We start from the raw sequence: 71,757 nt of genomic DNA, 5'->3' as shown, positions 1-71,757 counted from the left end.
TGCACGCATAAATTTCCCGAGAAACAGAGTTTTTGTCACGGGGCCTTTAAAACAGTTTCAAGCAGACCTTTGTGATATGCAAGCTCTGGTAAAGGAAAATGACGGTTATAATTACTTATTGACAGTCATCGACATATTTTCTAAAAGATCATACGTACGAGTTTTAAAGAGGAAGACTGCTGACCAGGTGGTAAAAGCCTTTGAATCAATTTTCAAAGACAGTCAGATTCCTAAAAAATTGCAAACAGATGCGGGTAAAGAATTTTTTAACAAAAAATTTAAAGCTTTAATGAAGAAGCATGGTATTGAGCATTTTTCCACCGCGAGCAAATCAAAAGCATCTGTCATTGAGAGGTTTAATCGTACGTTAAAAACGAGAATGTAGCGATATTTCACAGCTAATAACACCCGTCGTTACATTGATGTTGTGCAAGACTTGGTGAAAAGCTACAACTATGGGTATCATACAAGTATCAAAACTAGCCCTATGGAAGTGAATTCAAAAAATGCCTTCCAAATCTTTCAGAACCTGTACGGTACATCCTCAAGCACACATCGCAAAAATTCCAAACCTAAACTTAAGACCGGGGATCTGGTTCGAATATCTAAATTACGCTGCGTTTTTGATAAAAAATATGAACAGAGTTTTACGGATGAAGTGTTTACCGTGGTTGAAACCATACTTCGATCTCCTCCTGTATACAGACTCAAAGACTTGGATGATGAACCTATACAAGGCTCTTTCTATGAAGAGGAGCTTCAGAAAGTGAAATTGTGTAAAGATAAAATGTACCAAGTGGAAAAAATATTAGGTCGTTGCAGCGTTAGAGGGGTAAAACAGGTCTTTGTGCACTGGAAAAATTGGCCTGAGAAATTTAACAGCTGGGTTAGAGAGGATGACCTTCGAGATATATAAAGGGAGCCAGCAATACATCTTACACAAAACAGCACCATGGAGCGCACGGTAGAGGATGAAGGGTTCTACATTACCTTACCATCAAATGCTGGTCTAAGCGTTTTCAAAGATAATACGATTTCGAGTTTCCGGGTTAATTTAGCACAGCATATTAATTCAGAAGGAGCATGGCAGGTTGCTTTAACAGAGATTTCTTATCCACACACTTGGCATAATGTTCCAAAAGATTCCGCGTTCTTTGAATGGAGGAAGATGGGGAAAGAAAAAAATTCAGTGACGGAATATCACATCCGGATACTACGAGACAATAATACAGCTAAAAAACGAGATTGAGTCTCATCTTAGTGCTTTAGGAATCGGTATTTCTTTTCATATGCATCTTATCAAAAATAGATTATTCTTTACAGAAGCAGATTCTGAGTATCAATTGCGTTTTCACGCTCCGATTGCTTACATTTTTGGCATGGAACCAGGGGAATGGACTACTTTTTATAAACATGACAGCCCTCCTTATCCGATGGACAGGAAAGCAGGATTCTACAACTTTTATTGTTACAGCGATGTGGTTGAGCAGCAAATAGTGGGAGATGCTTATGCCCCCCTGCTACGTACGGTTGAAGTCGAAGGTACATTCGGAGATATAATCACTCAAACCTTTAATCCTCCTGACTATCTTCCTGTGGGTCAGAAACATATCGAATCTATTCAAATCGAACTGAAATCAGACCAGAATGTTCCAATAAAATGTACCTACGGAAAGACAATTGTGAAATTACATTTTCGACCTGTGAGGTCACAACGAAGCCTGAGATGATAGCTGAATGAACTCTGGACAGAAACATTTGTATAAAAACGGCTGATGACAAGGTTATCATTCATATGAGCCCATCGTAGCAGTGTGAAAGAGACTATTGTACCTCAGAAGGAGTGTATAAATCTGAGGTAACATGACTCAGATAAATTTGAGGGATGATCCTCACCGGTTCGTCCATTATTATCATAACCAAGTAGGCGGAGCCTTACCAGGTTTTTATGGATCTCCCACCATGTATGGTCGAGGAATCGGATCGATATTTTCAAGATTATTCCGGTTTGTCTCGCCTCTAGTTAAATTAGGTTTTGCCCTGGTTAAACCTCACTTAAAAAAAGCAGCCACCAACATCGCCACGGATGTCATTGGTAGAGCAATTAATAAAATATCTGGTTCCAACCAAGGATCAGGAATTATGGTTCTGTCAAGAAGGGCAAGGAAGCGCCCACCAGGGGAGCGGGTGCGGAACTCACAAATATGTAGAGCACATAAGCTAAAGAAATCAAACGGGAGAAGCAAGGCTAAGGGGAGGAAGTCTGCTCCTAACAAGGATATATTTCACTAAATGCTAATTCAGTGAAAAACATGGCTTTTCTGCACCACAAATCATCCGAATGCACCCTAGCAGAGTTGGATTTGTTATCAGCCCCTATGACTCAGCTATCTATAGAGGATAAGGTTTACACAGAAATTTTACCAGTATCGGCTCTTACGAGAGGCGGGCCTATTGAGTTTGTGATCCCCGGAGGTGAGAAATATCTAGACTTAAATGACACCCTGCTTCATCTACGCATCAAGATCACTAACGCAGATGGCAGTAACCTGGATGATGATGCGGCTGTGGGATTAATTAATTATCCTCTTAACACAATATTTTCACAATGTGATGTCACCCTGGGAGACCGATTGATATCTCAGTCAAGCTCCACCCACCCTTACAGAGCAATGATTGAAACTCTACTCAACTATTCCGAAGATACGCTAAAGAGTCAATTTAGCGCAGGTCTTTTTTACAAAGACACAGCGGGTGCCATAGACTCTATCATCGTAGCCGATGGTGCGAATGCTGGATTAAATAAAAGGGCCTTATTCACCTCAGAATCCAAAGAAGTCCACCTGTTAGGGGCGCTTCATGCCGATTTATTTTTCTGCGAGAGGGCGCTGCTTAATTCAGTGGATTTGAGAATTAAATTAACACGAGCCAGCGATGCATTCTGCCTGATGGGAACCCGAGACTCAACCTTTCAACTGAACATTTTAGGCACTTCTCTTTTTATTAAAAAAGTCTCAGTTTCTCCCGCGGTGCGTTTAGGTCATGCTTCTGCTTTAATGCGAGGAAATGCCTTGTACCCCCTTTCCAGAGTTAACGTTAAAACATATTCTATGCCAGAAAACTCAAGGGTATATACTCAGGAGAACCTCTTTTTGGGTGCTATGCCAAAGTATATAGTTTTAGGGATGGTTCATCATGAAGCCTTCACAGGAAGAAGGGACTTGTCACCTTTCAATTTTAAACACATGAACACGGTATACCTAGCATTGTGTCAGGAGGGTAGACAAATTCCTGGCAAAGCTTTCCAGCCCCAATTCAACCAAGACATATGAGTCAGAGAATTTTACAACATATTCTCTGCAACAGGCCGCCATTTAAAAGACCTTCCTCTAAGCTTCGACCGTAGTGACTTTAATAACGGATATTCATTGTTTGTGTTTAACCTGAATCCGAGTGAAGACACAGACGCTTTATCACCCATTTCTAACGGTAATTTGAGGTTGGAGATTCGCTTCAGAGTACCATTACTGCACACGACTACGCTCATTATTTATGCGTGCTATGACTCCATTCTGGAGATCAATTCAAAAAAGCAGGTCTTGGTGGATTATTATTAATTATGAATAATCATCAACTGGAGAGTCTGCTACATCATCTAATGGGAAAACTATTTTGCGGAGTCTGGGCATGCGATGAACTGTCTTCGCTCTCACATAAGTACACAGGACCCGCATATTTTATTGTGAACACGCATCCCGCTCACATGCCCGGTGAACACTGGCTGGCTCTGACTTTGGAGGAAAACGTTGCCACATTTTTCGACTCGTACGGATTAGCCCCTGATTTTGACTTCTACCCAACGAGCATCGTAAAGTTTTTGAAAGACAGATCTTCAAAAATAATGTACCATAATAATCAACTTCAAGACACTCTGTCTGTTGTTTGCGGTCATCATTGTGTTTATTACCTGTGTAAAAAAGCTTGCGGTTTATCAATGCAACAAGTACTTGATTCTTACCCCGGTGATGTGATAAAAAAATGATGCGATGTTGTGTAAAAAAACAAAAGTATTGTTCTTTTAACCACGGAACATGTTCAATGCAAATGTTTAAAGACTGCTATAAATTGTGATTTTCTATTGTTATTTCTGTATTTAAAAAAACAAGACTGTACACCTGAAAAATTCTTAAATAAAACATTTTATTAAACAAAAAAATGATTTGATGTCAAAGTTTATGGAGTATAAGTAATCCAGCGTGATGGTATTATTCTTTTACGCGTACTTTGTCTCTTTTTGATCTCATCTTAGAAATCAAATTTAGGGGACAACTCAATATGTCTTTTTACTTTTCTTGAAGGGATTTTCACACCCTCTGTCTTGATACGCAGATACTGCTCACGGGCTTGCGGGTTGTTCACAGAAGATACTGGAATATTTAGTTCATGTAGAGTAGTGAGGAAATCAGCCCATCCTGCAGGCTGGAGGCTTTGAGCATTTCTTTTAAATGGAACCAGAAGGTTTTTGAGTAAATCAGTCAAATGGGATCCCTTGGTGACATTTCCTTTATAAACAAATTCTGCTCTGGGTGTCCACCCGCTGTTACTCTTGGACAACTTTTTCAAAATGTATTCAGCATTTTTTCGATCTCTTTCAGAAAATGCTTTCACAACTTCATTCGCAGTTTCATCCAATTCAGTCGGTTTATGAACAGAATCATCTTCACAATTTTCAAGTTCGGGCACCAGCACAGGATCATCCTTAGCATGTTGCACAGTTACAGATAACTGAGGCTCTTCTAATTGACCTTGCTTGATTAAAGATAGATACTTTCTCTGATGTTAGTCTCTGAGGGGTTCAGACGCTTAAACTGATGAGGTGAGATGAGAAACATCTTCTGAGATGTTCTAAGAGACATTGCTTTGATGCTGATATTGCGTGAACAATTTGGCTACTTCAGGGTGGTTAGAAGCCTGGAAAATGACATCGTCCAAAATGACCAAGTGACTTTGATTCGATGGAAACAAATCTTCATCCTCGAAAGAATCAGGGAGTCCTTCCACAAATTTAATATTTGTATTCAGTTTTTGCAATTCACCATACAATGGTTGAAAAGAAGTAAAAATCCAGATAATATTGTCAGGTACAGCATTCATGACATGATCAATATTTTGCAACATTTTTCCTACAAAGTATGATTTTCCACATCCACTCGCTCCTACAATCATACATGAGAAAAGTGATTTGAATCTAGGATCAAAATAAATCTCCTGAACATCACCTGAATAAGACATTTTTTATCTTAAACTCTAATAACCAAAAGGTAGAGTTGAACCATCTGAAAAAAGCCTTCTTTTGTCATACACAACCTGAAACCTTTTCAGAAATGTCGCATTTTATAAGAAGAACCCCTTTTTTTCACGTTTGATGGTGCGCTGAGGTACCTCAATAACACAGTCTCGGGAACCATTTAAGTACCCTCCCACCAGCTCTCTGATGTTGTCAAAATTGACTCTCTCACTGCACTCGTGCGTCTGAGTAATCCCTTTCACTCGGATCACTACTTTCTTTAGTTGCTTTGTTTGATACGCATAGCTTTTGGGTCCTGCTGCCACAAATTCCTGAATTGTGTCTCCCCCCAGCTCATCAGTTAAATCTCCGAGGTAATTCCGGAGTTCTAGAGGATTCTCACCATCTTTCACCACATAGATCAAACTGTCCATGTCTATGTAGAGAATTTTATCCTGCACTCGCTCCAGACAGCTGAAAAGTTTTAAACGAGCGTAAGCTGTCGTAAACGAAGCTATGAAAACATTATTTACCTTGTTGGGAGGAGTGATGCAGCGTTTGCTGTAAATCCACTGCACCAGACAGGTTTCAGGACTGAGAAAGTGGAAGTACTTCACTTCGTATTTACCTGAGAATAAGAACTTAAAGAACTCATCAGGATCACTCACAAATGTGGTCTGAGAGAGATCATTTCTTTGTGCGAATTTGCCCCAGAAGCTGTTAAGACATAATTTAGCTACTTGTCTTTTAGCAGGATTCACCTCAATTTTGTTTGCATCCAGCCGGATACCTTGATTGAGTTCATAATCTCTCACATATTTCAACTTGCTCTCCTGATCCACCGCTTCAGACGGATACCCGCTGGCTTCCTGTTTCCCCTTCAGAAAGGTGTGAATGTAACCTTTGAAGATTGTGTTACTGCTTCTCTCAAAATGCCAGACCTCAGTGATTTTTCCAACACGATACCCACACTGCAATGCCTTTTGAAACTCCACACTCACCCAAACACCTGTCAGAGCCCGCTCCTCGTCCTCATGGGTGCAGGAACCTGTTTGGTTGTTAGTTTCTGCACATGTGTGACAAAGAGTGAAAACTAGCTTACTCCGAGATGTCTTGTAGGGCAGAACAGGAAAAAACAGACCCCGCGGGGGATAAACGGTGGCTCTGATGAACCCAAAGTAGTTGTTGGGATCATCAAAATCTTTGTAAATGATGGTCGGATGGCCTAGCGGATATGCAAATGCTGAATTTACGTATGGGTAGAGAGATGTGAAATCCACATAATGCACAGACTCACCCGGCCCTGCTGTGTACCTCAGCTTGAGACCACAAGTCCGGCCAACATACAGAGCTTTTCGAGGGGACAAAGGTTCTGGGGCAGCAAATTTTTTCAGGAATCTGATTACCCCAGGATGAGACTTCTTCATCTCATTCCAATCATGTTCCCACAGAACCTCGACTCGGAACACCACAAACGGTTTGCAGAATCTTAGATCTTCCAATCGTGGCTGCATGAATTTGTTCGAATGGTACTTTTCTCAAAGGACATGTTTCTGAGGGTTGGAAACACTGTGGACATCCATGATAGATACAGCCATTGAAGGACATCACTGTGTGTAAACCATCAATTACCGCAAAACCGTCAACGAAATAGGGTCCGATTTTTCGCTCACCCGAGTTCAATGCATGTTCAATGTGTATGTTCCTACTGCTCATGTTCCACTCCAGCCACTGAATGGATGCATTAGAGAAAGTTTTGGACCCTCGCCTGTAATCTACAACTGATGGGATGGCCAAACTTTTTTCTGGAAGAAAATTGGTGACAACAACTTGCATACATGCAGAAGCAATTGTCACGCTTTTGGTCCACATTTGTTTCTTTGAAGAACTCCTCTCTGAATGTAACACAACCCCGGAAAAGAATGTCCACATCCGTTTTACAATATCTGAGAGATTCTTTCTGAAAGTCAAAAATACCTTTTGAAGCTCTCTGTACCAATCAGTAATTTTCTGTCGCTCACTAGGAGTCATAAGTTTGACACCGTAACAATCTAAAGGAGGAAACTCCCCGATGTACTTGAGACGCTGTTCTGAGGAAAACAGATGGGGGAAGTAACCCTTGGAATGATCGGTGAAACCTAATGCTTTGGCATGGCACTCAGTTTCATGGTCAGAAATGACAGGCTGTCAATAAATTTTAACTTGTAGTAAGGGTCTGTAAAACACTGCACTTTTCCTCCCTGCATGATCAGATATGGTTTTATGCCCAACTGTACCATAGCATTCAATAGTAAATAACTATGGTACCCCCGTGAGTTGTGTGCAAGAGAGGTGTAACCCTTGTACATCGGTCTTCTGAAATGCAGAAGAAATTGTTGCGCGCAACCCAAGCCGTAAGCATGCCATTCAACACCTTTCACTGTTTTGGAACAGACTAGAAATGGAATATGTGCACCGCTCTGATCAAAATAGCTTTCAAAATCGTAGAACACGAGTTTGTCGTGAAGTTTGTCATCGGCAGTACAGGTCTGAATGTAGCCCAGATGATCGTTTAGAATTACGTCTGTACCAGGTGGTAGATTTTTTTCACCGCAGATCCCACATTTTGATTCACATACGTGTAATGTTTTCTCTCTGGTCTTGGGGATGCGATATAAGCTTTTACATGTAGAACAAAATTTGATCATCTCGCATTCACTCACAAGCATTTCAATGTGAGGTCTGTTGTGGGGTTCTTTGTGTCTATCATAACATGTTGAGTTTCGGCAGATTCTATTACAATCTTTACAAGGTACTGGATTGTACTGCAAATGTGTACAGCTGTAGCTGCAGCAGACACCACAGTAACCCTGACAGTGATGAGTGTTAGCATTATTGTGACCGCCGAAACAAAATTTGCAAATATACCTCGAGCCGGTAAAACCTGCGAGATTCTTAATTCCAAAGTAATGTTCCCGATGGAGTAGGAGAAAGCAAGGATTTGTTCGGTTTTGAAAATCTGTCTCAAATTTAGACAAAGCACCATTCTTTGAGGTTCGATGAAACACTACAATTTTTCTTTGTACAATGTTTTCAAACTTTGCAATGTCGCTGAATGTAACCGGTGTCTGTTCAGATAAACCTGCCTGTTGCTGCCACAGTCTAGCCTGTACAAACGATTGTTTATCTGTAAATTCTGGATGAGTGAGATTTGCGAGACATATTGCAAAACACAACTGATTACCGGTATTTTGTACAATGTACAGGTGGCGCCTTTTCTTATGAATCAATTCACACTCCAATGTTTTTTTAGCCTTGCGTTTTGTACCTCCTGTGGGATTCTTGACTATTTGAAGAACCAGCTCTAAGTTACTTTCTGAAGGCAGCTCTGCATTAGATTGAACCAGGTCACCTAAAAATTGCTCAAATGCTGGTAGGATTGCATCATCATCAGCAACAGAAACAGTTATGTGTTGAGAAATATTATCCCCCACTAACTCCAACTGTACCAGATCATTACGGGCAGCCAATGATCCTGCAGTGTCAGCCAGATCGATTAAAACATTCATAACTGCGGTGTAGAATTGAGCAATGTCAGGTACAGCATGAGTTGGAGGCGGGATTGATAACGGTCTCCTTATTTCAATGTTATTGAAACGTTGATGTTCAACCCTCTGAATTTGGTTTAGACCACCTCCTTGCTGCTGTGCTTGATCAACTGCTGCAGTTGATAACCCGGAGTGTGATTCTGTATTTTGAAAAGCTTCATTGAGTACAAATGAACCAGCGGGTGAGGCAGCGGGTGAGTTTTGTGGAGAAAGACAATTATTTAAACTGTAAAGTGCATCGTTAATTTGTCTGAAATATTCCGAGACTTCAGATTGGTTTAAAATAGGTGATCGCGGAGGGCTTAAAGCAGGGCTAAAAGCAGGGTTCTGTGAAATGTTATTATTTTCCGCAGTATTCAGTGTTGAAGCAAATGATTGCAAATTCTGAATTACATTAACAATTTGTTGTGAATAATCTGTCTGAGATTTAGGATTTTGAAAAGCTTCATTTAATTCAACTCTACCTTCTTGGTTATCCATACTTCACAGAGTTATAAGAGACAGATCAAACATGAATCATTTCTCAAACAATTTTGCATCAGAGTAAACATTGTCGACCAGAATTTTGGTTGCTTGTAGTAGTAACTTAGCTCTCGCACTCATAGAGCGGTAGAATGATGATCTTCGTTTTCTGGACGCAGCACGTTTCTCCAGAAGCCACACAGATTCTGTAATAAATAAATAATCAGGAATACATTTCTAGCAGGGGTGATATGGCATTTTAGTTGATAAAATCAAATAATATACCTGTAATCAATCCATCGGCTCTGGCTTGCAGATTGTGTGCTCTCCTCTTGCGTAGTATTGTTCGAACTTTGGAAGCTGTGAAATATAATGAATGTGTGTTGAGATTTCATACACATCCCTACAGGCTTTGGTGTAATTGAGAAAAATGTCCTTCTAGTGCTGTATTCTGACAATGTCCTGCTAAATCACTTTTACCAACACACACAAAAACACACAGAATGACTCTGCAGGGCCCCCTCCTCTCTGCTTCCTCTGTCAGTCTGTGTCTCTTTGTTTAAACATAGCATATACATTTCATTCATTCAAGTAAAGTTTAAAGTTTAGTATGTATGCTAATAAAATAATAATTTAAAACAATAAAACTTACCGGTGTGAGGAGAATCGGAAGGCCTCTCTGGTTCCGGTTCTGACTCTGCTTCTGGTCCTGGTTCTTGTTCTGGTTCTGCTTCTGGTCCCGGTTCTTGTTCTGGTTTTGGTTCCGGGTCCGCTGTAGTTTCTCTACGCGGCGAGGGAGGAGCCGTGATGCCAACGGCATCAACTCTCTGTCTAGGAGGTAAGTCGGATACTTCTTGTGGCACAAAGCTGTCTTCTGAGCCAGATGAGATGTAAATTACACAATCTTCATTAGAAGTTAAAGCTATGGATGATAAAAGAAATACGTTGATAGAAAACTAGTTTCCTGATTAGTTCAAATACACTATTTAAAAAAAAAAAAAACTTACTCTGAACTCTCGTATGTATGTAGGTTGATTTTTGATCAGGAACTGTTCTGAAATCAGTTGCATTCATCAGCTGTGAAGAACATATAGCTTCAGAGACAGGTCTTCTTTTTTTAGTCAGCGATAATCGATTCCTCCTATAGTTTTCCTGGTTATCTATAATAAATTAGAAACATAGTAAATGTTTATATATATATATATATATATATATATATATATATGACCGAAAGAACGAGATCACGGGTACAAGCGGCCGAAATGAGTTTCCTCCGCAGGGTGGCTGGGCTCTCCCTTAGAGATAGGGTGAGAAGCTCGGTCATCCGGGAGGGACTCAGAGTAGAGCCGCTGCTCCTCCACGTCGAGAGGAGCCAGTTGAGGTGGCTCGGGCATCTGGTAAGGATGCCTCCTGGACGCCTCCCTGGTGAGGTGTTCCGGGCACGTCCCACGGGGAGGAGGCCTCGGGGAAGACCCAGGACACGCTGGAGGGATTACGTCTCTCGGCTGGCCTGGGAACGCCTTGGGATTCCACCGGAGGAGCTGGAAGAAGTGGCTGGGGAGAGGGAAGTCTGGGCCTCCCTTCTGAAGCTGCTGCCCCCGCGACCCGACCCCGGATAAGCGGAAGAAAATGGATGGATGGATGGATGGATGGATATATATATATATATATATATATATATATATATATATATATCCGTTTTAGAACTCTGATTACATAAGTGTAAAACAGGTACTAAAATTACCGTGGAAGAACTATGGTTCTGTTTGGGACTGCTGTGTCTTCTGATTTTTAGTAAGATCTGGAGGAATAATAGGCATATATTTAAGTTTTTTCATTTTTATAGGATTAAATTATTTTAGAATTAGGGTTACAGAGAAAAGATATGACACAAAAAAAGACATACCAATTATAATGTCTGATTCTGTATCCTGAGAGAATGCACCTAAACAAACAGACATTGTTATTAAACACAGTGCATATTTATACATATATATAAACTGAGAAAGAGATTTTTAGTATTTTTCTTTACTGACGGTCAAAAAACGTGTAGAGGTCTTGAGACCCAAAAGTTGTAGACCCGTCAGAATTAACCTGCTTGCATGGAAAACCGGACATATTTCAGAATAATGCCGGTTTAAAGATAAAGCAAAATGTAAAAGCTTACAACTCCTGTTGTACCGCAGAGCAGATGAGAGAAGATCTGTGCTGTTGTGGTCTTGCCGAGATGATGCATCCTTTTATAGGACCGTACGGCAGCAAAACTGTTGATTTTTTCCTTCAGAAGGATTGCCTGAGGCAGGCATCGGCGGCTGCGGGGTCAGAGGTCACCTTCTCCTAACTAACTATAAGATATATCATTCTGCGGAAGAGTACAAGGTAGGTTTTCACCATATGCTGGCTGGGACATATGATACAATCTTTTTAAAGAGGACCATGTGGCATGAATCTGCAAATTTTTCCTTCAGAAGGATTGCCTAATGTATCCTGAGGTGGGCATCACCGGCTGCGGGGTCAGAGGTCACCCTCTCTTACCTAGCTATAAGATATATCATATTCTGCGGAAGAGTATGAGGTAGATTTCACCGTATGCTGGTTCAGAGATATGATACAATCCTTTTAAAGAGGACCATGTGGCATGAATTCTTACCTAGCTACAGGATATATCATATTCTGCAGAAGAGTATGAGGTAGATTTCACCGTATGCTGGTTCAGAGATCAGATACACATGCACACACCCACACACACACACACACACAGCAAGACTCTCCCCCCTCCTCTCTGCTTCCTCTGTCAGCCTCCGTCTCTTATGGGACAAGAGTTAGAGGCAATTAATTCCAGCACTGTGTATCATGAATATAATCTGTTTAAAACCATTAGTTACAATATTCCTAATCTATTTCAACATGGTTTAGAATATAGTATATTTATTTATTCATTTATATTTATTTATTCACATCAAACTCCGATTAAAATTTGACAGAAGGGTGCCAGGGAGGTCAGGAGGTCACAAAGTTCCCATCATATGATATATACGACATATGTTTGGGGGGGGGAGTATCAGGTTACCGGATGTGGGGGAGTTGATATCAATTAATATCAATTAATCCATCAAACTCCGATTAAAATTTGACAGAAGGGTGCCTATATATCTCTCTGGTACCCCTTTTTTAAACTCTGAGCCCCTCCAAAAGTCTCTGCACGGCCTTGAACAGATCTGTCAACATGCAGCAGCACAGTGGCCCAAACACAAAAGTAAAGAATTGAATCTTCTGCAGAGATCAGGTTTTATGTTTTTTATTTAGTTGCTTTTTATTTGAGCCATGCTTTTACTTTCAGTTTTGTTTCTCTTTATTGTTGTTATTATTCATGTTTAGATTCCTTGTGTGTTAGAGAGACAGAAACTCAGTCTAGAGGTATGTTGATAGATCTATGAAGATATTGTCAGGTATTGTTAGTTTATCTAATTTTAAACACATGTAGAGTAATAATAGTGCCGTGTTAAAGTAAAGACCATCACAGTGAGTTTATTTAAAAAGCAGTTGCTGCTTTGCTCTGATGAAAATCAGAAAGACGTGACAACAAAATAAGCAAGAACATCATAAAAATAGAAAATGCTACATGCAAAAGTCTGAAAGAGAAAGATAATAAGTCCTAAAAACATTTTTTAAATTTCCATAAAATACAAACATAGATAACGTTTTTAAGGTCTCATGTTTATTATTGGTTTGTTGCATTTGTCCATTTTAAAATAAGAAAGAAATGTCAGCAACTCTTCTATCATTAACTAAAAAAAGAACAAACAGTCTGAACTGAGATTAGCTCCATAAAATAGCTAATTTACATTTTAAGGGCGACTGAAGAGTAAACTGACTGCTGGTCTGATGAACTTTCTTTGGTGGCAGCTGAGGAAACCTTTGACCCTGATGAAGAAAAAACAGAAAACTCATTAGAAAATTGCAAGTAAGTTGAAGATTTTAGTGAAGCTTTCTTTTGGAAAGTTTACCAGCTTTTGGCATCAATTATTTCTGATAAAGTTGAAGCTGTTTGTGTTTTTATTGTCAGTATTTGTGAAGAAATGGAAGCAGGAGTTAGAGACGGTTCATTGAGTGAAACAGCAGCTTTGTTTTTCTGTTTAATGTCAGGTTGATTTCTATTGTTGTCTATCTGAGCTCAGTGTGGAGCCTCGTGTTGCAGCCTGTGGTTTGATGGTGTTGTTTTTAACTGCTGAGGTAAAATTACTCTCGGTGGGATCGATACATCTGTCTGAAAATAATTCTTGTCAAAGTTAGCATGTGAAACTGAGCTAATGTCACGGTGTCTGAACCGCAGATCTGCTTAGGCAATAAAAATACCTTTATTCTTTATCTCAATGGCAGCATATGTGATATTGTCTGGTTCGTACGCAGCGTCTCCACCTGCACAAAAAAACAAAGACATGCAGGAACTGCACGTCATGTCTTTAATAAAACTACAGAAAAAACACAAACTCTCACCTTTCCTCTTGGGTTTATTAACAAAGGCATAAATTGTGTCCTTTGGATCTGAGACAATTTCATTTTTCAAGTCTGAAATTAAAAGACGGGAGAAAAAAACTTTATAATTTAGAAAAATGAATATATTGTGAATTTTAAGAAAGGTTAATTGTGAAACTGATACTCTGTCCGTGTTGTAATTAAAATGCTAAAAATACAGAGAATCTCAAGAGGTGAGTTAGCCGTACCATTGCGTTTCTTACAGAGAATCAGTCCAACCATCCAGCACAACAGAGTGCAAATGGTGGACAACAAAATGATGATTATAATCAGGAGATTCGTCATGATGTTCGTCTCTTCATTAGATACTGGAAAGAAGATTTAAGGTATCAGGTCAGTGAAGAATCTCTGGGTGAATTCAGAAATTATAGCACATATACTGAAGATGTGTTGGATGCCTGTGATTTTCGTAACTTGATTCATTTAGTGAACTAAAATACAGTTCGTTTAGGTATCATATATAGACCTTCTTCTGTTGATGTGACAGCCAGCCAGCTTTCAGGAGACTCTCCGGCTCGGGAAATGGTGCATTTATAGAGTCCTTCGTCCGACTTGGTGACGTTTCCAAAGGTCATATCGGTTTTATAGTTAGTGCTGAGATGGACGCCATCTTTGTAAAAATCACTTATGTGTGTCTTCTTTGTGTTCTTGTTAAAACAACAAAGAGTCACATCAGATCCTTCCTTCACTGGTCGAGCAGAAATATTCAGGATGACTGGACCAGCTGATGGAAGAGAAAAGGTTCAACATGTTGTTCTGCTGTTTCTGTGCCAAAATAGATTAACATATTTTAAATATATTCAAATGAAAAGTTTGCACAACCTTTTTAAATTACCAGGTTTTTATACCAACAACTTGTAAAACTTAATAATAAAATGACATTTATAGAGCGAAAAGCAACAATTATTTAAAGAAAATGGTTGCATTAAGATGGACATCATGTTATAACTTAACATGAATTATTACGCAGAACATTACATTGTAGTAATGGCTTTGAAATATGTGAAATCTTCATAAGTCTGAGCTAAGAAGCAGGATTTAAGATAAACAAGGTCGGCTACATTTATGAAACTTAATAAATTTCCAGACGTTTCCCACAATGTCTGGGAAACGTGTTCGGCAGGAATTCACATTATTAAAAGAACATTATGAACAGATTGATCATTATGGCGGCAGAAATAAAAATTTTCAAGTCTATTTTGTTCAAACTTTGTTCTTACTTACAGCAAAGGGAATGATGAATAGTTTCAAATAAAAGCAAATGTCACAAAATATTCAGGCATATGGAAGAAAATTGGATATAAAGAAGAACATCAGTTTCAGGAACGACTCAAAATGAACATCAAAATCAATAAAGGAATATTTTCGCCAGAATAAAATAAAACTAGAAAATTCCTGCAGAAATTTTAAAGGGGCATGCCAAAGTGTGGCCATCGGATTTTTAATAAAGCGTTCCGATGGTAAAAATTAGCAATCATGCTTAAGAAAGCTTCAGTGTAGTCAATAACCTGCGGGGAGTCAGAAGCATGTTTTCTTAAGCTGTACTCGTACGGTAGTATGAGCATTTTTGCTCATTTTAGTATGTTGCATAAGCTAAAATGAGCCAAAATGCTAACAATAGCATGAATGCTATTGGAGCATCAGTAGCATGTTTTCTGTCATTACTTGCGTCACACATGGCAGACCAATCCTTGCTCCGACCAAGCTTCCAACCAAAAAAAACCCTGACCTGTGTAACAGGTCACAAACACGACAAAAGTATTTTTAAATCCTGAAATTATTCAAATAAATTCTTCATAAACCCAATATATTACCCGGATAACAGTTTATATATTAACCTGATAACAGTTTATGACGGAGTGGTTTGTGATCTGTAGCATCACCCAGGCGCTGCGTCTGTGCCGCTGGTTCCTTAAAGGAGCAGCGACGTTATTTTCTGTCCACAGACTTTTAATCAACTATTTATTCTTATTTATGTCAGATTTTAACATGGGGGGACATATGTGTAATGGTTATAGTCTTGAATCAGTAGTATAATGCTGAAAACACAAGAAGTTGTAAATACCAGTAAACCCTACAGTTCAGTCCTGGGGAGCTGCAGTTCCAGACACTGTGTCCTTCTGTTGCTATGGTAATTAATCCCCTGCAGCTGTGAGAGCCAAAGAGCGGGAAAATCCTCTTCAGACACAGTTTCTATACTTGGGAGACACCAGGCGTCAGTCTGAAGGACCCTGACAAAAAGCATAAGCCCTAGCAAATTTTTGTAAACATTGTACATGAGCAGGCATGTGTATCTATGTTATCACCAACTTTCAGACCAATAGGGCGATATTTATGCCTGTGAGGGGGAGTTAAAAAGGGTTTTTGAGTCAGCCATAAACAGTCCTGTGTGTGTGTTTCATAGAGAAAGATTACTGATTCTGTGAGACACAAAATCTCAAATTTTTTCGTTTTTATTAATTTATGTAATCATTTTAACTCCAATCCCCAATAAAAATAATAGCTCACTTGCCGGGATTGAGCCGCACGTTTTGATACCACTTTTGTGGGTCGGCACGCAGCGGTACGAGCCGCATTAACGGTAACGGAAGAATAATAAATTATATTTATAATAATAATAAAGAGACATTCTATTGGGTGTAGAACAATAGGTGCCTGCCATGCAATGCATGGAGGCAGTACTGACTTGCTTCGCAAGTCACTACTGCTCTCCTTATGCATTGCTATGGCATGCCCCTAATGATAAAACGGAGCAGGTCTGAGTATATCTGACAGATTCAAGGAGTTTTTGCAAAGAAAAGTTGGCAGGTTTTGCTATTTAAAACATTAAATTTAATTAAAACAACATGTGGTTTATCAGCGTATCGGTTTAAACCTGTGCAAACACATTTTACTCTTCATTATTCTGCCTCCTAAAAGATCTGAGTTACAATGGGCAGGTTAAAGGTCACATTAAAGGTAGAAACTTGTTCTTATTTTGTTAAAATAAACTCTTTGAATTTTAACAAAGCTTTTTTGAAATCTTATAAGCTTCTGAAGACCACTGAATATTCAGACCTGTAACAGAGATGTTGAGAGCCCGGCTCTTTCCCCCTTCATGGTTTTCACACCAGTATTCTCCACTGTGCCTCTCAAAAGCGAACTGAATGCTGCAGGATGCAGCTGGGACGCTGCAGGCGTCAGAATCATTTGCTGAACTCGTTTGGTGAAGTTTTCTCCTCACTCTCCAAGCTTTCACTTCTTTATCTTCCTCACAGCTTACAGAGACAGACTCATACTCAAAGAACTGAAGTCTGTCTGGAGAGATAAGAGGAACAGCTGCAATGATAAAAATACAGAAATTAATTGATGAACTTTAAAATAAATCCATAAAAAACAAGATGAAAGCTTATTATTCATCACTTTGTAATAAAGTTGATAAAATTGCTGATGTATTTGTTTGTGAGCAGTTTAAAACTATTTGAATTAAATCTAAAAAACATAACATTTTTCACCAAATAAATGCATAAAACAAATCAGTTTCCAACTCACCAGGTTTCTGATCAGCGTAACTCAGATCAGGTTTTGTCAACAGCAACACAAAGACGTTCATGACTGTAGAAACATGAGAAAAGCTTCAGATCCAAACTCAAAATATAGATATACGTCAGAAAGAAAGAAATAATATATCTTTACTCACAGATTTGCATGCAGAGAGCTGTGACCTCCATGACTGATGCTTGATGCTGACTGAACGTGTCTCACATGTAAACCCAGATCATATGCAGCGCAGAACTTCCTCTTCCTGTTTGGTTGTTACACAGAGCAGAAAAGAAACAGGAAGAAAAACTGACATATTGATGTCGACTGACGTAGGATTAACTTTATTTTAATGCAAAAACACAGAGATACTCAGGTTCTGTTATGGGTCTGCAACAGAACTTAATATTTGTGTTAACAAAAATATTAACATAGTTTATTACTGTGTAGTCAAATGTATACGCTAAAAACCTGTTTAGTCTACAATCTTCCTATCTGTACATCACTTTAGTTTTTATCTAGACTTGTTACAGTTTGGATTATTTTATTTTATATAAATATTTTTTTTCTAATTGTATGTAAGTCTGTTAATCTCCCAAAGATTCTTTAATTAGAACTTATGGAACAGTTTACTGGACCTTTAATAAATATCTGACAACTATAAGCTGGTGTTTTATCGCCCCCTACTGGTTGGTATGAAGTATTTCTTCTACTGAATATATGCAGTATATTTACTGACTCTGGCTTCTCATGGTTCAGTTTTCTCTGCCATCTAGTGGTCAAAATCCCTACCGGTTAAATCATGTGGGGGGAAAAAGAACCATAAATTCACCTTAATTTAGACAAAAAAATTGTTTTTAATAACTTTTTCCAAGACGAGAACAAAACAAAACAAAACAGGCATTGTGCAAATTGTACTGCTATCGGTAATACTATCTTTAACAGACTGAAAACAGCATGAAAACATGCTGAAGAGGCTAAATAATGCAAAGAGCCAAAATAAAACCTCTCAACATTGCCAAAAAATTAAAGTATAAAACTTAACAATCAAAGGCAAATACAGGATCCATTACAATAAACAATCTGAGTTACTGAATGAAAACTTCCTGATAGCATGGCGGCTAGCTGATTACTGTTAGTTCTGAGTGGCCGTTTCTGACTGAGTGGAGTAATTATGCAGAACAGGGAGGAGATCGATTATGTTTTTAGAGATTATCTGTCTCATGTTAGGACAGCGAAAGTTTTAATACGTATGTAAAATGTATTTTTTTAGGTTACATGCTGCAGCTTTAAACAGAGGTTTGGTGTGAGAGTCACTACCAAGTGGAGCAGAAGCGGCGCTTCGTCTGTGAAATATTACTACCTGTAGCGTAGCAGCGGTTCAACAGCGAGAGCAGAACCAGCGTCTTACATCGCAGCTCGAGGACTTAAATAATTTTGCGGGTTATTTGTTTAACTTTCTGACCGTCATGCTAATCCGGGTGAGTGTTTGTAGCTGTGCGCTGCTTTACCTGCTATCTGATCCTCCGTATGTCTTTTTTAGTGCAGTGAGCCTCGATGCAGCCAAACTCCGTCAAGTATGGCATTGATTTTATACCATATTAGATTCGTCGTGTTGATGCATTTTGACGTGCTTTACCCCACGTGCTTCAATTTTTGCAACACGCAAACTTCCCCATTCACTCAGTGCGTTATAGTTCCACATCGCTTAGGATTTGTTGCTGCGCATTTGTGCAGTGTGAAGGAAAGAGGAGACCAGCTGCACATGCAGGCTGCGAAATGAGATGCAGGTGATCCGTATCGGCAACAAGAGCCAATGATTGCCGATCACCGATCATACTCTTTTTTTACGGAAATTGGCCAATTATGATTGGAGGCCAATCGATCGGGACACCTCTAGAAAATAATTTTAAAAAAATTATCCACTTAAAAACATCCAACCATTCCATTTCCTCTTGTATGAGAATGTGGCAAGAGTGGAGAGGAACAACTCTCAGGCTTAGTATGAGCAGCAAACTGAGGGCTGAGACACAAGCATGACCAAAACAAAAAATGACAAAAACCCAACACCAAGGTGTAGCTCTTTACATTTGAAAGCCCAACCAAAATTTATTTCTGCCATTAATTATTTTTCATCAGTAAAATTGCCGCTGTTGTTTGTAGGACATTGATAAAATAGATGAAACACCTCGTCATGGTTTTTGCTGTCATGACAACAGCATTGGGAGATAAACATAATTTATTTCACTTAATGCTGGTTTGAGTTTTTTTAAACTCAATGAACTGAAAAACTTCTCCTGGAGTTCAAATATGAACTGAAGTATGTAGATTCATCTTTTGGTGTTTGGACACCAGATGGCGCCAGTTTAACATCATAGTTTTATTTGACAGGGTTTAGATTATCTCAGCTCAGAATGTGACTCATGACTGCAGAGACCAGATTAAGACATGTGCCCCTTTTTAAACTCTGAGCCCCTCCAAAGGTCTCTGCACGGCCCTGAACAGATCGGTCATCATCCAGCAACACAGTGGCCCAAAAACAAAAGTAAAGAATCAGATCTTCTGCAGAGATCAGGCTTTCATGTCTTTCATTTCTTTTCTTGTTATTTCAGCCATGTTCTTAGTTTGTTTTTGATAGGTATTTTTCTCAAACCTTCATAAAAGAACCACGGACAACGTATATGAATTTTATGGCCAAGCTTTTGCAAAACGAGAAGACTCAGCAAACTGCTCCTCCAAGCCGTTCACTGAGCGTTTAAAGACCTTTGATTACAGCTTGTCTTTTATTATCAAGCAAAAAGAGGGAGGATAGCTAAGAAAGACAACAGAGACAAAATATTACTGCACACAGACAGTTTCTAAGATAGGGAGTATTCCGGTTGATAAGAAGGCACCTGTGGAAACATCATTCAAGGTCTGGGAAACACACAGTTAACTGATTCACATGAAGGCAGATGTGGCCTCCAGGTCAATTTATACACACAGAAGGAAGAGAACACTTTAAACTGAAAATCACAATAATCTATAGACTGAATGTTGATTAACTATTGTTGATTAACTATTGATTAACATTAGACTGAATATGAACTAATGTAATAACAAAATTATACCAAAAACTCTCTAACAGTTTTGTTTGTCTTTATTGTTGTTATTATTCATGTTTAGATTCCTTATGTGTTAGAGACAGAAACTCAGTGTAGAGGTCTGTTGATAGATCTATGAAGATGTTGTGAAGTATTGTCAGTTTATCTAATTTTAAACACGCATAACATAATAATAGTGGCGTGTTAAAGTAAAGACCATCACAGTGAGTTTATTTAAAAAGCAGTCGCTGCTTTTCTCTTGTGAAAATCAGAAAGACGTGACAACAAAAGAGGCAAGAACATCATAAAAATAGAAAATACTACATGCAAAAGTCTAAAAGAGAAAGATAATAAGTCCTAAACACATGCTTTAAATTTCTATAAACAACATAAACATAGATAACGTTTTTAAGATGTCATGTTTATTATTGCTTTGTTGTATTTGACCATTTTAACATAAGAAAAAATGTCAGCGACTCTTCTAGCATTGACTAAAAAAAGAACAAACAGTCTGAGCTGAGATTAGCTCCATAAAATAACTAATTTAAGTTTTAAGGACGACTGAAGAGTAAACTGACTGCTGCTCTGATGGACTTTCTTTGGTGGCAGCTGAGGAAACCTTTGACCCTGATGAAGAAAAAACAGAAAACTCATTAGAAAACTACAGGTAAGTTGAAGATTTTAGTGAAGCTTTCCTTTGGAAAGTTGATCAGTTTTGGCATCAATTATTTCTGATACAGTCAGGGGCGCTGCCAGGAATCTTGGGCCCCCTGACAAAAAGTGTGTTTGGGCCCCCTGCGCAGCTGCAGTTACAATTTTCTGAGTCTATTTGACCCAGAAAAAGCATCACAATCTTAAAGGCTTCATCTGCCTTGCTTTCTTTGGTTCAATACTGATAATTAGCACAATATTTACTGCTCATGAATTTAACATCCAACAGTCCACATTGAGTATGCAAATAGGTTGTTTAAATTTTTTCTATTAGTTTTAGATACTGAAATGTTTCCCCATGAGCAACAGTCAAAAGCAACGTGCAAAATACACATAAAGTAATCCAGACTTCTAAAAATGCTATGTAGTTTCATTTTATTCAAGCTGCAGTACATACTGTAACTATAATAAAATATGTTTTCTCCATATTGGTTAAAGTTGTCACGATGTTGTAGCAGTTTGTCATGTGACAGATAATATGTGTAAATAATCAGTCTCCTCCATCTCCTTCCTGAATTACTATTACTGCTTAAAGTAATGCACCGTTCTGACTAAAACAACCAATCAGAACCAGTAGGAGGGTCTTAGCGCTGCCAATTAGCCTCATTCACTCACTGCTATATGTGCTAATGGAGGAGAAACAACTTATCGTTACAAGAAACTTTTTATCTGCCGACATTGGTAGCTATGCTAACTAAACCGAGCATTCACAGTTTGAATCTGCACAGCTCTGTGCTATGCTAGCTGCAGAATAGCACAAATCGAGGAGGAGGAAGGATGAGCAGCACCACATGAGATTTTGATTGACAGCACTAAACTCTCCTGCCACTGACTGGTTGTTTCTAGAACTGGGAGAAAGCAGAGGAAATAGATATTTCACAGATTACCTCTCATACCATATTGTCACAACAAAATGACAGTTTTTAAAAATATGTGAAAAAAAATATTTATATAAAAGTGACATACTGCAGCTTTAATTTCACTCAGAAGAGAATAGGTCAGGAGGGACGTGGGTTAGAGCTGCTGCTGACCGACTCATCTGTTGTTAAGAGGTAAAAGGTACAAACAACAATCTATTAATATGTTGGTAATTTTTTTTCTTAATCCTTTAAATGCCAGTGAAAAGGAGGTAAACAGTACTCTGTAGCTAAGATAACTATGCTAAATGGTTGATAATCTCACACAGTCTACTCACCTCTCATGGAGAAAAACTGGGTTAAAAATGAACACTTTTGTCTTTTTCTCTCTCTCTATTTTGTTTTTGAAAACCTGATTTTATAACTTTTCTGAGCAGCATAGTAATTGCCACCATCGTTCTTGTTTCCTACTGTCTGCAGCTAAACAGAGTCACTCTCAAGCGCTCCAAGCAGGAACCAATCATTTCATGCAGATAGTGAGGTTCAGGGCAAATATGAATGTGTGTTTTTGAAACAGCAGCTCTGTTTTTCTGTTTAATGTCAGGTTGATTTCTATTGTTGTCTATCTGAGCTCAGTGTGGAGCCTCGTGTTGCAGCCTGTGGTTTGATGTTGTGCTTTTTAACTGGTGAGGTAAAATTACTCCCAGTGCGATCGATACGTCTGTCTGAAAATAGTTCTTGTCAAAGTTAGCCTGTGAAACTGAGCTAATGTCACGGTGTCTGAACCACAGATCTGCTTAGGCAATAAAAATACCTTTCTTCTTTATCTCAATGGCAGCATACGTGATACTGTCTGGTTCGTTTGCAGCATCTTCACATGCACAAGAAAACAAAGACATGCAGGAACTGAACGTCATGTTTTTAATCAAACTAAAGAAAAAACACACAAACACTCACCTTTCCTCTTCCTGGGTTTGTTAACAAAGACATTAGTTGTGTCCTTTGGATCATATGTGCGCAATTTCATTTTTCAAGTCTGTAATTAAAAGAGGGGAGAAAAAATGTATATGTTGTCAATTTTAATAAAAATTATTTATGAAATTGATACTCTGTCCGTGTTGTCATTAAAATACAAAGAATACAAAGAATCTGAAGATGTGAGTTAGCGGTTCCCATTGATGGTATAGAAACTTTGAAAAAGTAACTTTAATCAGATTACTGATTACTTGATTTGGAAAGTAACTAAGTTACATTAAAAGTAACTTTTTTAGTTACTTTCAGCTGCTAACAACAACACTACACCACCTGTGAAAATTACTTTGATCTTTGCCAATATTTAATTGCAAGTTATTTTATAATAGTAACATTAAACAATGTGTCATCACTTATAAGATTGTTTAATGGTTACAACTGTACAAAAAAGACTTTTGTAATTTTTCCATGTTTTTGTGTTCCACTGTTGCATGGAAACTAGGATTATAGCCCCCTGTTCCCCCCTCCCTGCCCCAGCCTCCAGGTTTGCGTTACGGCCCTGTGTTTGCTGTCAGAGCTCAGAGCTCCTGCTGCGGCTCCACAACTCAGATGCTGCACAGATTAGTGACACTGATTATAATGGCGTTTAGTTGCACAACTTCACGGGAACGTGGCTGTTTTCACGTTCATCGCGTTGTTCATATTAGCGCGAAGCTTGAAGTCATTCACAGCAAATATATTAACTTGATATTTACAAAGACACAGCGAGACGGATCAATCGGAACTTCACATTTAAAAACAAGCCCTAAAAAGCGCAACCTGCGACTCATTAAATTTGAAAGTGACTTTAGAAAAAACAAAGCGACATAAACTTGTATAACTCCTGTTCTTACAGGAACAAAACGAGCATCTCTCTCCTCCCTCCATTGTTTCTGTCACGGCGATCAGCTGCTGCTGTCGCATAGGAACAATGGTCACTCAACGCGTAGAGCAAATAAAATATATTACAAAAGAAAATAGTAACCCAAAGTGATTTGGGTAAGTAACTTTAATCTGATTACTGGATTTGAAATAGCAACACGTTAGATTACTAGTTACTGAAAAAAAGTGGTTTGACGTCAGTAACCTCGTTACAAAGTAACACGTTACTGACGTCACTGGTGGTACCTTTGCGTTTCTTATAGAGAATCAGTCCAACCACCCAGAACAACAGAGTGAAAATGGTTGAAAATCTCCAGGGGGAGATAAACGGGAGATTTGTCATGATGTTCGTCTCTTCATTAGATCCTGGAAAGATTTAAAATATCAGGTCAGTGAAGAATCTCTGGTGAATTCAGACACATTTAGCTGAAGGTTTAAAACTAGATGTTTATAGCACCTTCTATGTTTATAGAAGATGTGTTGGATACCTGTGATTTTTATAACTTGTTTCATTTAGTGAACAAAAATACAGCTCACTGGATTAGATATCATATACAGACCTTCTTCTTCTCCTCCTTCTTCTTCTGCTGATGTGACAGCCAGCCAGATTTCAGGAGACTCTCCAGCTCGGGAAATGGTGCATTTATAGAGTCCTTCATCTGACTTTGAGATGTTTCTGAAGGTCATATCGGTTTCATAGTCGGTTCCAAGACGGACGCCATCTTTGTAGAAATCGCTAAAGTGTGGTTGCTCTGTATCCCTCTGAATGCACTTTAGAGTCACAGTAGATCCTTCCTTCACTGGCTGAGATGAAACATTCAGGATGACTGATCCAGCTGAAGGACAGTAGAAGAAGAGTTTGACATGTTACAGTCCTATTTCTGCTGGATTTATAACAAATTCAAAATGTACATGTTTAATTTCAGAAGATATGAAAAGTTAACACACATCTTCAAAATGTCTGGTTTCTATGATGAAAAAAACCCAGAAAAATGACTCTTTTACATCCATATTTACTTAATTTAGATTTTTATGTTTTCTCATTATAAGATTTTAAAATGGAAATAAACTGAACTTACATAGTACTTTTCCAGTCATTTTTGACCAGACAAAGTACTTTACACTAGAATCACATTCACCCATTTGCAGTCACACATTGGCACATTGACATGTGGCAGGAGGAAGCTGGAACTGAACCTACAACCTTCCGATCGCAAGATTGACTACTTTACCCACACAGCCACAGTCGTTAGTTTATTATTAAATTGTACAGGTTCAAAATAAAGGCGGGAATATTCTGAAAGGATTTATTTTGATATGATTTTGTTCTGTAAATAAACCTTAGACTATTACAATGTGTGCACATTATCTAAAAGAACGTTATTTCAGTTCATTTAAAAAAACGTTGAAGACGTCATTGTGAATATTCAGACCTGTAACAGAGATGTTGAGAGCCCGGCTCTTTTCCCCTTCATGGTTTTCACACCAGTATTCTCCACTGTGCCTCTCAAAAGCGAACTGAATGCTGCAGGATGCAGCTGGGACGCTGCAGGCGTCAGAATCATTTACTGAACTCGTTTGGTGAAGTTTTCTCCTCACTCTCCAAGCTTTCACTTCTTTATCTTCCTCACAGCTTACAGAGACAGACTCATACTCAAAGAACTGAAGTCTGTCTGGAGAGATGAGAGGAACAGCTGTAATGATAAAAATACAGAAAAGAATTGATGAACTTTAATATAAATCCTTGAAAAAGAAGAAGATGAAAACTTGTTTTTCATCAATTTGTGATAAAGTTAATAAAATTGCTGATGGATTTGTTTGTAAGTAGTTTAAAATTATTTGAATTACATCTAAAAGACTTAACATGGTTCTCTAAATAAATGCATAAAACAGATCAGTTTCCAACTCACCAGGTTTCTGATCAGCGTAACTCAGATCAGGTTTTGTCAACAGCAACACAAACACATTCATGACTGTAGAAACATGAGAAAAGCTTTAGATCCAAACTCAAAATATAGATATATGTCAGAAAGAAAGAAATAATATATCTTTACTCACAGATTTGCATGCAGAGAGCTGTGACCTCCATGACTGATGCTTGATGCTGACTGAACGTGTCTCACATGTAAACCCAGATCATATGCAGAGCAGAACTTCCTCTTCCTGTTTGGTTGTTACACAGAGCAGCAAAGAAACAGGAAGAAAAACTGAAATAATGATGTAGGATTAACTTTATTTTAATGCAAACACACACAGATACTCAGGTTCTGTTATGGATCTGTAACAGACCTTAATATTTGTTAACAAAAATATTAACAGATTTTATTACTGTCTAGTCAAATATATACGCTAAAAACCTGTTTAGTCTACAATCTTCCTGTTTATAACCTCAGTCTTCATCTAGGCTTGTCACAGTTTGGATTATTTTATTTTATATAAATATTTTTTTTCTAATTGTATGTAAGTCTTTTAATCTCCCAAAGATTCTTTATTTAGAACTTTTGCAACAATTGGACATTTAATAAATATCTGACAGCTAAAAGCCGGTATTTTGTCGCCCCCTACTGGTTGGTATGAAGTATTACTTCTACTGAATACATGCAGTATATTTACTGTCGGGCTGCACAGTGGCACAATTAGTAGAACTGTTGCCTTGCAGCACAAAGGTTCTGGGTTCGATTCCCGGCCCCAGTCTTTCTGCATGGAGTTGGCATGTTCTCCCTGTGCATGCGTGGGTTTTCTCTGGGTACTCCAGTTTCCTCCCACATGACTGTTAGGTTAATTGGCCTTTCCAAATTGCCCCTAGGTGTGAGTGTGTGTGTGTCTCTGTGTTGCCCTGCGACAGACTGGCGACCTGTCCAGGGTGTACCCTGCCTCTCGCCCGGAATGTTAGCTGGAGATGGGCACCAGCACCCCTCCCAACCCCATTAGGGACAAGGGTGAAAGAAAATGGATGGATATTTACTGTCTTTGGCTTCTTATGGTTCAGTCTTTTCTGCCATCTAGTGGTCATTAGTAAACATTGCATCACCACTGGCCTGTTTCCATTCACTTCAGGAAAACCGGTTTGTGTCAAGAATATAAGGGATGGTTATATATTTAATTTCTTCTTGATAGCCCAACAACTATCAAGTTAATCATAAATTCTAATGACAGAAACTAAAAACAAAATTTTAACTTACAGAGGTTATAAGTTAAGAACTCATCATTCCATTGCATGTTTTTAATTTCATCCACAGGAAAACAGACATTGATGTTACAGAAATGACAGAATCAGAAGAGATCCAACCACAGACGGTCAGATTACATTAGGATTTTTATTATTAAAATAAAAATTAGAAACTTGTTTAATTGTACCACAAAAAACAAAACAAAACAAAACAAAACAAAAAAACATCAGAAAAAAATTATCTAATGTTTCACTATTCACAAATATAATCTCAAGGCACTTATCCAGTTTAGGTTTCCCTTTTTTACATCAATCCAGTTCAAATATAATGCATATAATCAAACAATACAGCACAATTTATTATTCATTGGAAATCATTTTTAAAATGTCCACCTTAAAACATCCAACCATTCCATTTCCTCTTGTTCAAGCATGTGGCAACAGTGGAGAGGAACAACTCCCACTTAACCAGGCTTAGTATGAGCAGCAAACTGAGGGCTGAGACAAAAACAGAAAATGACAAAAACCCAACACCAAGGTGTAAATCTTTACATTTGAAAGCCCAACCAAAACTTTATTTCTGCCATTAATTATTTTTCATTCTATATAAAAATATAAAGGAATTGCCACTGTTGTTTGCAGGATATTGATAAAGTAGATGAAACACCTCGTCATGTTTTCTTTTTTTGTTGTTGTCATGACAACAGTATCTGGAGATAAAAATTATTTATTTCACTTAATGTTGGTTTGAGTTTTTTTAAACTCAATGAACTGAAAAACTTCTCCTGGAGTGCAAACATGAACTGATGTAGATTCATCTTTTGGTGTTTGGACACCAGATGGCGCTAGTTTAACATTATAGTTTTATTTGACAGGGTTTAGATTATCTCAGCTCAGAATGTGACTCATGACTGCAGAGACCAGATTCAGACATGAACCGCTGAAGGTATTAATATTTTTATAAACTCTCTAAACATACCAGGACGTCCAGTTATAAGCTTTTGACTTCAAGTATGTGAGTTTGACATGAAACTAAAACAACTGATCAGTTACGTACAGAACAACAGATCCAGGCATGTGTAGAAGGGGGCTTGAGCACCTGCCCCTTTTCTCCTTGATGCCCCTAGTGCTCTTTTTGAGGGTTTTTTGGTTTTGTTTTTTTTCATTATTTTCTTATTCTGTGTGTCAGGAGGTCTGCTTGTGCCCCTCAGTTATAACATGTAGCTAAATGTAATTTTAATTTAAAATGAACTAGTCTCAGTCTAATATTGACTCTCAGAACCATGTTGTTCAGACATCGGGTCCACGGTAAGGAGGATGGGGGGATCTGAGCCTCTAACTATCAAATTATGGACAAGATTATTTTTCATACAATGGTTTGTGAATGAAAACGTAGGTCTGATGTTGATGTTAAAACCCGCCTCGCCTCTAAACACAGAAACGCTTCGGCTGCAGAGAAAACTTCTGACTTTAACTTCATCAGGCTGCTAAAAGCCTGATTAAGGCACACTGAGTTGGTTCCACCGACAGATATAGTCATTATATCAGACATCCTGATATAAGACACGATACCGAGATGGTCACCGCGAGTTGCGAAGCACCTCAAAGCCCTGGTACCACCTGGTACCACCTGCTGACTGTTCACTCTGCTTCTCCATCACGTTACTACCAGGTGGGTTAAAGCCGCTGCTGACGGGATCTGGGCTGGAGGCGAGCAGCGGCAAATAGAAGTTACTCCATATCCTCAAGTGTTAAACGAAGATTCGGTCCATTTAGAGATCACAAAACAAACATCAGAAAATACAGTAGCAATAATTAGAACAGCATCATAAAGCTAAACATGCCACAATTAAATGAATCAAAATGTCCCCAAAGCATAAGAGGACTGGCACAGGGACTACCAGGTGGATTCCAGGTAGATTCCAGAGATGACCATCACAGCAGCTGTTCATGCAGGACCGGTCCAAGGTAATATGGGGCCGTAGACAGAAACCCCCCTCTCCCTGAAACCCTTCCTACTAATAACCTCATCATCACTGACATGTTTAAGGTGAATCTGTGAGAGGAAAGGAGACCAGGTTTACGGGCCGAGTTTAAATTCAATCACTGATTATTGGTTATTTGCTGTGATAAATTTGTGAACAAACCAACTCAAACACAAAGATTACACCATATTGTAGCCATGGTAACACAACAATCAAACTATCAAGAAGATTATTTAAACTTCCTAATTAAATCCTGCATGAAAATTTTTTTCTCAACTTAATAACATTGTCATTTTCTATAATTGATGCTACAGCTTTAGATCTATGGTCTGTGCACTAGCGGAACAAGTCAGCGTCAGGCCGGGGCCAATGGCTGGGCCCCTCACGTGTATCACCTGCGCTGCTGGAAACTGTTGGCCGGGCAGGGGGTGCGGTGCGGTTTTGTGCTGCGTTTCTCATTTCATTTTTACCCAGAAAACACATTGACTAAACCGTGAGTCAAACTGTCACTGGGACTGACTACTATATATTCCTTTGAGGGACAGTAACTTTAACATTACATACACCTTTCTGAACAGGCGAGGGCGCACTTTCTCCATCTTAAAGCGACTTGAAACCATTCCTCCCTCCCTGGCACCTCCACACCTGGGCTCCCATGGGCACCCATCGGGGCCCGGGCCTATTGCTCCGCGCCTGGGTCTGTGTTATAATTCAACCATTTCTAGGGGCCCCTGGATGTCTGGAGGGCTTTATCAGTAAAATGGCAGTAAATTTGCTTATTTCATAACTTCATAACCTTTGACCTTCTCTCCTATAGTCTGTTTAACAGCTACAGTATCAGATCAGCTCACAATTAAATTAAATTATCACAGCAAATAATCCTTGGCACCTCCACACCTGGGCTCCCATGGGCACCCATCGGGGCCCGGGCCTATTGCTCCGCGCCTGGGTCTGTGTTATAATTCAACCATTTCTAGGGGCCCCTGGATGTCTGGAGGGCTTTATCAGTAAAATGGCAGTAAATTTGCTTATTTCATAACTTCATAACCTTTGACCTTCTCTCCTATAGTCTGTTTAACAGCTACAGTATCAGATCAGCTCAGCCCTCCAGGTCTGTCAGCAGCAGAAACAGCAACATTATACCTGTAGGGGAAAATAAACTACATTTGATTTGCATTGTCCCCACATGATGGCAGTGATATAATAGGATCTGATTAATATGGGTTGTTGCTATGTTTTTGTACGGTGTTTTAAGATCTTGTTCAATATGCCCCTTTTTTTTAACTCTGAGCCCCTCCACAGGTCTGTTGATAGATCTATGAAGATATTGTCAGGTATCGTTAGTTTATCTGATTTTAAACACATGTAGCATAAAAATAGTGAGATGTTAAAGACCATCACAGTGAGTTTATTTAAAAAGCAGTGAGTTTATTTAAAAAGCAGTCGCTGCTTTGCTCTTATGAAAATCAGAAAAATGTCACAACAAAAGAGGCAAGAACATCATAAAAATAGAAAATACTACATGCAAAAGTCTGAAAGACAAAGATAATAAGTCCTAAAAACATGTTTTAAATTTCTATAAACAACATAAACATAGATAACGTTTTTAAGATGTCATGTTTATTATTGCTTTGTTGTATTTGTCCATTTTAACATAAGAAAAAATGTCAGTGACTCTTCTAGCATTGACTGAAAGAACCAACAGTCTGAGCTGAGATTAGCTCCATAAAATAACTAATTTAAGTTTTAAGGGCGACTGAAGAGTAAACTGACTGCTGCTCTGATGGACTTCCTTTATTGGCAGCTGAGGAAACCTTTGACCCTGATGAAGAAAAAACAGAAATTCATTAGAAAACTTCAGGCAATTGTCAGGCTGTATTTTCTGGACTATAAGCCGCTACTTTTTTCCTAAGCTTCGAACCATGCGCCTTATAGCCCAGTGTGGCTTATATGTAGATTTTTCTTCAACCACCAGGGGGTTCTTTAGCAGAAAGTGAATCATTGGAAGTCAAAATTGGAAATAGAAGAAGAAAACACCAATTAAAACAGAATTAGGTTTTAATAGGGAATTGAAATTTGCGAATGTTGTTGATCAGTTAAATAGCATTGAGGGGAAAAATAAGATTTTTTGTTTTTTTTAAACAATACTGGGATCATTATGAGAATTTGAGGTATGGAAATTAGGATCCAGTAGATGGCAGTAGTGCAACAATAATGGATGCAAGCTCCCGTTGAAATCTAAAGAAGAAGAAGAAGAAAGTGTCTATTTTCATTTAGCACATGCTAGTAGCAACATGAAGGATCAGCACTTTTACAGTTACCGTTCGGAAACTACCATAATCAGTTATGTTAAATCTAATATTGGCAAGTTTTTTTTTTTTCAACTGTAATAAATGTGATATTCAATTGACCTGTTATGACTCAGATTTTGAGTGTCCGCCCCCCTCTGCTGCTGCTGCATCGCTGTAGAAAACCTGGAGATATCTGCGGCTTATAGTCCGGAAAATACGGTAGTTGAAGATTTTAGTGAAGCTTTCTTTTGGAAAGTTTATCAACTTTTGGCATCAATTATTTCTGATACATTTGAAGCTGTTTGTGTTTTTATTGTCAGTATTTGTGAAGAAATGGAAGCAGGAGTTAGAGACGGTTCATTGAGTGAAACAGCAGCTTTGTTTTTCTGTTTGATGTCAGGTTGATTTCTATTGTTGTCTATCTGAGCTCAGTGTGGAGCCTCGTGTTGCAGCCTGTGGTTTGATGGTGTTGTTTTTAACTGCTGAAGTAAAATTACTCCCGGTGAGATCGATACATCTGTCTGAAAATAGTTCTTGTCAAAGTTAGCCTGTGAAACTGAGCTAATGTCACGGTGTCTGAACCACAGATCTGCTTAGGCAATAAAAATACCTTTCTTCTTTATCTCAATGGCAGCATACGTGATATTGTCTGGTTCGTACGCAGCGTCTCCACCTGCACAAAAAAACAAAGACATGCAGGAACTGAACGTCATGTCTTTAATAAAACTAAAGAAAAAACACAAACTCTCACCTTTCGTCTTCTTGGGTTTATTAACAAAGGCATAAATTGTGTCCTTTGGATCTGAGACAATTTCATTTTTCAAGTCTGCAATTAAAAGAGTGGAGGAAAAACATTTATAATTTATAATTAGTTAATTATGAAACTGATACTCTGTCCGTGTTGTAATTAAAATGCTAAAAATACAGAGAATCTCAAGAGGTGAGTTAGCCGTACCTTTGCGTTTCTTATAGACAATCAGTCCAACCATACAGAACGACAGAGTGAAAACAATGGACAACAAAATGATGATGATAAGCAGGAGATTCGTCATGATGTTCGTCTCTTCATTAAATCCTGGAAAGAAGATTTCAGATATCAGGTCAGTCAAGAATTTCTGGTGAATTCAGACATTATAGCACATATACTGAAAATGTGTTGAATGCCTGTGATTTTCATAACTTGTTTCATTTAGTGATCAAAAATACAGTTCACTGGATTAGATATCATATACAGACCTTCTTTTTCTTCTTCTTCTTCTGCTGATGTGACAGCCAGCCAGCTTTCAGGAGACTCTCCTGAATTGGAAATGGTGCATTTATAGAGTCCTTCGTCTGACTTGGAGACCTTGGTGAAGGTCATATCGGTTTCATAGTAGGTTACAAGATGGACGCCATCTTTGTAGAAATCGCTAAAGTGTGGATCCTCTGTATCCCTCTGAATGCACTTTAGAGTCACAGTAGATCCTTCCTTCACTGGCTGAGCAGAAACATTCAGGATGACTGATCCACCTGAAGGACAGTAGAAGAACAGTTTGACATGTTACAGTCCTATTTCTGATGGATTTATAACAAATTTAATAGCTACATGTTTATTTTCAGAAGATATAAAAAGTTAACACACATCTTCAAAATGTCTGGTTTCTATAATGAAAAAAATATGACTCCTCTTCATCCATATTTACTTATTTTATAGTTTTATGTTTCTTGTTTTCTCAATATAATTATTATTAAATTGTACAAGTTCAAAATAAAGGCAGGAATATTCTGAAAGGATTTATCTTGATTTAATTTTGTTCTGTAAATAAACCTTAGACTATTACAATGTGTGCACATTATCTAAAAGAACGTTATTTCAGTTCATTTAAAAAAACGTTGAAGACGTCATTGTGAATATTCAGACCTGTAACAGAGATGTTGAGAGCCCGGCTCTTTTCCCCTTCATGGTTTTCACACCAGTATTCTCCACTGTGCCTCTCAAAAGCGAACTGAATGCTGCAGGATGCAGCTGGGACGCTGCAGGCGTCAGAATCATTTGCTGAACTCGTTTGGTGAAGTTTTCTCCTCACTCTCCAAGCTTTCACTTCTTTATCTTCCTCACAGCTTACAGAGACAGACTCATACTCAAAGAACTGAAGTCTGTCTGGAGAGATGAGAGGAAAATCTGTAATGATAAAAATACAGAAAAGAATTGATGAACTTTAATATAAATCCTTGAAAAAGAAGAAGATGAAAACTTGTTTTTCATCAATTTGTGATAAAGTTAATAAAATTGCTGATGGATTTGTTTGTAAGTAGTTTAAAATTATTTTAATTAAATCTAAAATGAAATAAAACATTTTACTCTAAATAAATGCATAAAACAAATCAGTTTCCAACTCACCAGGTTTCTGATCAGTGTAACTCAGATCAGGTTTTGTCAACAGCAACACAAACACATTCATGACTGTAGAAACATGAGAAAAGCTTCAGATCCAAACTCAAAATAAAGATATATGTCAGAAAGAAATAATATATCTTTACTCACAGATTTGCATGCAGAGATCTGTGACCTCCATGACTGATGCTTGATGCTGACTGAACGTGTCTCACATGTAAACCCAGATCATATGCAGCGCAGAACTTCCTCTTCCTGTTTGGTTGTTACACAGAGCAGCAAAGAAACGGGTAGAAATATAGAAATAATGATGTAGAATTAAATGTATTTTAATGTAAACACACAGAGATACTCAGGTTCTGTTATGGATCTGTAACAGACCTTAATATTTGTGTTAACAAAAATATTAATAGAGTTTATTACTGGCTAGTCAAATGTATACGCTAAAAAACCATTTAGTCTACAGTCTTCCTATCTGTCCTATCAAACTTGTTTGTCGCAGTTTGGATTATTTTATATTATATACATATTTTTTTTCTAATTGTATTTAAGTCTGTTAATCTCCCAAAGATTCTTTATTTAGAACTTATGTAACAGTTAACTGAACCTTTAATAAATATCTGACAACTAAAAGCTGGTGTTTTATCGCCCCCTACTGGTTGGTATGAAGTATTACTTCTGAATATATGCAGTATATTTACTGTCTCTGGCTTCTTTTGGTTCAGTCTTTTCTGCCATCTTGTGGTCATTAGTAAACATTGCATCACCACTGGCCTTTTGATTTCCATTCACTTCAGGAAAACCGGTTTGTGTCAAGAAAATGATAAGGGTTGGTTATATATTTAATTTCTTCTTGATAGCCCAACAACTATCAAGTGAACCATGAATTGTATTGACAAACTAAAAACTAAATTTTAACGTAAAGAAGTTATAAGTTAAAAACTCATAATTCCATTGCATGTTTTTAATTTCATCCACAGGAAAACAGACATGCTACAGAAATGACAGAATAAGAAGAGTTCAAACCACAGATCGCAAATATGAACATTAGGATTTTTATTATTAAAATAAAAATTAGAAACTTGTTTAATTGTACCACAAGAAAACAAAACAAAACATCAGAAATAATTTGACTAATGTTTCACTATTCACAAATATAATCTCAAGGCGCTTATGCAAGTTAGGCTTCCCTTTTTTTGAAATATGATGCATATAAACAATACAGCACAATTTATTATTCATTGGAAATAGTTTTTACAAATTTTCCACCTTAAAACATCCAACCATTCCATTTCCTCTTGTTAAAGCATGTGGCAACAGTGGAGAGCTAAATATCATAATTTAGCAAAATGAACTAGTCTCAGTCTAATATTGCCTCTCAGAGCCTCCATGTTGTTCAGACATCGGGTCCACGGTGAGGAGGGGAGGATCTGAGCCTCCAACTATCAAATTATGGACAAGAATATTTTTTATACACTGGTTTGTGAATAAAAACGTAGGTCTGATGTTGACGTTAGAGAAACTGTTTCTATATTTTCATAATTGTCCTGGCAATAGCAGGGAAAATCCCGCCTCGCCCCTAAACACAGAAATGCTTCGGCTGCAGAGAAAACTTCTGACTTTAACTTCATCAGGCTCCTAAAAGCCCGGTTAAGGCACACTGAGTCGGTCCCACCAACAGATAGAAAGAATGTCTTTATATCAGAAATTCTGATATAAGACACGGTACTGAGACGGTCACCACAAGTCGCGACGCACCTCAAAGCCCTGGTACCACCTGGTACCACCTGGTACCACCTGGTACCACCTGCTTTCTGTTCGCTCTGCTTCTCCTTAATGTTTCTACCATGCAGGTTTAAGCCGCTGCTGACGGGATCTGGGCTGGAGGTGAGCAGCTGTCAATAGAAGCTATTGAAGATCCTCAAGTGTTGAAGGAAGATTCGACCCATATTTTCACAAAACAAACATCAATGAAAATACTGTAGCAATAATTAGAACAGCAGCTTAAAGCCAAACATGCCACAATTAAATCAATCAAAATGTCCCCAAAGCATAAGAGGACTGGCACAGGGACTACCAGGGGATTCCAGGTAGATTCCAGGTGGATTCCAGGTAGATTCCAGGTAGATTCCAGAGATGAGCATCACAGCAGCTGTTTATGCAGGACTGGTCCAAGGTAATATGGGGCCTTAGACAGAAACCCCCCTCTCCCTGAAACCCTTCCTACTAGTAACCACAGCATCACTAACATATTTAAATATAGATAAAGTGAATCTGTGAGAGGGAGACCAAGTTTATTGGCCAAGTTTAAAATCAATCACTGATTAGTGGTTGTTTGCTGTGATGTTTTTGTTTCTTTGCCTTGATATCTCAGTCTTGCAATTCTAGATCTCAGAGGTGCTAACATAAAAAAAATATACAGAGTTAACCCCATTTGAGCTTTTTTGATCTATAAATCAGTCTGCAGCAGCCAAGTTGTTCTAGAGGTTAAATAGATATTATTAGGGCTTAATTAGTAAAATGGCAGCGCATTTGCTTATTTCATAACTTCATAACCTTTGACCTTCTCTTCTCTGGTCTGTTTAACAGCTACAGTCTCAGATCAGCTCAGCCCTCCAGGTCTGTCAGCAGCAGAAACAGAAACATTAAACCTGTTGGGGAAAATAAACTACATTTGCTTTGCATTGTCCCCACATGTTGGCAGTGATATAACAGGATCTGATTAAATTCTAGATTAATATGGGTTGTTGCTATGTTGCTGTACGGTGTATTAAGATCTTGTTCAATGTGCCCCTTTTTAAACTCTGAGCCCCTCCAAAGGTCTCTGCACGGCCCTGAACAGATCGGTCATCATCCAGCAACACAGTGGCCCAAACACAAAAGTAAAGAATCAGATCTTCTGCAGAGACCAGGTTTTTATGATTTTTATTTTGTTGCTTTTTATTTCAGCCATGTTTTTACTTTTAGTTTTGTTTCTCTTTATTGTTGTTATTATTAATGTTTAGATTCCTTGTGTGTTAAAGGGACATAAACTCAGTGCAGAGGTCTGTTGATAGATCTATGAAGATGTTGTCAGGTATTGTTAGTTTCTCTAATTTTAAACACATGTAGCATAATAACAGTGAGATGTTAAAGACCATCACAGTGAGTTTATTTAAAAAGCAGTCGCTGCTTTGCTCTTATGAAAATCAGAAAGACTTGACAACAAAGAAGCAAGAACATCATAAAAATAGAAATACATGCAAAAGCCTGAAAGAGAAAGATAATAGTCCTAAAAACATGTTTTAAATCTCTATAAACAAAATAAACATAGATAACGTTTTTAAGATGTCATGTTTATTATTGCTTTGTTGTTTTGTCCATTTTAACATAAGAAAAAATGTAAGTGACTCTTCTAGCATTGACTGAAAGAACCAACAGACTGAGCTGAGATTAGCTCCATAAAGTAACTAATTTAAGTTTTAAAGACGACTGAAGAGTAAACTGACTGCTGCTCTGATGGACTTTCTTTGGTGGCAGCTGAGGAAACCTTTGACCCTGATGAAGAAAAAACAGAAATTCATTAGAAAACTTCAGGCAATTGTCAGGCTTTATTTTCTGGACTATAAGCCGCTACTTTTTTCCTAAGCTTCGAACCATGCGGCTTATAGCCCAGTGTGGCTTATATGTGGATTTTTCTTCAACCACCAGGGGGCTCTTTAGCAGGAAGGGAATCATTGGAAGTCAAAATTGGAAATAACAGAAGAAAGCGCCCATTAGGTTTTAATAGGAAATTGAAATTTGAGAATGTTGTTGATCAGTTAAATAGCATTGAGGGGAAAAAGAAGATTTTTTTGTTTTTTTTAAACAATACTGGGATCATTATGAGAATTTGAGGTATGGAAATTAGGATCCAGTAGATGGCAGTAGTGCAACAATAATGGATGCAAGCTCCCGTTGAAATCTAAAGAAGAAGAAGAAGAAAGTGTCTATTTTCATTTAGCACATGCTAGTAGCAACATGAAGGATCAGCACTTTTACAGTTACCGTTCGGAAACTACCATAATCAGTTATGTTAAATCTAATATTGGCAAGTTTTTTTTTTTTCAACTGTAATAAATGTGATATTCAATTGACCTGTTATGACTCAGATTTTGAGTGTCCGCCCCCCTCTGCTGCTGCTGCATCGCTGTAGAAAACCTGGAGATATCTGCGGCTTATAGTCCGGAAAATACGGTAGTTGAAGATTTTAGTGAAGCTTTCTTTTGGAAAGTTTATCAACTTTTGGCATCAATTATTTCTGATACATTTGAAGCTGTTTGTGTTTTTATTGTCAGTATTTGTGAAGAAATGGAAGCAGGAGTTAGAGACGGTTCATTGAGTGAAACAGCAGCTTTGTTTTTCTGTTTGATGTCAGGTTGATTTCTATTGTTGTCTATCTGAGCTCAGTGTGGAGCCTCGTGTTGCAGCCTGTGGTTTGATGGAGCTGAAGTAAAATTACTCCCGGTGCGATCGATACATCTGTCTGAAAATAGTTCTTGTCAAAGTTAGCCTGTGAAACTGAGCTAATGTCACGGTGTCTGAACCACAGATCTGCTTAGGCAATAAAAATACCTTTCTTCTTTATCTCAATGGCAGCATACGTGATACTGTCTGGTTCGTACGCAGCGTCTCCACCTGCACAAGAAAACAAAGACATGCAGGAACTGAACATCATGTTTTTAATAAAACTACAGAAAAAACACAAACTCTCACCTTTCCTCTTTCCATGGGTTTATTAACTAATGCATAAATTGTGTCCTTTGGATCTGAGACAATTTCATTTTTCAAGTCTGCAATTAAAAGAGTGGAGGAAAAACATTTATAATTTATAATTAGTTAATTATGAAACTGATACTCTGTCCGTGTTGTAATTAAAATGCTAAAAATACAGAGAATCTCAAGAGGTGAGTTATCCGTACCTTTGCGTTTCTTATAGACAATCAGTCCAACCATACAGAACGACAGAGTGAAAACAATGGACAACAATATGATGATGATAAGCAGGAGATTCGTCATGATGTTCGTCTCTTCATTAAATCCTGGAAAGAAGATTTAAGATATCAGGTCAGTCAAGAATTTCTGGTGAATTCAGACATTATAGCACATATACTGAAAATGTGTTGGATGCCTGTGATTTTTAAAACAACTTTTTTCATTTAGTGAACAAAAATACAGTTCACTGGATTAGATATCATATACAGACCTTCTTCTTCTCCTTCTTCTTCTGTTGATGTGACAGCCAGCCAGCTTTCAGGAGACTCTCCGGCTCTGGAAATGGTGCATTTATAGAGTCCTTCATCTGACTTGGACACGTTTCCGAGGGTCATATCGGTTTTATAGTTAGTGCTGAGATGGACGCCATCTTTGTAAAAATCACTTATGTGTGTCTTCTTTGTGTTCTTGTTAAAACAACAAAGAGTCACATCAGATCCTTCCTTCACTGGTCGAGCAGAAATATTCAGGATGACTGGACCAGCTGATGGAAGAGAAAAGGTTCAACATGTTGTTCTGCTGTTTCTGTGCCAAAATAGATTTTTAACATATTTTAAATATATTCAAATCAAAAGTTTACACAACCTTTTTAAATTACCAGGTTTTTATGCCAACAACTTGTAAAACTTAATAATAAAATGACATTTATAGAGAGAAAAGCAACAATTATTTAAAGTAAATGGTTCCATTAAGATGGACATCATGTTATAACGTAACATGAATTATTACGCAGAACATTACATTGTAGTAATAGCTTTGAAATATGTGAAATATTCATAAGTCTGAGCTAAGAAGCAGAATTTAAGATAAACAAAGGTCGGCTACATTCATGAAACTTAATAAATTTCCAGACGTTTCCCACAATGTCTGGGAAACGTGTCCGGCAGGAATTCACATTATTAAAAGAACATTATGAACAGATTGATCATGATGGCGGCAGAAATAAAAATTTTCAAGTCTATTTTGTTCAAACTTTGTTCTAATTTACAGCAAAGGGAATGATGAATAGTTTCAAATAAAAGCAAATGTCAAAATATTCAGGCATCTGGAAGAAAACTGGATATAAAGAAGAACTTCAGTTTCAGGAACGACTCAAAATGAACATCAAAATCAATAAAGAAATATTTTAACCTGAATAAAATAAAACGATAAAACAGAGCAGGTCTGAGTATATCTGACAGATTCAAGGAGTTTTTGCAAAGAAAGGTTGGCATGTTTTGCTATTTAAAACATCCAATTTAATAAAAACAACATGTGGTTTATCAGCGTATCGGTTTAAACCTGTGCAAACACATTTTACTCTTCATTATTCTGCCTCCTAAAAGATCTGAGTTGCAATGGGCAGGTTAAAGGTCACATTAAAGGTAGAAACTTGTTCTTATTTTGTTGAAATAAACTCTTTGCATTTTAACAAAGCTTTTTTGAAATCTTAGACTTCTGAAGACCACTGAATATTCAGACCTGTAACAGAGATGTTGAGAGCCCGGCTCTTTTCCCCTTCATGGTTTTCACACCAGTATTCTCCACTGTGGCTCTCAAAAGCGAACTGAATGCTGCAGGATGCAGCTGGGACGCTGCAGGCGTCAGAATCATTTGCTGAACTCGTTTGGTGAAGTTTTCTCCTCACTCTCCAAGCTTTCACTGCTTTATCTTCCTCACAGCTTACAGAGACAGACTCATACTCAAAGAACTGAAGTCTGTCTGGAGAGATAAGAGGAAAAGCTGTAATGATAAAAATACAGAAATGAATTGATGAACTTTAATATAAATCCTTGATAAACAAGATGAAAGCTTATTGTTCATCACTTTGTGATAAAGTTGATAAAATTGCTGATGGATTTGTTTGTAAGCAGTTTAAAATTATTTGAATTAAATCTAAAAGACTTAACATGGTTCTCTAAATAAATGCATAAAACAAATCAGTTTCCAACTCACCAGGTTTCTGATCAGCGTAACTCAGATCAGGTTTTGTCAACAGCAACACAAACACATTCATGACTGTAGAAACATGAGAAAAGCTTTAGATCCAAACTCAAAATGAAGAGGTTGAACAAAAAGAAGAAAAAATGAAATATTTACTATCTTTACTCACAGATTTGCATGCAGAGAGCTGTGACCTCCATGACTGATGCTTGATGCTGACTGAACGTGTCTCACATGTAAACCCAGATCATATGCAGAGCAGAACTTCCTCTTCCTGTTTGGTTGTTACACAGAGCAGCAAAGAAACAGGAAGAAAAACTGAAATATTGATGTAGAATTAACTTTATTTTAATGCAAACACACACAGATACTCAGGTTATGTTATTATCATGCAACAGATCCTGATATTTGTGTTAGAATAACGTGAAAATATTTAAATATTATCTACTCTTCATGCTTCACTTTGCCCTCTTTTCATCTTATTCTTTTTAAACATGCTGTACATATCAGGAGTTGTTTATTGTTATTTTTTTCTGGGACTGAAGCTTGTTTAAATGCTTATGATCATATTAACTGTTGTGATCATAATGGCTGCAGGTTTTAGCAGCTCCACACTGCCCCCTGCTGTCTGTATGACTGAAATTAGAAAACAAGTTCAGCAAAGCTTTTATTGAAAGTTACCTCACCGGACGTTTCATTCAGGACAAACATTGGAGCTGATAAGAAATGTTTGTGCTTCGTGTTTTAGATACCATGATTTAAAAAATACCTTCAAATTATTACTGAAACTGTTGGAAATGCAATAATAGGGCTAATAAATGGTACATTAGAGAATATTGACATTAAGTATGAAAGACTGAAGCATCAAGAGAGAAAAAGTGAAAAATGTTTTATCTCATCAGGTTGATCTTTATTTATAGCAGGACTTTGACTGGACTACGTAGCACAATCCAACTGACTTCATCCTGAATGCAGCTGGTATGTTCTCCCAGTGTTCGGTTTTATGTTTTAAATTAATTCAAAAGGCATGAATATCACTTCGATGCAAAATGATGTACAGTAATTAGTTATTGTTAGTTAATCTTTCCCTTTTCGTTTAATTGTGATTGTGATACTATGTGATATCTACAGAGCGGTTTCTAATTATCTGGGCTTTTGTCTTATTATTTTGGGTAAAAGTTTTTCGGAGGTCTAGTTTTTGTTATTTCTGCAATAAATTAGTACACATTTGATTAAAACTGCTTCTGCTTCTGGTTTTTGGTTTAAAATAGTCATTATTAAGATTTTTACCAGTTATTTTATTCTGTTAGTTTCCTATAAAAACTGTGATTTTAGTTTCATACAGTTTCTTATTTCAGATTTGGGCTCTCTCAAGGAAATATGGCGGCTGAAAAGGGGAGGACTTCTCAGCTCATTTCAGGTTTTCTTTTCCAGCCTTGGAATAAAGTTACTGCAGCTCATAATACTCTGGTTCATGCTGTTTCCCAGTGGAAAAGCAGGAGTAAGTTACCACAACTTAACAATTATAAGATTGATATGCATATGGGCATAATTACGTATGAATGAAGAGTCTACCTAATATAGTAATAAAGACTCTGATCATATCAGGAATCAGTTATTGGTGACGTTCAAGTGTATTTTCTACTAGCTAACTATTAAAAAACTGACTTTTTTATACTGTGATTGTTGTTAATTCAGTTTTGTCTTCTCTTTTCTAACTGTAACAGCTGAAATGTTCTGGTTGTTCATAAAAATGACTCCTGGTCGAGTCGTCCATCAATGTAAGAGCAAAGGTGAGTTATGACAATTTAAGAGTGACTAAATATGCATCTGTCCGTCCGTCCATCCGTCCATCCATCCATCCATCCATCCATCCATCCATCCATCCATCCATCCATCCATTTTAATGACCTTTAAGATTATTGCTCTATAAGTTAAATATTGAAACAGTGTCTTGTTTCATGCCATTTCCTTTAACCCAGTTTTATCTTCTCTTCTGTAGTGACAGCAGTTGTAAGTCTCTTTTTTGGCGTGGTGATGAGTCCGTTTCGTGCCGTTCGTCAACCAATAAACAAATGTAAGTTATGGTGATAAAGTCTGTCTGTATACATTATATGTGTAAGCAGAGAGAGGAAATGGAAACAGACTGTCAGAGGCTCCTGTTACTGCCTGATAGTACTTTGCATTTTCAGACCTTTACTGTGGTTAAATTTGGGCTCTTTAATTTCTTTTTGTGTTTAGTTTTACTCTGTGAATAATTTCAACTAGGAATTGTAAAATACTTGGTGGTATTAATGTTTTTATTCCTTTTCACCTCCAGTTTTGATGAAATTAACCCCCCTGAATGAGGTGAAACAAGAGCTGGAGAACCAGAAACGTCAACTCATAGCAGAACTAGGTCAAGTTGAGACTGAAAGGAAGAAAAACAAAAGGCACCTTCAGTCTGTGGAGGAAGAAATATCAGATAGAGAAGGTTCTGATGGTGAGAGGTTGTTAATAAACAAAGAAGAGCTGTTAAAGTCCCAGTGGAAACTGGATGAACAGAAGAAAACATGTGAAAGACAAATTTTAAACATAGAAAAGATCCTGGAACCCATAGAGATTTTTGAGTGCTATTAATGAACAGAAATAGGGAAACTTAAAATAATTTGGTTTGTGAATATTTTAGCAATTTTCAAACAGAAGAGGGTTTTATTCTCAAAACTGCGTTTTTTGAAAAACGTCATATATTCAATTAAAGATGTCATATTTTTTTAAAGTGACCCTAATCTGGATGTAAAAAGGACCACATTATTTTATGATAATGAAGACATTTTAGAATCATTCATCAATTTTAAAATAAGTCAGTAACAGTTATATACATGAATTTGGGTAAAAAATGCACCTTATGAATGTGTTCATGTTTTTCTGTTGGAAAACTTATGTAAGCTAAGCTGATTATTTTTTCTCTGCAAATTTCTGCCAATTCAGATATGTTTAACAGTTATTTTTAAAAAGCTTTTTTCCATCCTTCATCCATCCATTTTCTAACACCCTTGTCCCTCAGTGGGGTCAGAAGGTGCTGCTGCCTCTCCAGCTAACGTTTCGGGCAAAAGGTGGGGTCACCTGGACAGGTCACCAGTCTGTCACAGGGCAACACAGAGACAGACAAACAACCATGCACACACACACTCACACCTAGGGAGAATTTAGAGAGACCAATTAAAGTCATGAACTGTGGGAGGAAGCTGGAGAACCCAGAGAGAACCCACCATGCACAGGGAGAACATGGAGACTTCGTGCAGAAAGACCCTGAGCGGGGAATCAAACCCAGAACCTTCTTGCTGAAAGGCAACAGCTCTACCAACCGTGCCACTTTTTTTTCCTAATTTATTAATAGTATTTAGTAGAAACATTGTGAACATGCTGGAAAATAAAAGAAAAATGATCACAGCTGTATTTGTGGTTGTCTTTTTGTTTTTGTCTGTTATCATTTTTACATTTCCTAACTTTCCGTTTCATTTTTCAATAAATCTTCTGGTACACAGATTGTTGAAACTTCATAGTCAGATCAGCTGACCTTACATGAATCAAAACTATAAAAATGGTGACAGCAGCAGTAACTGAATCCATCTTAATCCATATTAATCCATATTTTTCAACTTACAATCAAATGTTGGGAAACAGGAATCAGAATCAAAACAGCTAAACAATCACATCTAAAAATATCTTTAAAAATTTAAATGTAATCTATATGAAAAGTACAACTTTTATAGCAAGTCAAATTCCAATATCTGTAAAAAAATCTGCTCTCCATGCATTCCTATGTCTGAACTATATCATGTATTTCATTACATAATTGAATGCAAAAGCTACAAAAGCCATGCATACACCCAGTTTATGACACATAATGTGAGTAAAGGGCAGATCCCAGAACTTTGACCTGCTGGGTGAGTTTATCAGCTTAAAGCAGCTCATTCAATAACAATACATGACTTCACACAGAGGTGAGTGGTGTAGCCTTTCAGAAATTAACATGACATAATATTGTAGTTTGGTTCAGTATTTTTCAGATATATTTTTTTGCCAATGTTCAGTCATTCTATAACTGTAATGATTATAAACTTTAGCTGTTTTAACTTGATCTGTTTTAACTTTAACTGTTTTAACTTTAGCTGTTTTCCTGATGTAAATTGTTCCACACCTCAGTCCGATTTCTGTGCTTTAACTTTGCTGCAGGTTTCTGGATCAGTTATTATCATGGGTTATAAAATCGTATCTGTTCTCGCATCTGTTGTGGCTTTTTCCTCATGGAGCTGTAAGTGATTCTTCCATATAATCTAACACCGTTACATCTGTCTCTACATGCTGTGTTTCTTTTTAAAATGCTCTCATGTTTTTGTCCTTTTCAATGTTAGATTATTTTCCAGTGGATAAACCAACAGATCAAAGGATGGTTCATTTTCCATCGCAAATGCAGCCAATAAAAAAGATGGAAAATAGGGAAAGGAAATTGAAAGAGCAGCAGACGACTGTAGTTGTAAAGCAGAAAGATTTCAAAGCAGAACCTGTTATAGTAAGTTATCAGTTGATTAACAGTGACTTTTACATTTCAGTTTCATTTTGACTACATTTTCAGCATTACACGTCAGAATGTGACATGCTGATAATGCATGGAACACTTAACTCTTTTGAAACTAAATAATTGATTCTTTCAGGACGTGACGATGCCACATCCCTCAGAAAAACTCAGTTTCACATCTACAGTCTCCACGTTGAGTGGATCCTTCCCTCTTGGCACAGTGTTCACCATTCTTCTGATTCACATGTGTGGAGGTAATCTGGGTTTCATTTTTTAAAATCAGCTGCTTTTCTTGAACTCCTCACTAATAAAATGCTGTTCTGTTGTAACTTCAGCTGATTTGGTGGCAGCTGTGTCTGCAGGGATTCTCCACCTGTTCTCCATCAATGTCTTCATCGACTTGGTGTTTGGGGTGATCACTCTTTACCACATAAACAAGATGAAGCGTAAGTCTCTGATTTTAGTCATTTTTTGTTTATAGCCAAAGTAGTGTTGGGAATGGAAATCCCGATCGATGAATCATAATTTGTATTGACACACGGAGCATAAAATCAGCCAAGAAAAGCATTCAGACTTTACTTATTTTATTCACTTTCAGCGCTGAAAGGAGACGCTTTTACCATTACATCCGAGAAGTTTCTAAAAAAGTCTGTGCAGCGTCTGAGGAGAAAGAGGAGGGTAGCTGATTATATGGACTGAAGACACTCCCTGAAATCACACCATGTCTCTGTGGCCTGGGAAAACGTTTCTTTTTTGTGAGAAATGGACTTTGGTGTCTAACAGAATCAAACATGTAACTCTTTACTATGGGCCTTTTGTCTAACAGCGTGTGACTTTCTCGACCTGGTAAAGCGTCTCAACAGTAGCTACAAACTCATCAGCTGGTAGAGCAAAACATAAAGTAGTATGATGTAAATGAACCATTATTAGTTTCTCATTCACTTGGTATACTAAGTGTGGTACACTAAGTGAGCAATTTCATAAATGCTGGTCCAGAAATTAGTTTGCAATAGAACTAACAGATAAAATTTAAGCATAAATACGAACACCTGGAGAGAATTAGTTTGAAAGTTGTTGGGGGGTTTTTTGTGAAGAGAACTACTTAAATTGGATAATTTTCTTCTTCAATTCAAAATTCCTTCCTTTTATCCCAAAGGGAAATTAAATCTTGCTACTAAAATAATCTAAAATATCTTTAAAAAAATCATTTTAGATGGTTTTGCTTTGGACAGGAAGGATCTCCAGTTGCAGTCAGTATTGTAACAAATCTAAAGAGATCTCTGACTGAAGACTGTTGCTGTATCACAGCATTATGACTGTCATGACACAACAACTCCATTGTTGGACAGAAGAGGAAATATTCCACAGTAACATGTCCTGGATGACACCATCAGTTGTTAGCTAGCATTGCTAAATCAACTCATTTGCTTTTGCTGCTCCACTTTTAACCTCTGTCTGGCCGCTTGGTTTGGAAGATTCATGGATACTCTGCATCCATGAAGTATCCTTTTCAACTCCTCTGGGATTTGGGGTCAAAGTTCAAGTAAAGGGAATCAGTGGCTCAGGTTTTAGACTAGATGGCCCTGACTCCAGAGTTTCTCAGTTTTTATCCAGGAGCTTCCTGGGGAAAATCAGAGTCTCTGCATCAAGAAGGGCATCGGTGTAAAATGTCTGCCTCGCCTGTTGGCATGTAGCTTTGGAGTGGGGGACGCTGCTTTGCATGTTGCCATGGATACACATTATGGCAATAGTTCAAATATAAAACAGTAGGAGCAGAAATCCTTCCAGATGCACAACATCCAGAACCAGAGAAACTGTTGTCCAGACAAGTAACACGTCACCTTTGCATTTCAACTAATACATTTTAATAGGCTGAAATGCTTCGTTAATCCAGAAAGCTGAAACTGGATTATTGATTTTAAAAAACTGAGCTTCATATCTCTTATTTTTTTCTGTTTATGTTCTCTTGTTGAAAAGAAACCGACACCTTAACCTAAACGCATTTTGAAAAGCTCATGTTCTTTCAAGTGTCTTCTACTGATATATAAAGAAATTTGTATTAACCCTATAAGTGGGTCAACCCTATATGCATTTAAAATGCTCAGATTCATGTAAAGCTTTGAATGTGTTGGATTGTCTTAAACAAGCAAACTTCAGAAAATTGAATGAATTTTTTTTCTTGTTTTTATTTTGACAACAGGTGAGAGAGAAGAATTGGTGAAGACGAACTCTGAGCTTCAGAGGAAGCTCCAGGTGACGGAGCAGGACTGCAGGGATGAAGCTGCTACGCTGCAGGAAGTGAAGAACAAACTGAAGACATGGATGCATCACATCAGAGTCACAGCGGAGGACATGGAGGCTGAGACAGAAGAAACCAAACTGAAGCTTCAGGCTCAGAAGGAGAAAGTGACCATTTTTAACCAATCTGAGTATATGAAGATGGTGGGGGATGAAATGCAGGTGGAAACTGGACAAGATTAAGAAAAGATGATACAAACATTAAAAATTAGAGTTTTTTTATCTACAGAGGGAGGGTAATTGGTTCAGACAGTAAACATAGAAAATATTCATATTAATATTGTAAAGAGTTACAGCATGAAAAGCCATAAAGGTAAAAAAAAAATAGATTTAAGTTTAGATGGAAAATGTAAATAAATGCTAATTTATTAACCTGGTTACTGACTCTGATGGTCTATATATATATATTGTATTTATTTTTTTCTTTTTGATGACTGAATGTACTTAAACCCAGTTTGTCAACTGTTTTCGTCACCTGTCATGGTGGCAGATGTAGCAGGAGGGTGAGAACAGTCACCTCTTTCTTCTTGGTTACTTCTTATTGCGCCTTTGACAGTGCTCATAGTTGAGTGTTGTTTACCGTTAATTGCTATGTTTAATGGAGCAGACAGTTGTGGTTTCTGACATTGGCAATATGGGCAACCGCCCAGGGCGTTATTTTTGTTACGGATGGCAGGAGACCTCTGCGGATTGTGGCACAGAGATGAAAGCAAAACAGAATGAAGAAGAGTTTGAATTGATACCAGTTAAATTTATTTCAGCTCTAAGTATTTAATATCTAGGTGTTTTTATGGGAATGTGGATCTTTCAGATCAATTTGAGAAGCAATTTTGATAGATGCACTTAATTTTATTGTGTCACGTAGCGCGGGGCGCAGGTCTTGGTCTTGATTTGGTCTCGGGTTTGGTGATCTAGACTACAACTCTGCTACGTGGCTCCTTGGTTCCATGTCCTCCCCTGCCCACCCTTTCAGTTGGATTTCTTTCAAAAATACATGCCACTTTGGCAAAACAAGTGAAGTTCATTTTATGTTAGGACAGGAGACAAGATGTTTCCATCCCTGAAATTATGATGCATAGAATCACATATCTAAATCTAAACTGCTACAGAGTAAACACAATAAAAACATGCTTTTTCTGTGGGATTGTTCATTAAAATGGCACATTTCTGATGTATTAAAATTAAATACAATTGGTTCACTTAATGATATTAACGATTAGGTAATGCATTCAGTAAGTACTTTTACTTTTAATACTTAAGTATATTTTAAAAGCCAGCACTTTTTTACTTTTACTTAACTAAAATGTTAATGTGGTACTTTTACTTTTACTTGAGTACATTTCTGTCTGTGTATTTGTACTTTTAATTAAGTACATTTTTTGAGTACCGTTTCCACCACTGAGTTGTTGTCTCAGGATTAAAAGTAACAAGGAAGATGGTTCAACTCAACTCTAATTCCCAGTAAGGCTGATAATCAACAAGCAGCCTGACTGGGAATGAAATAAGTATAAGCAAAAAAATATTGTAAAAGATTAATGTTGGTCTATTTTCTGTGAAATTTAGATTGTCACAAGCAGTTAGACCACATCATGATTCAAACAACATTTATTCATCAAAATGAATTTATTTAAACAAATAAAATAACTTTTTACAATATCATGTTCAAAACACAAATAGAAAGATTTGACACATGATTAATAAACTGAAGCTGGACAATCATCATGCAGCCTGTTTTAAGTTACAGACTGAAGCTGCTATTCACATTATTGACCACCAGATGTCACTAAAGAGAAGCTTTGAGTGTTGAATCAGCTTCAGTCACAGAAAACGTCAGGTGGTTTCTCCTGAGAGAGCAGGGGGAGTGGGTGTGTGTGCGTGTATGTGTGTGTGTGTGTGTGTGTGTGTGTATGTGTATGTGTGTGTGTGTGTGCGTTGGTAAATGTGGTTTAGCAGGACATTTCGTCAGAATACACACAACACTAGCAGGACATTTTGAATTAACGGGACAGGAGCGGTGTCCTGCTAATTTTGACAAAAATCTAAAAGCGTAGAAAGGTTTCTATTGGTCTAATAACCCCAAAAATGCAAAAAAAACGAGATGTCCGGTTAATACACATAAACCTGATTTTGTGTATAATCTGTGTATCACCACAGCGCCCCCTATGGCAGGTTTGTGTAATAGCAGGACCTCATGAATATTCACACAACCTCTCATTCTGATTGGTTGTCTGCCGGAAGGTCCTGCTAATTACTACAGTGTCTTTCTAATTCACGTGTCGCTGTTTACACACATGAATTGTGTGTAAATTGCCAACTCTTACACTGGGGATGAGATGGCAATATGATTACTCTGTGCTATAAGACTGAATATTTTATAAAGGTTAGTTGGATGCCTAAACCCAACCTTGGAATGTATGTGGCACCTAAAAATATACAGAAATTAATATATATTTTGATCAAATTTTGTTTAATTAAAATATTATGAATAATAAATATGTGGAATAAGTGCATGGATTAAAATAAATATAAACCATAATAAAGCAATTTTTTCACCAAACTATTCCACTGCTAACAGTTTGTTGATTCTGGTCTGCTCTGCATCCCCAGAACCAAGCATTTTGAAGCAGAATTTAGCTTCAATGTACCACAAATCTTGAATAAACTTCCAGAAAACTGCAACACAGTTGAATTCCTTTAAATCAAGGCTAAAACCACACCAATTTACAGTTGTTTCTGAATCTTAATCATTGGTAGATGTATCAATATATTTTATGTATATGATTTTAATTTTGATTTTACTTTGAATTTAATTTCTTTTTCTTTTTATGGTGAATGTATGTTATTTTTATTACTTTTTAGTTCTTTGATGTAAAGCACTTTGGCCTTGTGGCTGAAATATGCTATACAAATAAAATTGACTTGTCAGCAGTTTTCAGATCTTGCCAAAGAATCTCTGCTGAGTTTATGTCTAGACTTTGACTTTGCCTTTCTAAAACATAAATATGTTTTTATTTAAACCATTCCATTGTAAATCTGGCTTTATGTTTAGGGTAGTTGTCCTTCTGGAAGGTGAACCTCTGCCCCAGCCTCAAGTCTTTTGCAGACTTCAGGTTCAGGTGTGTTCAGGTTTTCTTCCAAGATTATCCTGTATTTGGCTTAGTCCATCTTACAATCAACTCTAACAATTTTCCCTGTCCCTGAAGAAAAGAAGCACCCTCAGAGCAAGATGCTGCCACCACCATGTTTGTCAGTGGGGAAGGTGTGTTCAGATTGATGTGCAGTGTTTGTTCTCCACCACAAATAGTGCTTTGCATTTTTGCCAAAAAGTTCATTTTGGTCTTGTCTTATCATTTTTGCTGTATCCCAATTTAGCTTTTGGCAAACTGCAACTTCTCATAGTTATAGGGACTTCTTATAGTTTTCTTTATACCATGGCTTTTCTATTGCCACTCTTCCATAAAACCACATTTTTGCAGTGCATGACTAAGTTATAATGTGGACAGATTCCCCCACCTGAGGTGTGGATATCTCTGCATTTCATCCAGATCCACCATGAGCCTCTTGGCTGTATCTCTGATCAGTGCTCTTCTTGCTCAGCCTGTAAGTTTAGGTGGATGACCTTTTCTTGGTAGGTTCACAGCTGTGTGATTTGCTCTTTCCATTTCCAGATGATTAATGGAACAGTACTCTGTGAGATGGCCTAAGCCTGCTTTAAGCTTCTCCACAACTTTATCCCTGTCCTGTCTGGTGTGTTCCTTGGACTTCATGCTGTTTGTTCCCCAATATTCTCTTAGCCAACTTTTGTGGCAGTCATAGAGGAGTTGAATTTTTTACCATTAGCAGTCAACTTCTGAAGACAATTGGTTGCATTCAGGGGACGGGGGCTGAATACTGGACTTTTAGCTTTTATTTTCCATAAAATTCTGTGAAAATATATTTGCAGTTGTGACAAAATATGGAAAAGTTCAAGGGCTATGGATACTTTTGCAAGCCACTGTACTTACAAATAGTAAGGCAAGTCCAATGACAGAAACAAGGTCCAGACAATCAACAGGTATGCACTGACAGCTCCATTTGACAAAGTCTTAGACTGAACCACAGCACAGAGGCAGTATTCATGATGGCACATAAGCAGGTCCCTAGAACCAGAGCAATAACGACCCAGATTTGTAATACCAAGCAAGATATTCAGTGAATGCTATGCAATGAGTCCCCTGAGACAATCTAGTAGCTAACACCAGGATGCAAGATGGTAGCATGATAAGAATACATGGAACGCCACAACCAAGTACCCAGAATAGTGTGAAGAAACATCTGAAGGGAATATAACCTTGAACACACCTCTTTAAAATGGGAAATGCCACACAAGGTGGTAGAAAACGAACAAGCTAAGATTCTGTGGGCCTTCCATATACAGGAAGACAAAACAGGAAAAGCAAACCAACTGAACATGGTGATCATTGAGCAGCAGAGCAAAGCAGTTATGATGTAGCTATCCTGAATGAACAGAAGGTACAGAAAAAAACTAGAGAAATACCAAAGACTAAAAAGAACCATCATCCTCCTAGAACCTGAGAAAAAATTTGTCCACATAAGTGGATGACTTATTTTGGACTGTCTAGTCCACAATACTAAATTTTGCTCTAGATGGGGTCTGGTGTCCACACGTTAGGCCATTATTTTAAGACTTAGTGGTGGTGGAAGATTATAACACATTACAGGTTAGACTCAAGATGTCCAGTGTTTCTTTTGTTGTGTAAGTTTACAAAAGTTAGCAACTGTATAGCTTTACCATGGTGCTAAACATGGTGATTTAAAATGAATAAGTATTTTTCTGAGAAAAATGATGTCCAGATATCATGTAAAAAGATAATTCTTTGTTTTTGCAATCATTAGGTCCCAATCAACCCAAATATCAGACGAATTAATAATGCATGCCATGCAAGAGTTTGGGTCTTAGGTGGTTACAAAGAATGTGGAAGTTGAAGTCAACAGTAGTGCCTGTGGTCACTGAAACCCTCAGGGTAATGACCCCTAAACTGGAAGAGTGACTCAAACAAATACCTGGAGATACATCAGACCTCTTGATACAGAGAAGCACACCTTTGGGAACTGCTAATATACTGTGAAGACCACTCACGCTCCAAGGCTTGTGGTAGAGGACCCAAGCTTTTTTTAAAATTTAATTTCCCTTTTAGGATCAATAAAGTATTTTTGAATTTGAAAGAAGGGATAACCAGTCATGGAGTAATACAGAATTACAAATATAAAAATAAAAAGCATTTATTTAAAAAATATTTAAAGTGCCAAAAATATCATGATTACTTATGTTACTGTTAGCACAAAACTTTTAAAATGTATATTTTGTCGTTATCTCAATGTCGCTACTCTGCATACATGTAGATTGTCTAGGTAGTCTAAATTGTCTATTGGCAGGTACATCAGCCAACCTTTTTCTGCAGGTGTTGTGTCTGCCATTAGACAACAGTTTATGTTGGATCTTTTTATGATAGTGTTTGGAACTGCCCTGCTGCTGAAATGTGCTATACAAATAAACATGATTAATTGATTGAACAGAAATGATTAAAAGAAGTGACAACATTGCTGGTGGGAGATACCATCTAACTGTTGCCTCTTAAATAAAGAAAAATGTATGATAAACTATTTAACTTTGAAATATTGAATGAAAGTTACAAAATATTACTCAAATAGTTTTTTCTTGTTCCTGGAAAAAAATCAGACCTTGTGTGCTTCAGAAACAAAATGGAATTCTCCTTTTGTTGTATCCCTCCTCCTCTATCAACTTGGTACAATCCGACAAGTCCAGGTGCAAGCCATTAGTATTCATTTAACTTGTTTCATTTGTTTTGCGTGGAGAAAGAGGTAAGACTCATACAGAATCTCTTAAGACATTTAAGTACATATAGTTTAGTAATTTTGCAGAATGTTGTAGGTTACTTGATGCTTGGATACACCAAAGCATCTGATTTGCAGCAGTTTAGCTAGTAATTACCAACCATGTTAGCCAGTGTACCAGAGTTTAAAGGGAAGGTGGCTCACTCCAGAATTAGATAAAACTGTATTTGGTCATTTTCTGTACATCAGTGAGTGATATTGTTTCACAGGCACAAATTATCCTAGATAGTAATCATTAGTATTAAGATGATGTTTTAATTTTTTTAAGATTTTGAGAACCTGTCAATAGAAAGTCAATTATGTAGAACTGTGTACTTCAGTACATCATTTTCGCATAAAATAACACCAAATCATATTATGTACAGCAGGGGTGTCAAACTCAAGGTCTTGAGGGCTGGTGTCCAGCAACATTTAGATGTGTTTCTGATGTCACATGGCTGGATCAGATGGGATGGTCATCAACTTGACTGCACTGAGAAGCTATTTCAGTAATATACTTAAGGTGTTTTAGACCAGACAGACATGTAAAAGTTGCAGTACACTGGCCCAGGAGGCCTGGAGTTTGACACCCCTGGTGTACAGTATCATGTTGTTACTCAGCAACACATTCTCTGATCTTTGCAGAAGATGTCAGCAAAGAGGTCTCAGAGAGCAAACATGATTCCAATTGTTATTGCTCCTTAGGTGAAGATAAAGAAGGATTTGATGTAAAATACCCCAATTCATTTAAAGGTGAGTTGTGACTTTATTATGCATAGGATTCCAGTGTTTATTAAAGGATTGTTTTTTCCTTTGTTTTGCTTTTTCACTTTTAAACTATTTTTATACTACACATTATTAGCATAGATCATGTTCGATGATCATTATAATCAAAATACCTTTCTTTTTCCAAAGGAGACAAGCAACTGCTCAAAATACAAAAGCTTATATTATATATATATATATATATATATGAGGACTGAGTTTTGAAATTACAATTACAAAATAATGAGTTGCATTCAGTTGACAAAAAATGTTTAAGTAACCACAGAAAGACATACATTTAGATCAATTGACTGATTTTGAAAAATTTTCATTTCATTTGCTACTATTTGATATATCTGCATTGTTTAAAGTTTATCCTACTTATTATGTGTACCTACAGGTAGAGGTGTGTTCAGCTAAAGGTGCTTTGCTCATACAGTTGGTGGACTTTATTTATGGAATAATTCAGTGTACATCCCTTCATTTCAGATTTCCAAAGTTGAACCGTCAGGCTGGTGATGTGGACATGCGGATCCTGTTCAACCAACCCTCCAGAGGTAATTTTGGTCTCCAACGACCAACTTATTCTCTAAAATAAAGTAATTGAAATGATATTAAATATTGTTCAAACACACATGTGTTGTGTAATACTAGATATGTTAGCTGCATAAAAAGGAGGACTGAGTTTTGGAATGACAAATATAGAAGAATGAAAATTACATTTAGAAGCGCACATACACACAGGTCCTGTGTAATACTCAAAATGTAAGGTGCAGGAATAGGGAGGACTGAGTTTTGAAATTACAAGTATAGAAGAATGAAAGTTACATTGAGGAGCACACATACACACAGGTCCTGTGTAATACTCAAAATGTAAGGTGCAGGAATAGGGAGGACTGTTTTCTACATTGGGAACAAACTCACATATAGTGAGTGTTCTTTACATTTCAGATTTCTAAAGATGAACTGTGTCAGGCTGGTGACGTGGATGCATGCGGATTCTGTTCAACCAACCCTTGCAGAGGTAATTTTGGTCTCCATCGACCAACTTATTCTCTAAAATAAAGTAATTGAAATCATATTAAGTACTGTTCAAACACATAGGTGTTGTGTAATAATAGATATGTTAGCTGCATAAAAAGGAGGACTGAGTTTTGGAATGACAAATATAGAAGAATGAAAATTACATTTAGAAGCGCACATACACACAGGTATTGTGTAATACTCAAAATGTAAGGTGCAGGAATAGGGAGGACTGAGTTTTGAAATTACAAGTATAGAAGAATGAAAGTTACATTGAGGAGCACACATACACACAGGTCCTGTGTAATACTCAAAATGTAAGGTGCAGGAATAGGGAGGACTGTTTTCTACATTGGGAACAAACTCACATATAGTGAGTGTTCTTTACATTTCAGATTTCTAAAGATGAACTGTGTCAGGCTGGTGACGTGGATGCATGCGGATTCTGTTCAACCAACCCTTGCAGAGGTAATTTTGGTCTCCATCGACCAACTTATTCTCTAAAATAAAGTAATTGAAATCATATTAAGTACTGTTCAAACACATAGGTGTTGTGTAATACTAAATATGTTAGCTGGATTAAAAGGGAGGACTGAGTTTTGAAATTACAAGTATAGAAGAATGAAAATTACATTTAGAAGCACACATACACACAGGTCCTGTGTAATACTCAAAATGTAAGGTGCAGGAATAGGGAGGACTGAGTTTTGAAATTACAGGTACAGAAGAATGAAAGTTACATTGAGGAGCACACATACACACAGGTCCTGTGTAATACTCAAAATGTAAGGTGCAGGAATAGGGAGGACTGTTTTCTACATTGGGAACAAACTCACATTTAGTGAGTGTTCTTTACATTTCAGATTTCCAAAGATGAACTGTGTCAGGCTGGTGACGTGGATGCATGCGGACTCTGTTCAACCAACCCTTGCAGAGGTAATTTTGGTCTCCATCGACCAACTTGTTTTCTAAGATAAAGTCTTTGAAATGATATTAAGTACCAGTGGTCCCCATCCTTTTTATCACCGCGGACCGGTGAAGACTTGGCCATTTTTCTGTGGCTCGGGTTCTTCTTTTTTTACCCCGAATTTCCCCTTACAACAATCTTAGAACGTTGCTTGCGATAATCGTAACCGTTCATCCTGCCATCTATGGCATGCTAAGACTGATCACATCCAGTCCTTGGAACATTGGGACTGCTCCGATCTAAAATCGGGCATATTCTCACAGCTTGTAGGGTTTTCCTTGATTGGGAGCTAGAACTCAACCTGTTCAATTTGACAGGCAGCCAATCAGAAAGCGCTGTGACGTAGCTCATGGAGGGGAATCCCAAACAGCTGAGCTGACATGCCCAAAATGAGTCCGGTGGACATCGGAGATATGTGGAAACAGCATGAATGTTTATTCAGCATTTCGTACAAAGAATATCCACAGAAATGATGACAAGTGGAGTTGGAGCAAAATTGCTACCACAGTTGATAAACCCGGTAACTTTTCAGCTATCCATCATTAAATTAACGTGACACAAGGCTATTCATTCAGTCAAGGCTTGATGCTTACACTAGCTATATGCATTGTAGGTAGATTGTAGTTGTGACATCATTTTGTACTAAAGCCTGCTCACATGGCAAGATTTGCTCCTGTTATGTGGCTGGACACACAAACCTGTTGTACTTTTATCAGCTCTGTGGTCACAGAATTTGGAAAATCGTCTGACAATCCTAAAATCTTGCCGTGTGAACCACACTTAAGACTTACAAGCTATACTCCTTGTTTCTCGTCTCGATCACTGCCATAATGCTCTCTGACTCTAGTCGCTATGCTAACGTTCACACATCCCTTCAATATAAGATTTGAAAATGCCACAAAAACAAATATTTATTTTCATGAAAATTTTAACTTACGACAATGACAAATTAATGGGAGTCCTGAGCTTGTTTCTCTGCAATGAGATGATCCCACCTTGGAAACGATGACACACAATGCAGAGGGTGTAATGGCAAAGCAGTTTGAAGCTCCATTGCCTCATTTGTAAGCCGGTACATATTATGCAGAGTGGGCTTGGAACATGGGAGTCACCTACAAGTCCAGGATAAATCCACTCTCCTGTCTCTGGTCCTTTTCCCCTTTTCCAAAGAAACTTTCCAAACATATCGCTTTCTTACTCATTGTGGGCTCAATGTTAGTGAGCAAGACATAACCGAGAGAATCCGGTTAAAGGGTTTTCAAAATAAACGATCCTCCATACTCAGACAATATGTAACACGAAAATATTTTTCTTGTGCGGCCCGGTACCAATTGGTTCACGGACTGGTACTGATCTGCGGCCTGTGGTTGGGGATGACTGTTAAGTATGGTTCAAACACACAGGTCTTGTGTAATACTTGATATGTAAGCTGCATAAAAAGGGAGGACTGAGTTTTGAAATTACATGTACAAAAGAATGAAAGTTACATTTAGAAACGCACATACACACAGGTCCAGTGTAATACTCAAAATGTAAGGTGCTGGAATAAGGAGGACTACGTTTTGAAATTACAAGTACAGAAGAATGAAAGCTGTTTTAGAAGCAATCATACACACAGGTCCTGTGTAATACTCAAAATGTAAGGAGCAGGAATAGGGAGGACTGTTTTCTAAATTGGGAACAAACTCATATTCAGTGAGTGTTCTTTATATTTCAGATTTCCAAAGATGAACCGTGTCAGGCTGGTGACGTGGATTCAGGCGGGTCCTGTTCAATCAACCATCCAGAGGTAATTTTGGTCTCCAACGACCAACTTATTTTCTAAAATACAGTTTTTGATATGATGTTAAGTACAGTTCAAACACACAAGTCTTGCGTAACACTTGATATGTAAGCTGCATAAAAGGAGAGAACTGAGGTTTGAAATTACAAGTACAAAAGAATGAAAGCTACATTTAGAAACGCACATACACACAGGTCCTGTGTAATACTCAAAATATAAGGTGCAGGAATAGTGAGGACTGAGTATTGAAATTACAAGTACAGAAAAATAAAAGTCACATTTAGAAGTGCACATACACACTGGTCTTGTGTAATACTCATCATGTAAGTTGCAGAAATTTGGAAACCTGAATTTTGAAATTACAGGTTGAAAAGAATGAAAATGACATTTAGAAACGCACATACACACAGGTCCTGTGTAATACTCAAAATATAAGGTGCAGGAATAGTGAGGACTGAGTATTGAAATTACAAGTACAGAAGAATGAAAGTCACATTTAGGAGTGCACATACACACTGGTCTTGTGTAATACTCATCATGTAAGTTGCAGAAATTTGGAAACCTGAATTTTGAAATTACAGGTAGAAAAGAATGAAAATGACATTTAGAAACGCACATACACACAGGTCCAGTGTAATACTCAAAATGTAAGGTGCTGGAATAAGGAGGACTACGTTTTGAAATTACAAGTACAGAAGAATGAAAGCTGTTTTAGAAGCGATCATACACACAGGTCCTGTGTAATACTCAAAATGTAAGGAGCAGGAATAGGGAGGACTGTTTTCTAAATTGGGAACAAACTCATATTCAGTGAGTGTTCTTTATATTTCAGATTTCCAAAGATGAACCGTGTCAGGCTGGTGACGTGGATTCAGGCGGGTCCTGTTCAATCAACCATCCAGAGGTAATTTTGGTCTCCAACGACCAACTTATTTTCTAAAATACAGTTTTTGATATGATGTTAAGTACAGTTCAAACACACAAGTCTTGCGTAACACTTGATATGTAAGCTGCATAAAAGGAGAGAACTGAGGTTTGAAATTACAAGTACAAAAGAATGAAAGCTACATTTAGAAACGCACATACACACAGGTCCTGTGTAATACTCAAAATATAAGGTGCAGGAATAGTGAGGACTGAGTATTGAAATTACAAGTACAGAAAAATGAAAGTCACATTTAGGAGTGCACATACACACTGGTCTTGTGTAATACTCATCATGTAAGTTGCAGAAATTTGGAAACTTGAATTTTGAAATTACAGGTAGAAAAGAATGAAAATTACATTAAGAAACGCACATACACAGGTCCTGTGTAATACTCAAAATATAAGGTTCAGGAATAGTGAGGACTGAGTATTGAAATTACAAGTACAGAAAAATGAAAGTCACATTTAGGAGTGCACATACACACTGGTCTTGTGTAATACTCATCATGTAAGTTGCAGAAATTTGGAAACCTGAATTTTGAAATTACAGGTTGAAAAGAATGAAAATGACATTTAGAAACGCACATACACACAGGTCCTGTGTAATACTCAAAATATAAGGTGCAGGAATAGTGAGGACTGAGTATTGAAATTACAAGTACAGAAGAATGAAAGTCACATTTAGGAGTGCACATACACACTGGTCTTGTGTAATACTCATCATGTAAGTTGCAGAAATTTGGAAACCTGAATTTTGAAATTACAGGTAGAAAAGAATGAAAATGACATTTAGAAACGCACATACACACAGGTCCAGTGTAATACTCAAAATGTAAGGTGCTGGAATAAGGAGGACTACGTTTTGAAATTACAAGTACAGAAGAATGAAAGCTGTTTTAGAAGCGATCATACACACAGGTCCTGTGTAATACTCAAAATGTAAGGAGCAGGAATAGGGAGGACTGTTTTCTAAATTGGGAACAAACTCATATTCAGTGAGTGTTCTTTATATTTCAGATTTCCAAAGATGAACCGTGTCAGGCTGGTGACGTGGATTCAGGCGGGTCCTGTTCAATCAACCATCCAGAGGTAATTTTGGTCTCCAACGACCAACTTATTTTCTAAAATACAGTTTTTGATATGATGTTAAGTACTGTTCAAACACACAAGTCTTGCGTAACACTTGATATGTAAGCTGCATAAAAGAAGAGAACTGAGGTTTGAAATTACAAGTACAAAAGAATGAAAGCTACATTTAGAAGCGCACATACACACAGGTCCTGTGTAATACTCAAAATGTAAGGTGCAGGAATAGGGAGGACTGAGTATTGAAATTACAAGTACAGAAAAATGAAAGTCACATTTAGGAGTGCACATACACACTGGTCTTGTGTAATACTCATCATGTAAGTTGCAGAAATTTGGAAACTTGAATTTTGAAATTACAGGTAGAAAAGAATGAAAATTACATTAAGAAACGCACATACACACAGGTCCTGTGTAATACTCAAAATATAAGGTTCAGGAATAGTGAGGACTGAGTATTGAAATTACAAGTACAGAAAAATGAAAGTCACATTTAGGAGTGCACATACACACTGGTCTTGTGTAATACTCATCATGTAAGTTGCAGAAATTTGGAAACCTGAATTTTGAAATTACAGGTTGAAAAGAATGAAAATGACATTTAGAAACGCACATACACACAGGTCCTGTGTAATACTCAAAATATAAGGTGCAGGAATAGTGAGGACTGAGTATTGAAATTACAAGTACAGAAAAATGAAAGTCACATTTAGGAGTGCACATACACACAGGTCTTATGTAATACTCATCATGTAAGTTGCAGAAATTTGGAAACCTGAATTTTGAAATTACAGGTTGAAAAGAATGAAAATTACATTTAGAAACGCACATACACACGGGTCCTGTGTAGTACTCAAAATATAAGGTGCAGGAATAGGGAGGACTGAGTTTTGAAATTACAAGTATATAAGAATGAAAGTTACATTGAGGAGCACACATACACACAGGTCCTGTGTAATACTCAAAATGTAAGGTGCAGGAATAGGGAGGACTGTTCTCTACATTGGCAACAAACTCACATTTAGTGAGTGTTCATTACATTTCAGATTTCCAAAGATGAACTGTGTCAGGCTGGTGACGTGGATGTATGCGGATCCTGTTCAACCAACCCTCCAGAGGTAATTTTAGTCTCCGACAACCAACTTTGTTTCTTATATAAAGTCATTGAAATAATATTAAGTACTATTCAAACACACTGGTCTTGTGTAATACTCATCATGTAAGGTGCAGAAATTTGGAGGACTGAGTTTTGAAATTACATGTAGAAAAGAATGAAAGTTAAGTTCAGATGAGCACAGACACATGGATCCTCTGTAATAAACTGGATAGGTTCATACATTAGGTGGACATTGTTTTATTTTTAGAAACAATCATTCATTGTGTATACCTTCATTTTAGCTCTCCATAGAGATGCCTTGTCAGGCTGCTGAGTTGGATGCATGCAAATTATTTTCTGGCAACTCACCTGACATAAGTTTTATCTCAATGACCTTTTTATTTTCTAAAATAGTCATGAGAATACTAAGTACTGTTCAAACACATGGTTATTACGATTCAAAACAATTAATCATAACAATTCATTGGTTTTGATACCTACACAAGTGTCAGGATAAAATTCTTATTTTAAGATTACACTTTTTTTGGTTAACAGTGGTTAACTGTGTGTGAGATCATGATATCATCCATGATGAAATGTCAAGTTTAGAAAAATGTTTTATGTGAAGGACTGTTTTCACCTCTGAAATGGAGTGGTGTGTGATGTAAAGGTCAGAATTGGGTTCATCTTTTGAATATGATCTTCCATGTCTAGTTGTGCTGTATGTTGAAATTGAGTCATAGTGCAGCACTGACTTTTTAAATACTTATGCTACCTCCCTTTGTCAATTCTTACTTTTCTCTGTCTAGTTTGCAACCAGTCCCTGCACAAAATGTGTTATTGTAAATAAAAGGAGGACATCACTGGTAAGCTTTTAGTAGAAATATTCTTGCTGAAACGCTTTCAATGTATACAAAATATGTTTTTAATCAACAGGTCTGTCCAGAACAAAGTTCAAGTGAAGCGATATCATCAGAAGAGGAGTATGCTCCTGATTCCGTAGATGATTCAGACATCTCATGGGATGACAAATGCACTCCACAGAAATATGGACTAGTTATAGTCCATATTTCCATTTTTGGACTTCTTAATGCACATAAATTTTATGTTTTTTGTATGTGTATGCCATGGTCCTGATAAATAAAATTGGCCCTGACAATTACTGTTGGTGTCATGGGCGGAGCCAAGCACCTCATTATCGTTTGTCCTTTTAATACAGCATTGGGTCACATTCTTGTATTTTGAGTTCTGAAGTGTGTATCTAAATTTTTAAGTGAGATCTATGTTGTGTAGCTCTAACAAGATTTTTGACAACTTACTACGTCTTTCTAGCATAAGTGGAAAGGGGTGTCCGTTTAGTGTTGCAAAAAACTGGTTTGAAAAAAGTGTCCTGCTAGTACACCAAAACCAGTATGTGTGTGTGTGTGTGTGTGTGTGTGTGTGTGTGTGTGTGTGTGTGTGTGTGTGTGTGTAATACCTTGTGGGGACGATTTTCCTGACACATACTACGTTGTGGGGACTAATTGCTCCTTGTGGGGACCGAAGCCTGGTCCCCACAATGGGAAACCCTGTTTTTGAGTCAGGGGTCAGAGTTAGGGCTAAGGTGTAAATTGAGTTTTGGTTAGGGATAGGTATGTGATGGTTAGGGTTAGGAAAAGGGTAAAGGTTAGGTTTAGACTGTAGAAATGAATAGAAGTCAGTGGAAAGTCCCCACAAAGATAGCCAAGCAAACATGCATGTGGGGGTGCGTGTGTGTGTGTGTGTGTGTGTGTGTGTGCGTGTGTGTGTGTGTGTGTGTGTGTGTGTGTGGCCTTTCCCTCCTTTAATTCAGACACTTAGAGAAGTGGCTTCTTAATAAATTGATTCCACAATGTCAGTCTGAGTTTCATAGTAAACTTTGTTTAGCAGTTCACATTGAAAAATAGTTTCACAGTAATTGAGTCAAACCTATAATTTTTTCTTTCTGTAAACATTCAGCCCTCTGTCAAGGTAACAAAATGAAAGGTGAGCTTAATCGAGACTCTACTTCACACCATAAAACACGTTTTGACCTTTCCAGAAATAGTTTAAAATTAATCCTAATAGTTTAAACTGACAGCTTTCTCACATACATAAAGTATCAGACTGATGTCAGCATTTACCTGGAAATGAGAGAAAAAGGAGAGGTCCTAAAGATGAGCCCTGAGGTTCACCTTTCCAGATTGGTTTGGTTTTAAATGATCTGAGAACAGATTGATTTTCATAATGCAAAAAGGAAATCTATTATAGCAGTGATCCACTTAATCTTCACATTTTTAAACAGACATTAAAAAAAATATTGTTATATATTTGAATTTGAATATATATATATATATATAAATGTTATATATTTTGCAAAAAATATGTTAAAATCGCGGTTTTGGCAATATTTTCTTAATCGATTGTAATATCTGGGACTGATCTCATGACAGTGGGGTCATGTTTTAAAAAACTACAATAATAAAACATGATAACACCTGGTGAACGATTCTTTGCAGGTCAATATAAGAGTAAAGAATCCCACTTCCCAAAATCCTGCCTCACATTCGTGGAAACAAAAGAGTTTCACTTCAGCTTAGTGGAACCACTTCTCTATGACAATGTAGAAGAAGAAAAATACACCAGTAGCTGCTAAAACCTTAAGAGTCATATACTTGCTGCAATTAAACTTTTCTTTTAATTGACATTAGTAGATGAAAATCAAAACTCTAAACTTTACCACTTCTTATAAAACCTGATGACATAATAAACCGCTTTTCTTTCTTTTTTAAATGCTCTTGAATGAGATTGAAAAAAAAAGTCTTAAAAATAACTTCAAATTACACAAATACAAACATTGGACATTCCACTGAATACTGCATGAGGTTGTATTCTGAAACATTTAGAAATGACTGTCTTCATTATTGCCAGTCATTATTCTCTTCATTATTTTTGAAGGTTAGGAGACAAACTGAGTGTAACTTTGTGAATTTACTAATTGCAGATGTTTTCAGTATTATTTATAAAAGACACACAGATTATTTAGTGACAAAAGAATAGACCGGCTCCTGTCCTGATGAATATTGTCTGATATGAGCTGCACAAACCTCCCGCCCTGAAAAGAAAGAAAAATTATTTGAGTGAAGTTTTGGTTTGTAAATATTTGTAACTTAAGACTGTAGTTGTGTAACTTGGTTACATTTAATCAGAATATTTACAGAATTAAGTCATGTCACATTGAGCTGCAGGAGCATTTTTATTTTTTCTGGTATGTTTCCTTTCAGTGGTTGTGGTTTAAATGAGGACCCTGAGGGGTCGTTTGTTTCAAACTCTGCTTTTACTTTATCTTAACTAACAAGATAAATTTACTTTCCTCTGTGTCTTAGATCACACATCTAAAAGCATGAATATGAGCTGCTGAGCTAAATCAAACACAGAGCTAGTCTGACGTCATGGTGGTTCACCACAGAGCTGATAAAAAACGCTGTTACAATAGGAGGTACCTGTCGGTCTGATAGCAACAAAAGCGTACGTGACTTGGTCTGTTCTGGTTTCTCCACCTGAGAATTTAAAGACACAGGAACTGAAACCGTCTGACAGAGATGTGAACAACTGCAAACGGAAAAAATAAAATAAAAATACTGACCGTTTCTCCTCCTTGGTTTGTTGACAACAGCATAAGTGACACTGTTTAGATCTGTACTGGTCTCATGCTTCAAGGCTGCAGTGGAATATAGAAACAACAAAAACTGCAATTACAATTTTTTCATATGACCAAAAGTGATCACTTTTGCCGTGTTGAGCCAATTTCTGCAGGCTAGTAATAAATACTGAGGTGATTTAGCAATACCTTTGTGTTTCTTAAAGAAAATCAGTCCAGCAAGCAAGAGCAAGGATCCGAAGATGCACGACAAAATGATGACAGGGGTCAAATACCGCACAGGCTCAGGTTCCTCATCAAATTCTGAAAAGTAGAAGATAGTAATTAGGCCATCAGGCAAATGCTAAATTACTAAATGTGCTGTTTGTTTTGTCAAAAAAATATTTTTGCTCTTAGAATTTGGTAGTTCAAACTATACAGGATATACATATAATGACATAAGTGAAAGAGTCAAAGTGGAGCTTTGGATTAAAAGGCAGAGGCCCAAAATGGCTGCCATGCACAAGAAACTCAAGAAAACTTCAAACATGCATGAATGAGTCAATGCAACCCACAGAACTGTTTTTAATGAGTGAATAACATGATAAAATGCTAAAAACATTTATTTTGCATAACAGTCACACTTTATTGTTTGAACATTAACAATAAAAAGAATTTAAATATTAGTTATGATAAAAAATTACCAGGTTTTGTCTCCATGAAGAGAATTTCATCTTAATACAAAAACTAATTTGTTTGACTTTAAAGTAGATTAACATTTGCTAATTATATAAGTATTAGTAATTAACAATGTTTTATATTTTTGCAATATTTTACATTAATACAAGTGACAATTAGCATTTTTTGTGAAATTGTAGAACTTGTTGAAGTTGTAACAATTTCAAGTTGACACAAAAAAACTTAATAAATTAATAATAATAAAAAATATATTAATGTAAAAGTTAGAGGTCTGGAAAAATGTGGTTGATGAATTATTCATTATTTATTTACCTAAATAAATAGTGTAGCTCACTATATTGTGAATGAGGAGGCAACAATCTCTGGAACTGTTCTGCAATTTTTTTTCAGCGTTTAGCTTTATTTGAAATATAAACACCTTAATTTCCTTACATTTAAGTGTAGTAATCAAATTAATTATTTGTAGTTAATCAAGCATTTTAAAGAAAAATATAATTTACATAATAAAAAAATTAAGCATCCTTTTTCTGGTTGAGATGTTTCTTCAAGTTGTTTTGTATAAAAAGTTTGCATATTGGATTATGTGTTATGTTCTTTGGTACATTAAGATGTTTTACTAGATTTTATCTGGTGTGTTTGAAATAGAGCAGAAAGCAAAAAGCTGCACAGAACAAAAACAAACCAGTCAGAAACCAGTAACATCTATTTACCATTTCCTGGTTTGACGACAGACAGCCAGCTTTCTGCAGAGAATCCAACTCCAGGAATGTTACATTTGTAGAATCCTTCATCAGACTTGGAGACATTATGAAGCGTCAGGACGTTGTTCTTATCATAGGTGGTTTTAATGCTCTGGCCATCTTTGATGAAGTCACATGTTTGCGGTTTCTCATCATTAATATTAATACAATGAAGAATCACATCAGATCCTTCCTTCACTGGTCGGGCCGTAAACTTAAGGATCATAGGACCATCTGAGCAACGTAAAGAGGACAGTAAAAGAAATCCCGACATATTTATTATGATATGTTTAAAATGTCATTTTAAACATTTGAAGAAGACCTGTGATAAAGATGTTGAGAGCCTGGCTTCGTTCGCCCTCATCATTTTCACACCAGTATTCTCCAGAGTGTTTTCCAAAGGTTTCCATCATGCAGGATGGAGCTGGGATGCTGCAGACTTCAGAGTTATTTGCTGGACTCAACTTTTGAAGGTTTTTCATGATGTGTTTGTCCCTGGGGCAGGATACAGACACAGATCGGTACTCAAAGAACTGAAGTTGATCAGGAGAGACAACAGGAAAATCTGTGATGGAAGAGGAAGAAGTAAATAAATGATTTATAACATATATAGCAACACGAATCTTTAAAAACAGAGCAAATCTATTTTATCAGCAGCTTGTGAGACTTTTAAGATGACATTAGTTTAATTATCAATGACAACAGATTTAAACTGGATTGATTAGTAGCAAATTGAAAAACTTCAAACTATTTCTGAAGAGCATCATATTTAATTCTGTTTGTAAAATAAAAACATTTTTAAAATAGTTTCCAGCTCACCAGAGAAGCTCTGAGCAGACGTGGACAGCAGAGCGAACACACTGATCACTGCAGAGATGTAATAAACTGATGAATCCAAACCCTCAATGCACCAGCATGAAAACAAGAGTTAAAAACACTTACAGATTTGGATGCAGAGAGCTGTGACCTCCATGATGCTCGATGCTGACTGACAAGTGTCTCACATTCACACCGAGGCCACATGCAGCTCATGACTTCCTCTTCCTGTCTGGATGATCACTGATGCTGACAGAGGAGGAGGTATAAATGTTCAGCAGTGACTGAAATATTACTGACTCACCCTCTGTTTTATGATAATCCAGACACATAAAGTTGGAGTTTTGCCTTTTCCTGTGATGAAACCTGAAATCCATGTTTTTAACTAAGTGAACAGAGAGGAGCTCTCTGAAAACAGCTCCATGCTGCCCCCTGCAGTATTTTTCTTAAGAAGCATTGTTCATATATGTTCTCTGATCAGTGTGAAACATCTAGATGTCCAAAACTAATAGAGCTCAAAATGTTGCTCCAGTATGAAATCAGAAAGACTGAATATAATTGGACACCATTTTAAAGTGAGTTTCTTTCTTTTTTTTCAAAATTGGCATTTTTCAATTAGACAAATTTATTTCTGTAATTTCAATTTGCGCAGTTTTATAATTAATGGAAATGCAGCTAACAGATGGATGAAGAGATGGTCTTTATAGTACAATAGAGACACAAGACATCAACCAGGGACAGGAAGGAAGAGAACATTTAGCACCTGACCAGGACAGATGACCTGCGGTAGCCACTACTTTACAATCTTCAATAGTTAATAGTTGTAGTTTTAGAGAACAGATTAAATAAGGTTTAATTGCTGCTGTAAAGTTTATCCCAGTCAGGCTCAGATAAGGTCACGCTGAACTTTGAAGTCAACAATAAAGCACTTTGTTCTTTGTTGTACCTGGAATAGTAAAAAAACATGATACATAAAACCGATTCATTCATTCATAGCAGAACTTTGACCCTTCAGTGTTTTCTGCAGTCTGAGGTGAAGCAAGTAAGAACGCATCCTCTCCTCCCGGTGAGTTAATCTAATGTAAAATGTTCTTTTCAAACATTATTCAGATGCTTATTTGCTCTGCAAAGTAATTTACTTTGATTTTTTGAAAAACTTCATGTATTTAAATGAAAACATTTTTCATTTGCTAGATTATGAGAATAATGTGTTGCATTTATGAATATAAAGTGATTTCTTTCTACAAGTGCTTAAGATATATTTTTATACAGTTACAGAATAACTGTAGATATTCTAGTTTTTCCAAAAGCACTTGAATACAAACCAATGTCAGTATAAGTTAACTTTGACTTCCACACATCTTGAGCTCATCAGGAAATAATAGATGTTTGAGCAGGTTTTGGTGATGTGGTTTGTGATGTGAAGTTTAGTTTTTGTTTTTAGGTAATAACATGACAGTCCGAATGTATCTCAGTTTGGCTTCATCACGTTTCTTGGATTCAACCTGGTTTATTTCTATCAAATCAAAACCATGTGTTGTGATCTGCATTTCTGGTGTGGCTGTTTCTACTGCTCTCTACTGGATATACAGACGTAAGTTATGGTCATTTATTACTAATAACATAACAAATACTGTTAATAACAAAGAACTTACGCATTTATGTGATTTGATAAGATTTATGATGAGTCAATTAATTTTAAAAAGTACTTCAATACAATTTCTTGTGAATGAGTAGGATGTTATTTAAGTCTCTCAGACAGTATTATCTAACTGTGAGAACTTTACACAAAGGCAGTTGATGCATTATGTAATATTTATCTGAAAGAGCCATGTAATGTGTGTGAGAAACATTTTCTGCACAAACTGTTTTGACTCCTGCGAATACATGCTCAGGTATGTGTAGCTGAGAGGAATGTAAGCCCGAATACAAGGCCCTCAGTGAATCACAAAGAGTTTCATTAGTCGTCTGATGTTTGGCATCACATTTTGATCTTTTTCTCTGGTCTTATTTTTTCTGTCCTTCTTGATAAACAGATTTGACAAACCTGGAGAGTAAAATAGAAAATCTACAAAATGCAAACAACAACATACAGCTTAGACTGGATGAAACAATGAGAGAGCTGGAAACCAAAAAAGGTGAAATGAAATGGAAACTTGAAGTCAAGAATACAGAAAAAGACAATTTGGAAATGGATGAATGATTTGATGTAAAGCCTTAAAAGGTCAAGAAGGAATCTTGGATTTCAGGATATCAAACTCCAAACCTCGAGAGCCAGTGCCAATGTTCAGATGTGACTCTTTCAATACACCTGAAGAAAATAACCATGTCATTAGCAGTAGATGTCTTTGGTGTTTGTTTGTTGTGGAGGCAATTCAATAATTTGATTCAAGAGTTGGATCAGGGACAGATTAACTCTTAGGCCCTCAAGGGCTTTAGTTTGCCATCTCTGCCTTAAACTGGGAAAACACGTGGAAACAGTAAAATAGAACATTTCCCTTTTAAGTAGTACAAACCTCCAGATACCACAATGACAGAAGTGAAGATGGGGCTCAAAGAAAAAAGTTAAAGGACTGAAAAAGAGAGAAACAAAGTCAACAATCCAAAAATATTATATCTTAGTTAATCATAGGGGACAAAATAATACTGTTCTGTAACATTTCCAATTTAGATGAGAGAAAGACAATTATTGTAAGAATGCAACTGAACATGAAGATGTTGGTGAAGTAGATTCAAGTAAGATCCAGAAATAAGGATGTTCAGAACAGACATTGATTAAATCATCCAGGCAAATGATGTAGCTGCAATTTGATACAAATGCAGTGGATGTATTCTGAATTTATACCAAATAATGTCCAATCAGGCTTATTGGACAGTTGCTTGGTTATTTTTGTGACATAGTGCAATAAAAACCAACCTGGACATCAATCGTAAAAAGCTTCATTGGATTATTCTATTTCTTGTTATAAAACTGATCTGTTTTTAATTACAGGTGAAAATTCTGTGCTGCAAATGAAAACAGAACAATGACAAACTAGAAATAAGCAATTACTTATGACAATGAATGAAGTGGAGAGGGAAAAAGTGAAGTTAAAGGACAAGTTGCAGATTAAAGAACTTAAAGTCAGAAAGGCAGAAAGTCACTGAAGTCAAAAATAAATACAATGAAAAAACTTTTATGTGAAAGATTTTCTTGACACAAAAGGCCCATTGTGATGCTGTCCTGCTGCATTTCCAGGTGAATTTAGAGGCACGAAAGAACATTACTGATAATCAGCATCTGAACATGGAGGAGTTGGTGAAGATGAAAGAAAATCAAATGTTACAGTACCAAATCCCCCAACACCGTTTATCTGATTAAATTGTAATGTATTGTTGTGCAAATTGCAGTTTAATGCTGAAGCAGAGGAAGTGCAAATGGCTATTGGATGTGTCTATGATTTAATCACAGTTTGTTTATGTGGTATTAAAATATGTATTAATCTTTTGCCAACAGGTGAGAATGCTGAGCTGCAGAGGTCAATAAAACCACTACAACACGACAAGAAGCAGTTAACTACCGAAAATAGTTAAAAAAGGACAACTTGCAGATTAAAGAGTTACATTTAGAATATTTAAAAGTTTCTGCAGTTAAAATTAGATACAGTTAAAAATCTGTATTTATGAAAAATATTTTGTAGTTTAAAAATGGCTAAAATCTTATGTTACATTTTAACAGGATAACTTTATCCTGCTAATCATGTTAATGCTTAACTTCAGCATTAAGTTTAGTTTAATTTAATTTAAGCATTAAATATAAGGTTTAAAGCTGAAGCAGAGATCAGAGAAAAATTAAATCATATTATTGTACGTTTTGTATCACATGTTGTGTTAGTGATATTACAATTTGCATGTTTTTGGCAACAGGTGAGAATTCTGAGCTAAAGAAGAAAAATGATCAACGACAAACTACAGTGAATAACGTGAAAGGAGAACTGGAGAACCAGAAGCATCAACTTGTAGAAAAACTTAAAGAAATTGAGACTGAAAGGGTGAAAAATAAACAAGAGCTTCAGTCAGAGGAAACTAAGATAACAGGCGGAGAAAATACTGATGACAAAGAGTCGTTATTAAGAAGGAAGGAGGATTTCCTGAAGTCTCAGTGGAAACTGGATGAGGACAAGAAACATCATGAAAGGCAGATATTAAACATAGAGAAAGTGCTGGAACCGATAGAGATGCTGCTGTCAACACAAACAGATAAAGAGGAGGATGTTTAAAACAACATCTAAAGAAGATTATACTATATCTAACAACAACAACATTTTACTCCAACCTGCACCCATTTTCAAACAACGGGGGGCACTGCAATGCGCACCCCTTTTCAAACAATGGGGGGACTCCAACCCACACCCCTTTTCAAACAACAGGGGGACTCCAACCCACACCCCTTTTCAAACAATGGGGGGGACTCCAACCCACACCCCTTTTCAAACAACAGGGGGACTCCAACCCACACCCCTTTTCAAACAATGGGGGGACTCCAACCCACAGCCCTTTTCAAACAACAGGGGGACTCCAACCCTTTTGGAACAATGGGGGGACTCTAATGCACACCCCTTTTTAAGAATGGGGGAACTCTAAATCTGCACCCCTTTTAAAACAATGGGGGGACTCCAACCCGCACGCTCCATCCATCCATCCATCCATCCATCCATCCATCCATCCATCCATCCATCCATCCATCCATCCATCCATCCATCTCTCTCTCTCTCTCCAGGAGAACTTTGAAGTT

At 37.2% G+C, this 71,757-nt stretch overlaps 4 protein-coding genes and 3 long non-coding RNA genes across 7 annotated transcripts; 3 read left to right on the top strand and 4 right to left on the bottom strand.

Moving 5' to 3' along the window:
- Positions 1-12,668: 12,668 nt before the first annotated feature.
- On the bottom strand, positions 12,669-17,359 carry LOC145548552 (uncharacterized). The gene is made up of 7 exons (XM_081599108.1): positions 17,353-17,359; positions 16,930-17,190; positions 14,339-14,596; positions 14,061-14,180; positions 13,834-13,905; positions 13,693-13,755; positions 12,669-13,260 (listed from the first exon to the last, which is right to left on the bottom strand). The coding sequence occupies exons 1-7, from the start codon at positions 17,357-17,359 to the stop codon at positions 13,178-13,180; spliced, it is 864 nt and encodes a 287-aa protein (XP_081455234.1). The 3' UTR covers positions 12,669-13,177.
- A 6,522-nt stretch (positions 17,360-23,881) lies between these two features.
- LOC145548964 (high affinity immunoglobulin epsilon receptor subunit alpha-like) lies at positions 23,882-27,778 on the bottom strand. Its single transcript, XM_081600087.1, has 5 exons — positions 27,498-27,778; positions 25,994-26,098; positions 25,846-25,908; positions 25,369-25,629; positions 23,882-24,771 (listed from the first exon to the last, which is right to left on the bottom strand). The coding sequence occupies exons 2-5, from the start codon at positions 26,022-26,024 to the stop codon at positions 24,449-24,451; spliced, it is 678 nt and encodes a 225-aa protein (XP_081456213.1). The 5' UTR covers positions 26,025-26,098; positions 27,498-27,778; the 3' UTR covers positions 23,882-24,448.
- A 2,959-nt stretch (positions 27,779-30,737) lies between these two features.
- LOC145548551 (low affinity immunoglobulin gamma Fc region receptor III-A-like) lies at positions 30,738-34,492 on the bottom strand. Its single transcript, XM_081599107.1, has 6 exons — positions 34,456-34,492; positions 33,281-33,541; positions 32,336-32,889; positions 32,132-32,206; positions 31,991-32,053; positions 30,738-30,911 (listed from the first exon to the last, which is right to left on the bottom strand). The coding sequence occupies exons 1-3, from the start codon at positions 34,490-34,492 to the stop codon at positions 32,570-32,572; spliced, it is 618 nt and encodes a 205-aa protein (XP_081455233.1). The 3' UTR covers positions 30,738-30,911; positions 31,991-32,053; positions 32,132-32,206; positions 32,336-32,569.
- Positions 34,493-38,890: 4,398 nt separating this feature from the next.
- LOC145548520 (uncharacterized) lies at positions 38,891-40,960 on the bottom strand. Its single transcript, XM_081599028.1, has 4 exons — positions 40,860-40,960; positions 40,703-40,765; positions 40,229-40,489; positions 38,891-39,251 (listed from the first exon to the last, which is right to left on the bottom strand). The coding sequence occupies exons 1-4, from the start codon at positions 40,888-40,890 to the stop codon at positions 38,932-38,934; spliced, it is 675 nt and encodes a 224-aa protein (XP_081455154.1). The 5' UTR covers positions 40,891-40,960; the 3' UTR covers positions 38,891-38,931.
- Positions 40,961-45,400: 4,440 nt separating this feature from the next.
- On the top strand, positions 45,401-47,839 carry LOC103460930 (uncharacterized). Its single transcript, XR_014084515.1, has 2 exons — positions 45,401-45,697; positions 47,452-47,839. It is a non-coding gene; the product is annotated as an uncharacterized LOC103460930 (long non-coding RNA).
- Positions 47,840-49,438: 1,599 nt separating this feature from the next.
- Positions 49,439-55,301, top strand: LOC145548738 (uncharacterized). The gene is made up of 3 exons (XR_014084744.1): positions 49,439-54,197; positions 54,699-54,766; positions 55,161-55,301. It is a non-coding gene; the product is annotated as an uncharacterized LOC145548738 (long non-coding RNA).
- Positions 55,302-60,082: 4,781 nt separating this feature from the next.
- Positions 60,083-62,284, top strand: LOC145548931 (uncharacterized). The gene is made up of 2 exons (XR_014084876.1): positions 60,083-61,113; positions 61,901-62,284. It is a non-coding gene; the product is annotated as an uncharacterized LOC145548931 (long non-coding RNA).
- Positions 62,285-71,757: the final 9,473 nt, after the last annotated feature.

This window comes from Poecilia reticulata, chromosome 18 (assembly GCF_904066995.2).
Source record: "Poecilia reticulata chromosome 18, P_reticulata-male-v2, whole genome shotgun sequence".
Classification (NCBI taxonomy): Eukaryota; Metazoa; Chordata; class Actinopteri; order Cyprinodontiformes; family Poeciliidae; genus Poecilia; species Poecilia reticulata.
This window is presented reverse-complemented; position numbering and strand designations above follow the sequence as displayed.

What these genes read in the sequence shown, in the direction of transcription:
- LOC145548552 (XM_081599108.1), bottom strand. An exon ending in TCTCTGTAAGAAACGCAATG is followed by an intron (nt 13,906 to 14,060) that starts GTACGGCTAACT and finishes TTTTAATTTCAG; the next exon opens with ACTTGAAAAATGAAATTGTC. An exon ending in CATTGAGATAAAGAATAAAG is followed by an intron (nt 13,261 to 13,692) that starts GTATTTTTATTG and finishes TTTCTTCATCAG; the next exon opens with GGTCAAAGGTTTCCTCAGCT.
- LOC145548964 (XM_081600087.1), bottom strand. Translation starts at nt 26,024, where the DNA reads ATGGAGGTCACAGCTCTCTGCATGCAAATCT. An exon ending in AGCTCTCTGCATGCAAATCT is followed by an intron (nt 25,909 to 25,993) that starts GTGAGTAAAGAT and finishes ATGTTTCTACAG; the next exon opens with TCATGAATGTGTTTGTGTTG. An exon ending in TCTCAACATCTCTGTTACAG is followed by an intron (nt 24,772 to 25,368) that starts GTCTGAATATTC and finishes ACTGTCCTTCAG; the next exon opens with CTGGATCAGTCATCCTGAAT.
- LOC145548551 (XM_081599107.1), bottom strand. Translation starts at nt 34,492, where the DNA reads ATGGCAGAAAAGACTGAACCAAAAGAAGCCAGAGACA. An exon ending in ACCAAAAGAAGCCAGAGACA is followed by an intron (nt 33,542 to 34,455) that starts GTAAATATACTG and finishes TTATCATTACAG; the next exon opens with ATTTTCCTCTCATCTCTCCA. An exon ending in TCTCAACATCTCTGTTACAG is followed by an intron (nt 32,890 to 33,280) that starts GTCTGAATATTC and finishes ACTGTCCTTCAG; the next exon opens with GTGGATCAGTCATCCTGAAT.
- LOC145548520 (XM_081599028.1), bottom strand. Translation starts at nt 40,890, where the DNA reads ATGGAGGTCACAGCTCTCTGCATGCAAATCT. An exon ending in AGCTCTCTGCATGCAAATCT is followed by an intron (nt 40,766 to 40,859) that starts GTGAGTAAAGAT and finishes ATGTTTCTACAG; the next exon opens with TCATGAATGTGTTTGTGTTG. An exon ending in TCTCAACATCTCTGTTACAG is followed by an intron (nt 39,252 to 40,228) that starts GTCTGAATATTC and finishes CTCTTCCATCAG; the next exon opens with CTGGTCCAGTCATCCTGAAT.